The sequence below is a fragment of the Eretmochelys imbricata genome, chromosome 11, assembly GCF_965152235.1.
Source record: "Eretmochelys imbricata isolate rEreImb1 chromosome 11, rEreImb1.hap1, whole genome shotgun sequence".
Taxonomy (NCBI): domain Eukaryota; kingdom Metazoa; phylum Chordata; order Testudines; family Cheloniidae; genus Eretmochelys; species Eretmochelys imbricata.
This window is the reverse complement of record NC_135582.1, coordinates 76,685,579-76,756,470: the sequence shown is the minus strand read 5'-3', so window position 1 is coordinate 76,756,470 and position 70,892 is coordinate 76,685,579. Positions and strand designations below refer to the sequence as shown.

At 53.4% G+C, this 70,892-nt stretch overlaps 1 non-coding gene across 1 annotated transcript; it reads right to left on the bottom strand.

The window, feature by feature from the left end:
• Nucleotides 1-36,146: 36,146 nt before the first annotated feature.
• Nucleotides 36,147-36,228, bottom strand: TRNAS-CGA (transfer RNA serine (anticodon CGA)). Its single transcript has one exon. It is a non-coding gene; the product is annotated as a tRNA-Ser (tRNA).
• Nucleotides 36,229-70,892: the final 34,664 nt, after the last annotated feature.

The window sequence follows — 70,892 nt, the reverse complement described above, 5'->3', positions numbered from 1 at the left end:
AGAGCAGCTATGTGTCCCTGGCTGTAAGTGAGTTTTGAGATGTCACTTTGCGAACGCACCACCGCAGGGAGGATGGTGCATCTTTGTGTGTGTGTGTGTGTGTGTGTGTGAGCTTCGCCCCTTCTGAGCTTCAGGCCACAGCTCCACTACACAGCTCAGCTGACCTAACCTCCCTCGGCTCACAGCCGCCACAGCAAGCCCATCCCTTGGGTGGGGCTGCACTTTGCTGCTTGTGTCATCCAGGGCCGGCTCCGGGTGCCAGCAAAGAAAGCAGGGACCTGGGGCAGCCAATAGAAAGTTGGGGCGGCACATCCGGGTCTTTGGCGGTAATTCGGCAGTGGGTCCTTCATTCCCTCTCTTCCTCTTCAGCGCCACTTCGGGGGCAGCTGAATCGGGTTTTTCTTTTCTTTCTCTTCTCCGCTTGGGGCCGCCAAAAAGCTGGAGCCAGCCCTGGTGCCAGCAGCGCACGTCCTCACCAGAAGCGCTTGTCGCGATTCCTCGGTCAGGGTGGGGCATTGCGGGAAGGCTCCTGAGGGTCAGTTGACGTAAACGACGCGGTGTCCACGCCGACACTGCATCGACTGAACTGCATTGACTTGGACTCTCTGCCCCTTGGGGACGTGGAGTTATGAACTTGGCCCCCAGGGGCAGTTCTGCCAATGGGAAGGAAATTCCATAGTTAGGGTGATGCTGGGTAAGTGGCCTTGTGTTGACCTAACTCTGTCGTGTAGATCAGACCTTCGTGTGTCCTGGCCACCTCCAATCAAACCAAAGAGGTGTAAATAAAGTTTCCCCCAGGTAAAAGTTACAGATCTTAAGTGGTTTCTCTGCTGGTACCCTGGCTCCGTCGTCTTCTGCTTTAGATGGCCCTTTAGTGAGCAGGTGCAGTTCGGGCGTCTCTTGGAAGTATCCAGGTTTCTGGCTTTGTAAACTGTGGCTAGAAACCTTCCCAGCATGGGATCTTGAGATGTCCAGTACGTTGGACTGGGCCAGAAACACTGGGCCTATGAGAACGCATCTCCTCAGGATGATTTCAGCCCGTCCAGTCACGGCTGGAAAGCCAAAGCGCAGGGTCTGCACCATTAAGAGAAATAACGGGGAATAACGTCACCCAGACTCTTCTGATCTTTCCATAGGGTTCCATCCTGCTTCCGTTCCAGCAATGGGGGAAGGTTTAGGAGCTTCCAAATGTCTCCTCCCCTCTCAGGAGCCAATCCTCTTTTGTAACACGCTGGAGAGGAAATGAGACATGACAAAAGGACAGTCGCAAATGGCAATGGGGGCAGGGGGCAGATTGGGATAGTTGAGTGAAATTCTTTCCCCCCTCCAGGCCATGAAGACCATTTACGAGGTCCTTTTCCTATGGGGATACCGAGAAGCCATCCTGGAAATGTATCCCCAGCTGCTCATCCTCTGCGTCAGGCAAGTGCAGTATGCGATGGATCTGCGCTTGCCAGGGACCTACATGGCCAGCGAGACATCCAGCCCCGAGGAGGGATCCAGCTGCCTCAGTCTCCTAAGGTAATGACTGAAAGGAAAAGGAAGAACAGATTTGTTCTGCTAAACACCTGGGGTCCGTTCATGGCCATCGGTGGTTCGGGTGCTGTCGTTGGCCCAGGCTCAGTTGGGTGCAGGTCTCTCTTGAGGGAAAAGGGTTGAGAGCCGTGTGTTCTTGTGAGTCACACTCGCTCATCTGACGCCGTCCACAGGCCAGCTGCTTTCCCCACACACTCAGGCAGCAGCCATGTTTGTGCATCCATCCACCTGTGCCACCCGCCAAAGGGTCAGTGCTTTCATCACTGTCTGCTGAGCAAATCTGGGGGCCTCCGTCCCCGAACGCAGACAGAGCCACACCAGGAGCACATGGGGCCAGGCCCTGCAGGATCTCAGCCTCACAGGCAGGCAGGAGGAAGAGGGACCAGTTCATCTGGTTCTGTGGGCACAGTGAGGGGCTTCCATCTACACGGGAAAACCAGAGCGCCGGAAGACACCTCAGGTGGTGTAAACTGACATCACTTTGCTCGCTTACACCAACTAAGGACCCGACCCCACATGCCAGCTTGAGTCCTGTTACCTGTCACAGTAAAGAGTCAAGTATTCAGCCATAGGGAGTGATGACACCAATCATCTTAAGAAGCTACATTGTCACTAATTGGTTAGAAACTCAATGAAACTGCAGTGTAGACAGGGCCCATTGGGCAGGGAAGCACCATGATATCACTCTGGATCTATCCTCGGGGAGGCTAGCTACTGCTGACCACGCTGTGTTTCCCAGGGCTCGTGCAGATTTTCCATGCCTGGGGCTGATCTCGTTGCCTGAGACTGGTATTTTCTCCTCTTTAGCACATCAGTGGAGGCTGTGAAGACTCTTTTCTCCATGCCCGGCTACTGGAAGGAATTTGCCATCATCCAGTTTCAGCAGGGTTGGGACACGATAGCCTCCCGATATTACTACTCACAGGGTGTTGGCCTGATTGCAAGGTAGGAGCCCAAAGTTTCCTCCTCACTGGGTCTCTCTTGGGAATGGGATTTCCGTGTGAAATATTCCTCTGTTCCAGGCTGCCAGCTCAGCCCAGCAACTGGAGAGGAACTCTCTCTCCCCCTTGAAAATCACAAGGGACTTTCTGTTCCATGTTCCAGAGCCATGATCGAGTGTGAGAACCCTCAGCTCCCTGCAGTTTTCAGAGAGGCAATCACCATGATCCAGAGTGAGAGGGAGGAGGAGCAGAGAACAATTGCCATGGCTTTCTGTATTGAGGTGAGATACATTAGTTGATAGGCACAAGGGCGCTTTCAGGAGAGCAGCTCAGGCCAGTAAGCTCTGGGGCACATTGTCAGCAGCTCAGCAGCCTTAGCGCCAGCTAGCTCCTCTCTGCACAAGGATGGTTGTGGGGCATGGCAAAGAGAGGGAGGGAGAGACAGGGTGAGATTGCTCCTGGCTGGATGTGCCTCGATGGGATTATGGGACAAGAGGAGAGGTTTCTCCAGTGCCCCAAGACCATGCTTCTCTCCTCACCTTTTCCTGAGGTTGTGCTTTTCTTCTGTCCCAGGGGTCTCTGCATGGCGCTCAATGAGGCCTGGAGATGCCCCTTTCCCTGGGGGTTGATTTGTGAGCTGTGCATGAGTCCAACTTTTGGGAATGAACCAACTGAAACAGCAGCAACTGGCTCCCTACGCACCAGAGACTTTGGGTGGGAGTAAGTGGCCCTTTGGTAAAGACGACTGTCCAGGGAAGAGACCCCACAGGAAGACCTCTGTTCCTCAACCTGATGTTGATTTGCCTCTTTGCAGTTTCTCCAGAGTCCTTCCATTGACACAGTGCTGACAAAATCAGAGCTCCGGGCGCAGCTCATGGAATGGACCAAGGACACAAATCCCGTCATATGTAAGCTCAGTCTACGAGGCCTTGGCAGTATTGTGTTCCAGCCAGAAAAGGTAAGAGGCGTGGATTGCCCAGGGGACCAAGGAAGCCGATGTCTCTCAAATAGCTCAGAAACGAGAGCCAGATCCCCACATAAACCTTGTTGTTTAACACACAGCCCTCAAATGGTGGAGGTGCTTTCCTGAGCAAATCAAGGCATGACGTGCTCCCTGCTCCCATGAGCGGAGCCCTGATTGCACATGGGATGCAATGGGGGAGGTGGGGTGAGCAACGACAAAGGTTACAGTGAGCAGCTGGCACAGAGTGACAGGAGAACGACTTTCTGCCCCGTTGGGGGGCTCTGCCATCCGTGGTTTCTCCTAGGCGGGAGTGGTGCAGCACGTGCTCCAGGCTGTCACCCCGGAAAGTAATGAGTTGCCTTCTTCATTCCTGCAGGTGAGATGGTTACAGGCCCAGCTGCCAGGAACCGTTGCCAGGTTTTGTGACCGGGATGGAGGGTGTGTCAAGGAGGCCATGCACAAAGCTCAAGACATCATCTACCTCCTCAAGAGGGAGGGGCTTGGCTCCATCTCCCAGGACATTGCAGTCAGCCTTCGCCCCTTCATTGATGACGTAAGACTTGGAACCCCAGGAGAAGCGCGTTCCCCCCCCTCCACCTGTCTCTGATGCCCTTGTCTCTCTCTCCCCATCTCCTTGGCTCCCGCCCCTCAGGGCTGCCATGGAGCCTCCAAGGAGCGCCCCCGCCATGGGTGGGGAATGTCCTGCTTAGCCACCTCCCTGTCAGAGCTCTTCTCGCCAAAGCTCAGTCTCAGCGCCATGCTCCCAGCCCCTGCTGCAGCCTGGCCTGGGGGAGAGGGGCCTGGCCCTGGGCAGATGCCCAGCTGTCTGGAGAACACAGGCCCCCAAAGAGGTGGAGATTCTCAGCAGGAAAGAGGTGGGTCGGGAATGGCCCGGCTCTCGGGGGCACCGAAGAGCAAAAGAAATGCTGTGTTTTGTAGCAGCGAATCCCTGCAAGGCTCCAGCAGCGGCTTCTCCCCTTCCCCAGACCAGTCTCCAGCAGACTTCCCTCCCTCTCCCCAAATCTTCTCGGGTTCTGGGATTCTGGGCTCTCCAGACAGAAACTGCCTCTGGGACACCCTGGGGCTGCGCTGTCCTGCCCAGGGTCTCAGGCCTGCACAAGATGTCTATGGCGCTGGCCTGGTGTCCGCCCTGCTCCCCCCACCCAAGTCAGTTCACACGGGGGAACCGGAGCAGCGGGCGGATTATGACTCTGTCGCGTTCTGCTCTGATACTGCCTGGCTTTAACCGGGCGTCCCCACCCCCTGTGTGTCATTGCCAGGAGAGGGGCAGTGTGCGCTCAGCTGCCATTTCACTGCTTGGCAACGTGGTGAGCAGGGTGCAGGACCCGGACAAAGCCCTCGTGCAGCAGGAAATCATCCACTGCTTGCTCCCGCTGCTGCTGCATCTTGCAGACCAGGAGGAGAGTGTGACACTGGTAAGTGCCACGGACATTATTTCCTTAGAGCAAAGAGCCAGAATCCCCTGGGGCCCCCACTCCAGTCATCGCCAGAGCCCCTTGCCCAAGCAGAGTCTTCTCCCGGCTTCACTCCCTGCTGGAGCCTCGTGCCTCATCCATCCTCACAGCACACAGCACAAGGGGTGGAGAAGGTCCAGTGTCCCTGTCAAGGTTCCTCCCCCACTCTGAACTCTAGGGTACAGATGTGGGGACCTGCATGAAAAACCTCCTAAGCTTATCTTTACCAGCTTAGGTCAAAACTTCCCCAAGGTACAAAATATTCCACCCGTTGTCCTTGGACTGGCCGCTACCACCACCAAACTAATACTGGTTACTGGGGAAGAGCTGTTTGGACGCGTCTTTCCCCCCAAAATACTTCCCAAAACCCTGCACCCCACTTCCTGGACAAGGTTTGGTAAAAAGCCTCACCAATTTGCCTAGGTGACTACAGATCCAGACCCTTGGATCTTAAGAACAATGCACAATCCTCCCAACACTTGCACCCCCCCTTTCCTGGGAAATGTTGGATAAAAAGCCTCACCAATTTGCATAGGTGACCACAGACCCAAACCCTTGGATCTGAGAACAATGAGAAAGCATTCAGTTTTTTACAAGAAGACTTTTAATAAAAAATAGAAGTAAATAGAAATAAAGAAATCCCCCTGTAAAATCAGGATGGTAGATATCTTACAGGGTAATTAGATTCAAAAACATAGAGAACCCCTCTAGGCAAAACCTTAAGTTACAAAAAAGATACACAGACAGAAATAGTTATTCTATTCAGCACAATTCTTTTCTCAGCCATTTAAAGAAATCATAATTAACACATACCTAGCTAGATTACTTACTAAAAGTTCTAAGACTCCATTCCTGGTCTATCCCTGGCCAAGACGACTACAGACAGACACAGACCCTTTGTTTCTCTCCCTCCTCCCAGCTTTTGAAAGTATCTTGTCTCCTCATTGGTCATTTTGGTCAGGTGCCAGCGAGGTTACCTTTAGCTTCTTAACCCTTTACAGGTGAGAGGAGCTTTCCCCTGGCCAGGAGGGATTTCAAAGGGGTTTACCCTTCCCTTTATATTTATGACACGCCCCCCAAATCTCAGCTAGGGTGAAACACTGGCTGGGATTTCTTCCTGGAGCTCTAGGAAAAACAGAGTTAATAAGACACATGCATCTCTAAATATACTACCAAGTACATAAAGACTAACAATATTTTCCACATCTCAAGGACGATTTTAACCAGTTGATTCTGGGAAACTTTCACGGGAGAGTGCATCAGCCACTTTGTTAGAAGCTCCTGAGATGTGTTGGATGTCGAAATCAAAATCTTGGAGAGCTAAACTCCACCGAAGAAGTTTTTTGTTAGTTTCCTTGACGGTGTGAAGCCACTTTAGTGCAGCATGGTCGGTTTGCAGGTGGAAACGCCGTCCCCAAACATATGGGCGTAGCTTTTCCAGAGCGTAGACAATGGCGTAACATTCTTTTTCAGTGACTGACCAGTTGCTTTCCCTCTCAGACAGTTTTTTGCTGAGAAACACTACAGGGTGGAATTCTTGATCAGATCCTTTCTGCATTAAAACTGCTCCCACACCACGCTCGGATGCATCTGTGGTTACTAGGAACGGTTTGTCAAAGTCTGGGGCCCTTAGTACAGGGTCAGACATGAGTGTCGCTTTAAGCTTGTTAAAGGCCTTCTGACACTTTCCGGTCCACTGAACAGCATTTGGCTGTTTCTTTTTGGTTAGGTCTGTCAGTGGGGCAGCGATTTGGCTGTAGTGCGGTACAAATCGTCTGTAATAACCGGCCAAGCCTAAGAAGGATTGAACCTGTTTCTTTGACTTTGGGACAGGCCACTTTTGGATAGCATCCACTTTGGCCTGTAGGGGGCTGATAGTTCCTTGACCCACCTGGTGTCCAAGGTAAGTCACTCTGTTTAGGCCTATTTGACACTTCTTAGCCTTAACAGTTAGTCCTGCCTCCCTTATGCGCTCAAGGACTTTTTGTAGATATTCCAGGTGGTCTGCCCAGGAATCCGAAAATATGGCCACATCGTCAAGGTAGGCGACTGCATATTCTCCTAATCCCGCTAGGAGACCATCTACAAGTCTTTGGAAAGTGGCGGGTGCATTTCGCAGCCCGAAAGGGAGTACATTAAATTCATACAGCCCGAGATGTGTGATGAAGGCTGACCTTTCCTTGGCAGATTCATCTAGCGGTACCTGCCAGTACCCCTTTGTTAAGTCCAAGGTAGAGATGAACTGGGCCCGTCCCAGTTTCTCTAACAGTTCATCTGTGCGTGGCATTGGATAGTTGTCTGGGCGAGTTACAGCATTTAGCTTACGGTAGTCCACGCAAAAACGTATTTCCCCATCTGGTTTGGGAACTAGAACCACTGGAGATGCCCATGCACTTTCAGAGGGGCGGATTACACCCATCTGTAACATATCCTGGATCTCCCGTTCTATAGCAGTTTTAGCTTGAGGAGACACCCGGTAAGGTTGGACCCTAATTGGGTGAGCATTACCTGTGTCAATGGAGTGGTATGCCCGTTCAGTCAGTCCTGGGGTGGCTGAGAACGTTGGCGCGTAGCTAGTGCACAGCTCCTGGATCTGCTGTCGCTGCATACGCCCAAGGGTCAGGGAGAGGTTCACCTCTTCCACACCACCAGCACATTTCCCTTCGTAGTAGACACCTTCAGGCCACTCAGCATCATCTTCTCCCTGGGCTGTAAACTGACAAACCTTTAATTCTCTGGAATAAAAGGGCTTTAGAGAATTAATATGGTACACCTTAGGCTTTCGGTTGGAGGTGGGGAATGCTATGAGATAATTAACAGCTCCCAGGCGCTCCTGGAGCATGAATGGCCCTTCCCACGATTCTTCCATTTTATGGGCCTAGAGCGCCCTTAAGACCATGACCTGGTCTCCTACTTTGAAGGAACGCTCTCTGGCATGTTTATCATACCAGGCTTTTTGCTCTTTTTGAGCATCCTCTAAGTTTTCTCTAGCAAGGGCTAAAGAGGTTCGGAGGGTGTTTTGTAGGTTGGTTACAAAGTCCAGAATGTTAGTTCCTGGAGAAGGTGTAAATCCCTCCCATTGCTGCTTCACCAACTGCAATGGCCCCTTAACCTCACGGCCATATACAAGTTCAAATGGGGAAAACCCTAAACTGGGGTGTGGTACAGCTCTGTAGGCAAAGAACAACTGCTGCAACACTAGGTCCCAATCATTGGAGTGCTCATTTACGAATTTACGTATCATGGCCCCCAAAGTTCCATTAAACTTCTCCACCATGCCATTTGTTTGATGGTGGTAAGGAGTGGCAACCAAGTGATTTACCCCATGAGCTTCCCAAAGGTTTTTCATAGTTCCTGCCAGGAAATTAGTCCCTGCATCTGTGAGGATGTCGGAGGGCCAACCTACCCTGGCAAAAATGTCTGCTAGTGCCTGGCACACACTTTTAGCCCTGGTGTTGCTTAGAGCTACTGCTTCCGGCCATCGGGTGGCAAAATCCATGAAAGTCAGTATGTACTGCTTTCCTCTGGGTGTCTTTTTCGGAAAAGGACCCAGAATATCCACAGCTACTCGTTGAAATGGAACTTCAATGATGGGGAGTGGCTGGAGAGGGGCTTTGACCTGGTCTTGGGGTTTTCCCACTCTTTGGCACACCTCACAAGACTGGACATAGGTAGAAACATCCTTGCCCATTCCCTCCCAGTGGAATGACCCCCCCAAACGGTCTTTGGTCCTGTTCACCCCAGCATGGCCACTAGGGTGATCGTGGGCTAAGCTCAAGAGCTTGGCCCGGTATTTAGTTGGAACTACCAACTGTCTCTGAGGATGCCAGTCTTCCTGGTGTCCACCAGAAAGAGTTTCCTTGTATAAAAGTCCTCTTTCTACAACAAACCTGGATCGATTAGAAGAGCTGAGAGGCGGTGGGTTGCTCCGTGCCGCCGTCCAAGCTCTCTGGAGGCTTTCATCTGCTTCCTGTTCGGTCTGGAACTGTTCCCTTGATGCTGGGGACATCAGTTCCTCATTGGATTGTGGACCTAGGCTTGGTCCCTCTGGAAGCGATATAGGGGATGGAGCTGTTTCTGTTGACTGTGAACCGCTCTCCGCTGGTGCACTAGGTTGGGATTCAGGCTCCGGCTGAGCCTCTTGTGTAGGGTTATCGGCTGCTGCCAGTTCAGGTTCGGTGGGGCCCTCTGGTGTTGAGGTTGCAAGTACTGGATTCAGTGCTGGCACGGGGTCTGGTGTTGGTTGTTCGGCTGGTTCCGGTTCTGGGACTGGTTCCGTCTGGGTCTCTGGGACTGGATCCACTACTGCTGTTGCAGACATTGGCCTGGGGTCCGGGTCCATCACCTCTGACTGGGTCCTGATAGAAGTTTCCGGAACAGAGCTAGGCCTCACGGCTTGTTTAGCCTGGCTGCGGGTGACCATTCCCACCCTCTTGGCCTGCTTCACATGATTGGCCAAGTCTTCCCCCAACAGCATGGGGATGGGATAATCATCATAGACTGCAAAAGTCCACATTCCTGACCAGCCCTTGTACTGGACAGGCAACTTGGCTGTAGGCAAATTGAAAGAGTTGGACTTGAAGGGTTGAATCGTCACTTGGATTTCTGGGTTGATTAAATTGGGGTCCACTAAGGAAGCATGGATAGCTGACACTTGTGCTCCGGTGTCCCTCCACGCGGTGACCTTCTTCCCGCCCACACTCACAGTTTCCCTCCGCTCCAAGGGTATCTGGGAGGTATCTGGGCCTGTGGACCTCTGGTGTGATTCCGGTGCAATGAACTGTAATCTGTTGGGGTTCTTGGGGCAGTTGGCCTTTACATGCCCCAGCTCGTTACATTTAAAACATCGTCCAGCTGACGGGTCACTGGGGCGAGGAGGGTTGCTGGAGAACGGGGTGGCAGGACGATAAGGGGTCTGGAGGGTTCTTTGGGAGGTAGGTGGGGCCTTGGGCGGCCCCCGGTAATAGGGTGTGGTCTGGGGTGGTCCCTTCTGGTCTCCGCTCCAACTGCGACCAGTTTTCTTCTTCTCTGCCACCTCCACCCATCTGGCTCCAATCTCTCCTGCCTCGATTACAGTTTTGGGTTTCCCATCTAGGATGTATCTTTCTATTTCCTCAGGAACACCCTCTAAGAATTGTTCCATTTGCATTAGGAAGGGCAAATTTACTGGAGATTCAACACTTGCTCCTGATATCCAGGCATCCCAATGTTTCACAATGTGGTAGGCATGTCGGGTAAATGACATGTCTGGTTTCCACCTTAGGGCTCTGAACCTCCGACGAGACTGCTCGGGTGTTATCCCCATTCTGACTCTCGCCTTGGATTTAAACAGTTCATACTTGTTCATGTGTTCTTTAGGCATTTCAGCTGCCACCTCAGCTAAGGGTCCACTGAGCTGCGGCCTCAGCTCTACCATGTATTGGTCAGTAGAGATGTTGTACCCAAGGCAGGCCCTTTCGAAGTTTTCTAGGAAGGCCTCAGTATCATCGCCTGCCTTGTAGGTGGGGAACTTTCTGGGATGGGAAGTGGTACTTGGAGAAGGATTACTAGGGTTTGTTGGGATATTCTGCTGAGCCTTTATCTTCTCCATCTCCTCCACATACTTCCTCTCTTTTTCCTTCTCCTCCAGTTCTTTGTCCCTCGCTTCCATAGCTCTCCTGTGAGCAGCCGCTTGGTGTTGTTCTGCTTCTCTCGCTGCCTCCCTTTCTTGTTCCTTCTTCAGCTGCATGAGTTCTATCTGTCTTTCATGTTCCCTTTGTCTTTCCTCAGCCTGAAATTTGGCTAATTCCAGCTGTAGTCGAGCTGAGGATTTGGTCATTCTAACCTCTCTGTTTTTAACTAACTTTACACCCGAGGTTTAGAAATAAACAAACAAAACTTGGCTGTAAAATTTTGCTGTGCTGGAATAGAATACCTATTCTCTGATAGTGATTGTCAGCCTACAGAAAAAGACAATTCCCTTGTCTCTGCTCTGGGCCCAACTTAAAGCAAAAAACCTCCAGCTACTTGGAAACCTGCTTACCCAGCCCAAAGAAAAAAAAAATTCCCTTTCAAACCTGTGCTCCTTGTAAAACAAAAAAATCAAAATCCAAAAAAAAAACCCCTGCCACTTTTGTCTCCAGGCAAATGGGTAGAGCACACACCCCCTATTTACTTTTAGGAAGGAAAAAAAAAAAAAACCTCTGGGTTGGAAGACTGTGAATTTCCCTGCAGGAGTTAAGTACCCTGCCTCCAGGCAAAGAAAACCTGCAATTCACAAGATAATCCCCTTTTGTCTCTGCTTGGCCACAAAGCAGAGAAAAACAATCTGCTTTCAGTTTCAACTGCTTTCCAAAGGAAAAAAAAAATTCCTTTTTAAAATCTGTATTTCTAGTTCAAAAAATCTCAACTGGATCTCAAAATGATTTCAGGTTAATCCCACCACTATGCCACCATGTCAAGGTTCCTCCCCCACTCTGAACTCTAGGGTACAGATGTAGGGACCTGCATGAAAAACCTCCTAAGCTTATCTTTACCAGCTTAGGTCAAAACTTCCCCAAGGTACAAAATATTCCACCCGTTGTCCTTGGACTGGCCGCTACCACCACCAAACTAATACTGGTTACTGGGGAAGAGCTGTTTGGACGCGTCTTTCCCCCCAAAATACTTCCCAAAACCCTGCACCCCACTTCCTGGACAAGGTTTGGTAAAAAGCCTCACCAATTTGCCTAGGTGACTACAGATCCAGACCCTTGGATCTTAAGAACAATGCACAATCCTCCCAACACTTGCACCCCCCCTTTCCTGGGAAATGTTGGATAAAAAGCCTCACCAATTTGCATAGGTGACCACAGACCCAAACCCTTGGATCTGAGAACAATGAGAAAGCATTCAGTTTTTTACAAGAAGACTTTTAATAAAAAATAGAAGTAAATAGAAATAAAGAAATCCCCCTGTAAAATCAGGATGGTAGATATCTTACAGGGTAATTAGATTCAAAAACATAGAGAACCCCTCTAGGCAAAACCTTAAGTTACAAAAAAGATACACAGACAGAAATAGTTATTCTATTCAGCACAATTCTTTTCTCAGCCATTTAAAGAAATCATAATTAACACATACCTAGCTAGATTACTTACTAAAAGTTCTAAGACTCCATTCCTGGTCTATCCCTGGCCAAGACGACTACAGACAGACACAGACCCTTTGTTTCTCTCCCTCCTCCCAGCTTTTGAAAGTATCTTGTCTCCTCATTGGTCATTTTGGTCAGGTGCCAGCGAGGTTACCTTTAGCTTCTTAACCCTTTACAGGTGAGAGGAGCTTTCCCCTGGCCAGGAGGGATTTCAAAGGGGTTTACCCTTCCCTTTATATTTATGACAGTCCCCCACACTATCCCTCTCTCAGTGAGAACCCTCTTGGTCTCCCTTCTCTTGCAGCGATGTAAACTGACGCTCTTCCGCTGCGCAGTGTTTCTCGGCTGGGCTCATTTGAAGAGGCTGTTCCGCAGCATGGCCTGGGATGGCTCCTCACAGCTCTTGAAGAGTGTCGGGAAGTGCCTGGTAGGTGAATTCCTTGTGCCTTGAGAGGGGTGAATGGGGACTTGAGAGAGACCTTTCTAACCCCACAGCCTGAGGACCCATCCGCTTCGGTCGGGTTGCAAGACGCTATTCCAGGCTCTCTGCTGGTTCATTTCTGCAGGAGTTACAATCCGTTCACATTGTTGACAGTTTCCTCCACAACTGTCAGACCTCCAAACTTTTGTCTTTTCAAATGAAAGCGGAGGTTCTGGAGAACACAACAGTGACTTCAGAGAGGTGCTGCTCTGGTGTATGGGTTCGTATTGGCGGTTGCCATGGCCTGGCTATATGCTTTGGCTTTCCTGGACTATTCGCTGTGGGGAGAATATGCCATTTGTATATTGTGCATTTCTTCCTTCTTTCTTTCCAGATGCAGAACAACAAGAGCCACATCCCCAAATTCCTGTTCCAGGCCCTAGACTACCTGGAAAGCTCACAGACAACAATACGACACTCTGCAGCCTTGTTCATTGGTAAGCAGAGCAAATTCACTTCAGCTTACTTAAATGTTTCCTTCAAAGCCCTTTTCTAGACAGCTGCTCTGTTCCCTCCAACAGCACCAGAATCCTAAAACGGGGTGTGTGTGTGTGTGAGAGAGAGAATTAACATGTATTCCAAGATGAAGGGAGCAACTTAGCTGTATCGACTGCACCAACTTCCCCTGCCCACAGCAGCTCTTTGGCTGCACCTAGGGGAGATTGAATTCACATCATGCTGGTTTGATGTGAATTCAGTCTCCTTTAGAAATCAGCTTCTCAGTAACTGCTGGGCATCTGATGCTTTATCTAATGTGCTTTGTGAACAGATGTAAGAAATGTATTTAATTTTCCAAAGGGCTGTCTTGGGGAAATGGCTGCATCTTCAGCAGTTTTCAGCGAAGGATTTGAAAAGTAATGAGATCCATTGTATTCATTGTATGTCTAGGAAATACTATCCACCATTACTGTGATTTGTTGTCTGAAACAGTGAATGAAGATGGCATCATCCGCCTGTATGAAGGTAAGGAAATATCTCTGTGTGTTTGTGCCTCTGTGGGAAGTACAGGGGTGCAGCACAGGGCCCGAACACAGGTTTGAATGTGGACACAGGTCCCTCTCTGTCTAAGGACAGCGTTTAAGGAAGAAGGATGGTCATGCGAGCGTCATCGAGCTACCACAATATGTGTATGGGAGCAGGGGAATTCCATCTCTAGCTCCTAGTATAGACGTTGCCTTAAAGCTGTGTGGGAAAAGTGTCTTCATAAAGGTCTGAAAGTCTGTAATGGAAGGCTTGACAGAACTGAAAAGAGCCGTTGTTATTAAGGATGATGATGATGAGAATTATCCTCATCACCTGCCCTCCCTGTACTGGAGTGATTGCAGGCCAGGGAGATTCCCTCCGAGATTGGTTATCAGCTCATAGGAAATCCCATGAGGGCACATGGGAAACACTTCTCCCTGTGACCTCTTGAGGAATGAAGGCACAGGGCCACAAAAGATTGCAGTAGACATTAGGAGCCTAAATCCCTTTGTGGATCTCGGCCTAAATGTTGGATGGTTTAATGTCGCTGCGGCTGTCACTTTCCTGTTCCATCGAAAGAACAAGTGCCCAACCATCTGTGTGTAGGGGTGTGTGTACGGGTGTAGGCCGGCGGAGGGGGAAGTGACAAGAATGGGGTCTCCTCTCTGTGCAGGGCTATTTTGGGAGGAGCAGAGTTGTTGTTCTTGTGCCCTTAGACTCTTGGGGAGCTAACAGCAGGGGGCGATGGCCATCGGGAGTGGAGATTTCCTAGGCACCAGGCACATCAGCACCAGAGGCTTTTCAACCCGTTTCCTCTTGGTTTCAGCTTTTCAGGAAGTGCCTTTGAAATCTGACAGGACCACGTGGTACATCCTCAACAGACATTATAAATGGTTGCAGAAGCTTGTAAATCTCGTGTCGGGTTCTGCATTTGACTAGGGAACCGGGACCGACACAGAAGAGCTCTTTGTCCTGCTATGGTATGTACAGCAGACGCTTATCAACTTTTTGGTGTCGCTAGCCTCTGTTTGCTAGCAGCTAGGAATGGGTGACAGGGCATAGAGCACTGGATGATTCCTGTCTGTTCACTCCCTCTGGGGCACTTGGCAGTGGCCACTGTCGGAAGACAGGATACTGGGCTAGATGGACCTTTGCTCTGACCCAGTCTGGCCTTTCTCATGTTCTTATGTTTGGAACCGGGGCTGAACAACGAGGTGGATATTGGCAGATGACACAAGATTATGCAGATTAATCAGCCTAGAGGAGACTTTGAAGAAGTTCAAAGGGATGTAATCAAGCCATGTGACTGGGCAGCACAATGGCAGATGAAAATCAGCGCTGACCAGGGCAGGGCCATACACATGGAAAGCAGTGCGGTGAACGACTCCTCCATATTGCTGGGGTCAGAAGCCAAAGCACGGCTGGTTGGGCCCAGTGGTTGGAGCAAGGGCGCTGGGGCCGCGTGCTCAGAGTGGTGGAGGTAGAGCCGAGGGGAGCCAAGGGTTGGAGCCGGAGTCAGGAGTCAAGAGCAGGATTGGAACAGGCTGGGGAGTAGGGCCAGGGCCGGATTAACAATTCCCGGCCCATGGGAGCTGCGGGGGGATGTGCGGGGAGAGGGCAGAGCTGACAGACAAGAGCAGCCCCCGGGACAGAGGTTCCCGGTGCGGTGCTCGTCGCAGCGACGTGGCTGCCGGGGGACAGGAAGAGCAGAGCGCGGAGCCGCCTCGCCCCCACCCCAGCCAGGCAGAGCCGGCCCGGCTGGAACGCAGCACACAGGGGCTTTAGAGGCTGCAGCTCGGGCCCCCCTTAGCCCTGCTCCTTTCCTGAGTGCACCATTGCCCCACTTCTGCCCCATTCCCACACACTGTTACAGGGCAGAACCCTGGAGCTGATCTCTGACATCTCTCTCCCTGGAATGAAGTCACTGCAGAGTCAGGACAACCCCACCTTTGGGCACCATGTAGGACATCTCACCCCACCGCACAGAGCCCGACATTCACACAGCCTCTCGCATGTGGTTCCCTCACTCATCAGTGCCAGGCGGAGAGAGGAGAAATTCTCCCAGACTCCCTTTAACCATTGCCAGCCCCCAGGGTCCCGGAGGTTGCGGGGGGTTGGGTGCTCTCTTTAAGAAATGCCAGCTCTCCGGGAAGTTGCAAATGAACATTAGCAAAGTGGGGTGGTTTTGTGCAGTGGAAAACCACCCTGCTTGAAGGTTTTGTTTTTCTCATTTGTGCTCTTGCCCTTTCTCCCTCTTCCAGACATCTAGAGGCCAACAGGAGCCAACTGAGCCCACCACTGATCCCATCTCTTGTGAGATGGCAAAGCAGCTGTTGCACGGGAAGGAGGAGACAGAAGAGGCCGAGCAGCGTGTGCCGGGGTGTACCAGCCCCATGTAACCCCACAGTCTAGGCGGAGGAAACCATGCCCCTCCCCAGCCCTGCCGGACACACTACAACTGGAGCACCAGTGTGAAAGGGAGCAGCTCAGCTCACGCTAGGCAGAGCGCCGAAAATGGAGGATGCACATTGTAGGCTCCAGTCCAGAAGCAGCTGAAGCCCCTGACTGCAGAGCCCCGAGGCGCCGAGACCCAGCCGCACCCCCGGGTGCCTGCAGACGTCCAAGGGAGATCGGAGTGTCTGGGAGTTTCCCACACCGGGAGCCCAGAGACCCCCAGTCCGCGGCCTAGAGACTTCTCCTCTGAAGAAACCTGGGTGAACGAGCCATTGTCATGCTGAGTGACGTCAGCATGTTCTGGTTGGATCCCCACTGACTCAATGGCAAACACATTGGCCACGGACAAGGCCCTGGGCTAGGGCAAGGGGGAGTAAGGAGAGTCTGGGTCCCCCTGCCCTGGCTGCCATCCATCCTCGGGTGGCTGCCCACGTCCCCATTGCGCCACTGGACTGCACGGCCCCAAGAGGAGGGGCAACCATCTTGTCTCTGTACTCTCAGCCAAACAGCCCTGCACTGAAGGGCAGCTGCACGGACTCTGGCCGTTGGGCCACACAGCCCCGGTCGGAGAGGGCGGCCGCACGGACTCTGGTCGTTGGGCCACACAGCCCCGACGGAGAGGGCGGCCGCACGGACTCTGGTCGTTGGGCCACACAGCCCCGACGGAGAGGGCGGCCGCACGGACTCTGGCCGTTGGGCCACACAGCCCCGACGGAGCGGGCGGCCGCACGGACTCTGGTCGTTGGGCCACACAGCCCCGACGGAGAGGGCGGCCGCACGGACTCTGGTCGCTGGGCCACACAGCCCCGACGGAGCGGGCGGCCGCACGGACTCTGGTCGTTGGGCCACACAGCCCCGACGGAGAGGGCGGCCGCTCGGACTCTGGTCATTGGGCCACACAGCCCTGGATGGAGAGGGCGGCCACACGGACTCTGGTCGTTGGGCCACACAGCCCCGACGGAGAGCGCGGCCGCACGGACTCTGGTCGTTGGGCCACACAGCCCCGGATGGAGAGGACGGCCACACGGACTCTGGTCGCTGGGCCACACAGCCCTGGATGGAGAGGGCGGCCGCACGGACTCTGGTCGTTGGGCCACACAGCCCTGAGTGGGAGGGCAGCCATTTTGGCTCTGGCCATAAGGCCAAACCACCCTGAGGCTAAGGACAGTTATTTAGTTTCACCCATGGGACCTCGCCCCTTCACCCCTAAGGCATCGCCCGTCTGTCACCATAAGACCCACACCATGATATAAGACTTTCGGGATCAGGATGCAAATATGAGTAGAAGCAAGGAGTAGCATGTGACCCCTCTAAGAGCTCCTGCCACTCCTCTACCAATCTGGGGGTGTTTTATCTCCATCCATCTGCCTCAGGAATGGATTTGACCAATGGGGGAAAGTTCTGGGGCAGAGTGACCCATCCGGAAGTGGGTCACATGACCCCCCGAGAACTCCTCCCAGTTCGGGTGAGCCTCCGCCCCTTAGGACCAGCCAGAGAGGGGATTTCACCAAACAGGGTAAGTGCCGTGGTGTGGTGACCTGCCCGTTAGAGGGGCCCATCACCGCTCCATGAAATCCCCCCACCGTCCTCTACTAATCGGTCAGGGTTTCACACACCCCATAGGCCATCCCAGAAGGGAAACGTACCGATCAGAATAGGCAGTGCCCGAAGGTCTAGGCCAGAAGCCGCCGATCTCTGGAGCTCCATGTTTGCGTGGCTGGCAGCATCCTCCTGGAAGTCGCAACACAACACTGCGTGGAAGAGCCCGTCTCGTTCCAAGGATGTCTTTTGCAGAAATCGTGGCCTAGGCCTTCGGGCTATACCTGTTCTGGATTGGTACATGTTTCCCTTCTGAGATGGCCTAAGGTGGGAGAGAAACCCTCGCCAATTGGTAGAGGGCGGTGTGGGGACTTTTTAGGGACCACGGGATCCTGTTGCGGGCAGCTCATTCCACTATGGCACTTCCCGTATTTGGTCAAATCCCCTCTCGGGGTGGCCCTATAGGGCAGACGCCCACTTCAATTGGTAGAGGACAGAGGGAGGAGTTCTCAGAGGGGAGATACAACCCCCTTCTGGATGGATCACCCTGCCCCGCAACGTCCCCTGATTGGTCAAATGCAGTCTCTGGGTGTGTAAAATGGTGTTTGCCCCTGCCAAATTTTCGTAAAAGAAGGGAAGAAAGGCATGTACGTTTTGTGTTATCTATAAGGTGGCCATCTTGGACTTGGCAAAAGAATTTGGTGACCTTTTGCCATTGGCTATATTATTTTGGGTTGGGAAGCACACTGCCACGCACGGATTGAATCCGCGTAGATAGGGTCTAACATCCAGACAGAGACGACGCAAAGAGGGATAGGGAGGGTTTTTAGTTAGGTCTACTCACCCGGTCCTGTGTCCATCATCGAAGTCTGTCCCTGACGTCCAATGTCAAGAGAGCAGAAGCTGTTCATTGCTCTCCCTGCAAGAGAAGGTAGAAAGCACATCAACATTTCCTCGTGGGTGTAATTGTTTGTGAGAGTGGAGCATTTCCAGAGTTAAAGTTTTGTTACTCCACCCCTTCTCTAGCCTATCCTAGTCCTTTCCCCCATCGTAAATAAAGTCTTGTTTGTGTGGTTACCACTTTGTGGCCTTATTTTCGTGTGCTAAGGCAAGCTCTGACAGACGCGATTACAGAGGGGACTATGTGGGAAGAATTTACTGTAAGATTCCCCACATCTTCTGAATGGGGTTTGGGTTCTGCCCTCTTTAAAGGAAGGAAAAATCCTGACAGGTGATCCTAGGGGGCTGAAACCCTCTGTGATTAGTTAGTAATCTGTCCTGTTCACCACTCTAGGATGGAGTCTGGGATGCAGGCTCTGGGATGGAGTTTGGGTGCTGGGTGCAGGCTCCGGGCTGGGGCACAGGGTGGGGGTGCAGGATGGGTGGAGGGGTGCAGGCTCTGGGAGGGAGTTTGGGGATGGGAGGGGCTGTGGAGGGAGGGGCTGCAGGCTCTGGAACGGAGTTTGGTTGTAGGCTCTGGGCTGGGGGAAGGGGTGGGGGTGTAGGAGGGAGTTTGGGTGCAGGAGGGGGGTGTGGGAAGGGGATGGGGGTGCAGGCTGTGGGATGGAGTTTGGGTGCTGGGTGCAGGCTCTGGACTGGGGCAGGGCCTGGGGGTGCAGAAGGGGTGAGGGATGCAGGCTCTGGGTCAGAGTTGGGGTGCAGGCTGTAGGCTGTGGGTGCAGGCTTTGGGAAGGAGTTTGGGGGCCAGAGAGGGGTGTGGGCTCTGGGAGGGGGGGTGGGGGCTGTGGGGAGGGGACTGCCATCACATGTGGCTTCCTTCCTCCCCTGCTCCCCCTCCTCATAGCGTCACTGGGGCTGGGGACAGGGCTGCCCCTTGCCCAGTGTTTGCAGGAGGGGTGGGTGGGTGGATCAGAGGGTCAAACACTCACCGAAGCCCCAGCGGCTGCTCAGATGAGTCAAGCAGGTCTACTCCAGATGTCTCCCACCAGAAGGCCCCTCGGCGTCTGGTGCCGGGAGGGGGGGGGGGCTGCCAAGCATGTGTGTGCCCCCTCCCGCTCCCCCTTCCCAGGTGCTCTTGTGCGCGGCTGGAGCTGCCGGCCGCGGAGGCCAGGGCGACCCGCGCCGCTTTCACTCAGGCAGGGGGCTCGGGGGGCCGGGGGGGGGCAGACGCGATAAATCGATCCCCGAACACTCTCCCGTCGACTCCTGTTCTCCACCGCCGCGAGAGGGGCAAGCGGAGTCGACGGGGGAGCGGCAGGAGTCGACTCACCACCATGAAGATGCCACGGTAAGTCCCTCCCCCAGCGTAGACCCGGGCTAAACAATTCCCTTTCCCTCAGCCTCTCCTCGTCAGTCACGTGCGCCAGCCCCTTAATCATGTTTGTTGCCCTCCACTGGACTCTCTCCAATTTTTCTACATCCTTCTTGTAGTGTGTGGCCCAAAACTGGACACAGTACTCCAGATGAGGCCTCACCAATGTCGAATAGAGGGGAACTATCGCGTCCCTTGATCTGCTGGCAATGCCCCTACGTATACAGCCCAAAATGCCATTGGCCTTCTTGGCAACAAGGGCACACTGTTGACTCCTATCCAGCTTCTTGTCCACTGTCAACCCTAGGTCCTTTTCTGCAGAACTGCTGCTGAGCCATTCGGTCCCTAGGCTGCAGCGGTGCATGGGATTCTTCTGTCCTAAGTGCAGGACCCTGCACTTGTCCTTATTGAACCTCATCAGATTTCTTTTGGCCCAATCCTCTCATTTGTCTAGGTCCCTCTGTATCCTATCCCTACCCTCCAGCATATCTACCACTCCTCCCAGTTTAGTGTCATCTGCAAACTTGCTGAGGGTGCAATTAATCCCATCCTCCAGATCATTAATGAAGATATTGAACAAAACCGGCCCGAGGACCGACCCCTGGGGCACTCTGCTAGATACCGGCTGCCAACTAGACATCGAGCCATTGATCACCACCCGTTGAGCCCGATGATCTAGCCAACTTTTTATCCACCTTGTAATCCATTCATCCAGCCCATACTTCTTTAACTTGCTGGCAAGAATACTGTGGGAGACCGGATCAAAAGCGTTGCTAAAGTCAAGGAATAACATGTCCACTGCTTTCCCCTTACCCACAGAGCCACTTATCTCATCATAGAAGGCATTTAGGTAAGTCAGGCATGACTTGCCCTTGGTGAATCCATGTTGACTGTTCCTGATTACCTTCCTCTTCTCCAAGGGCTTCAAAATGGATTCCTTGAGGGCCTGCTCCATGATTTTGCTGGGGACCAAAGTGAGGCTGACCGGTCTGTAGTTCCCTAAGTTCTCTTTCTTCCCTTTTTCAAAGATGGGTGCTATATTTCCCTTTTTCCAGTCATCCGGGACCTCCTGCAACTGCCATGAGTTTTCAAAGATAATGGCCAATGGCTCTGCAATCACAGCCGCCAACTCCTTTAGCACTCTCGGATGCAGCGCATCCGGCCCCATGGACTTGTGCTCCTCCAGCTTTTCTAAATAGTCCCGAACCACTTCTTTCTCCACAGAGGGCTGGCCACCTCCTCCCCATGCTGTGCTGCCCAGTGCAGTAGTCTGGGAGCTGACCTTGTTCGTGAAGACAGAGGCAAAAAAGCATTGAGTACATTAGCTTTTTCCACATCCTCTGTCACTCGGTTGCCTCCCCCATTCAGCAAGGGCTCCACACTTTCCCTGACTTTCTTCTTGTTGCGAACATACCTGCAGAAACCCTTCTGGTTACTCTTAACATCCCTTTGCTCGCTGCAACTGCAAGTGTGATTTGGCCTTCCTGATTTCACACCTGCATCCCCAAGCAATAGTTTCATATTCCTCCCTGGTCATTTGTCCAATCTTCCACTTCTTGTAAGCTTCTTTTTCGGGTTTAAAATCAGCAAGGATTTCACTGTTAAGCCAAGCTGGTTGCCTGCCATATTTACTATTCTTTCTACACATCGGAATGGTTTGTTCCAGCAACCTCAAAAAGGATTCTTGAAAATACAGCCAGCTCTTCTGGACTCCTTTCCCCCTTCTGTTATTCTCCCAGGGGATCCTGCCCATCAGTTCCCTGCGGGAGTCAAAGTCTGCTTTTCTAAAGTCCAGGGTCTGTATTCTACTGCTCTCCTTTCTTCCTTGTGTCCGGATCCTAAACTCGACCATCTCATGGTCACTGCCTCCCAGGTTCCCACCCACTTTTCCTTCCCCTACTAATTCTTCCTGGTTTGTGAGCAGTAGGTTGGTTCCTCCAGCACTTGCACCAGGAAATTGTCCCCTACATTTTACAAAAACTTCCTGGATTCTCTGTGCACCGCTGTATTGCTCTCCCAGCAGATACTGGGGTGATCACCCTTGTTGCTCACACTTCTCAACTTAATCCAGAGATTGTCAGATTTTTCTGAACTTTCATATCGCAGCTCTGAGCAGTCATACTGCTCCCTTACATACAGTGCAAGTCCCCCACCTCTTCTGCCCTGCCTGTCCTTCCTGAACAGTTTACATCCATCCATGACAGTGCTCCAGTCATGTGAGTTATCCCACCAAGTCTCTGTTATTCCGATCACGTCCTAATTCCTTGACTGTGCCAGGACTTCCACTTCTCCCTGCTTGTTTCCCAGGCTTCTTGCATTTGTGTATAGGCACTGAAGGTAACTCGCTGATCGTCCTGCTTTCTCAGTATGAGGCAGGAGCCCTCCCCTCTTGCGCTCTCCTGCTCTTGCTTCTTTCTGGTATCCCACTTCCCCACTTACCTCAGGGCTTTGGTCTCCTTTCCCCGGTGAACCTAGTTTAAAGCCCTCCTCACTAGGTGAGCCAGCCTGCTTGCATAGATGCTCTTCCCTCTCTTCGTTAGGTGGAGCCTGTCTCTGCCTAGCACTCCTCCTTCTTGGACACCATCCCATGGTCAAAGAATCCAAAGCCTTCTCTCCGACACCACCTGCGTAGCCATTCGTTGACTTCCACGGTTCAATGGTCTCTACCCGGGTCTTTTCCTTCCACGGGGAGGATGGACGAGAAGACCACTTGCACCTCAAACTCCTGTATCCTTCCTCCCAGAGCCACGTAGTCTGCAGTGATCCGCTCAAGGTCATTCTTGGCAGTATCATTGGTGCCCACACGGAGAAGCAGGAAGGGGCAGCGATCCGAGGGCTTGATGAGTCTCGGCAGTCTCTCCCTCACATCGTGAATCCTAGCTCCTGGCAAGCAGCAGACTTCTCGGTTTTCCCGGTTGGGAGGACAGATAGATGACTCAGTCCCCCTGAGGAGAGAGTCCCTGACCACCACCATCCGCCTCCTTCTCTTGGGAGCGGTGGTCGTGGAAGCCCCATCCCTAGGACAGTGCATCTCATGCCTTCCAATTGGCGGAGTCTCCTTCTGTTCCCTTCCCTCAGATGTATCATCTGGTCCACTCTCCGCATTAGTACCTCTGGAGAGAACATGAAAACGGTAACTTACTTGTATCTGCATTGCTGGTACATGGACGCTCCCCTTTCTTCTTCTGCAGGTAACGTGCTGCCAACTTTCTTCACCGTCCTCCTGTCCCCGCAGTGCAGCCTGCTCTGAATCTTCAGAACGTTGTGTCCGTAGAAGCATATCCTGACGTCCGTCCAGGAAATCTTCCCTTTCTCTTATGCAACGTGGGGTCGATACTTGTTGCTCCAGACCTTGAACTTTCTCTTCCAATATGGAGACCAGCTTGCACTTTGTACAGACAAAGTCGCTTCTGTCCTGTGGAAGAAAGACAAACATGGCACAACCTGTGCAGGTCACAACAGCTGATTGCTCACCACCCATATTAGCTTCCTTCTAAGAGCTTCCCCAGCTGTTGCAGTAACTACTCAGAGAAGCCTCAAGATGAACATCGAAGTGGGCTCTCTTCCTATATCTCTTCCTGCACCTGACGGTTAGTGCTTAGCTTCTGCCCTGAAGCATGAGGGTTTGGAGCCCTTACCCCCAGGTTATTTATCCTGGCTCTGGGAGAAGAGTGGGGGTTGTTACCTGCTCCTGCAAACCCGGCAGTTTTTCACTTTGAAACTTTTCTTTCTCCACTCCCCTAGGACCAAGTGCCAGCACCTGTCTCTTAAGATGGTCTGTTAACTCTGCTTCTGACTCCAAACCCTGTTGTACCCAATTCTCTTTAACTGCCCCCAAATCCAAGCCACAATCCTTCACCAGCCCTCAAGCTGCTGAAGCAGCACCAAACCCAAAAGACCACTGACACTCTCCCACAATGCTCAGTTTACGTTAAACTCCTTACAAGTGGACTGAAATGCCTCCTTTCCCTGGAAGCCATCCTGCCCCCTTAGGCATCTTCTTCCGCTCCCCATGTACCAAGGAGGGTGGGCTCCTCAGCCACCTCCATCCCTCCGGGTCCCCACCTGCTGCCCCCATTTCCTTCTTAATCTCGTCTCAGGTTGACCCCCGTAACTGGAATGGGCCCTGATTCTTCCGTAATCCTTTATCCAAACAATTCACTACCCCGGCTTGCCAGAACCCACAACTACCATCACCACAGTCCGCCATAATAACCCCCTCCAAGCAGCTGCCTGGGCTGTTGCGGAGGGGGACTTACAGGCTGCCACTCAATGTATGCGAGTCATGGCACCAAGATGTTAGAGGGCTTCTCCCTTCAGCCTCTCACGCCCTGGATCTTCTCGCTGAAACAGAGAGCTGCAAAACTAGCGAAGGTGCAGACAATCAGATGTTTGTGGGGGTTAGATTCCAGCAAGCAATGACTCCAGTTTCCTTTTGCCTTTTCCCCTCAACCTACTTCCTGTTTGCTCCCAATTTATACAGTAATATTCTCTGCTATACCTTAACCTATCATTTGACTGAAATTTAACTAACTAATCCTAACATACTGTAAGATGATTATCCAACCAATTATATCCCACCACCTTAAGTGGTTTATACCCAGTAAAATCAATGACACAGCAGACAGAAACAATCCAAGAACCAGACTGAGACCATACAGATTAACACTAGAGAAGTGGAGACCATAAAGACAAAAGAACAAGAAGTGAGGGTTTCACAATCACAACTATTGATAGGTGAGTTCATGCCAGACACGATGCTATCAAACTAAGTTTTCTTTAACCGTCGTAAGATTTGTTTCTTTATCTGGGGGTGACGGGCACTATCAGGAGAGAATCGTCTTTCCAGCAGCCCAATATCTCCTGATTTCAAGGTGAGCGGCTGCGAGGCGCTAACAGGAGGTGGCCGCGCTGTTTACGGGGACCTGGGGCGTGCTGCAACTGCAGCAGTTCTTGGCCAGAATGTATTTTCTGTGGGGAAATAATTGGGTGCCAGACATGAACTCTGCTTGTGCGCAGTGGGGCAGAATCCCCCAGGAGCAGATGGGGGGGTCCGGGGGTCACGACTCACAGGATGGGCCGTGCTCGAGGCTCTGCGTGAGCCACGGTGACACAGAGGGTTGGTGGACAGCAGAGTATCACAGAGCTGTAGATTCTGCCCGGCACTCTGTGGTTCTCAACCTGGGGCCCACGGGCCCCTTGCGGCCCGATCAGCACAGGTGCGGCCCACGTGGCTTCCTCAGAGACACACAAATAGTATATACATTGTGTGGCTGCGGCCCGCGGAGCACACAGAGAGCTGCATAGGCAGCCACCATGGCAAATAGGTTGAGGACCACTGCTGTAGACAAGGTACCACGTGAAGGGGCCTGATCTTGATGGCTCCCTTTCTCAGTGTCTTCTGAGCGGGAATTGGATTTTCCACGGGGCAAGATGAAGGGCTGAAGCCATTTGCTTAAAGAAAACAGACAGTGCTCCAGGTAACGCTTCAACTCACAGCCTCAGCCTCCCTCCCCTCAGCCCTGCCCATCAGTGCCATGCGCTAACGCCTTGCCCCCCTGGAGCACGCCTGGGAGAGCTGCCTCCTTGTCTCAAGGATGGATTTGTGGGGAGGGAGGTTTGAGTGAACCACATAAAATCCATGTCGCAGTCCCCAGGAAGGCAGGAGTGGGTGGCCTTCCTTCAGCGATAAAGCTGGTTCCGGCCACCGCCTGTTCACGGGAAGGTGGGTGGTTTAAGCCCACCAGGGCTGGAACTTCTCAAGGGGGAGCTTAAGGTGTCTTTTAAGAGGAGGAGGAAGTGTCTGTCCCAGTCCTGTCGAGCCCCACCTGTCTCTTGTCCTCCTTCAGCCTCTCTCCTTCCCGGCTGGGGAGATCGAGAGGCAAGCAGGGCCAAAGCACAATCTTTTCGGGCCCAGTGCAAACACTCTGAGCAGGGTGGGGCGGGATTCTGCTCCTCTGGCCTCCCCCAGTTGTCTAGTGTTGTGATTCTTCCCCCAGGACCCGCGGGATGGTGAGTGGGGCAGCAGGCACTGTGGGGTGGGCACCTGTTGTTGCAGATGCAGGTGACCCTCGAGGGGGCGGCTGTGTATTCCCCGCGGGGCCGGGGGCTCTGCTGGACCCCGCTCAAAGGACCCTCTACAGCAGGGGTCTCAACGTCCTGGCCCACAGGCCATCTGCGGCCTAAGGACCTCCCCAATGTGGGCCGTGGGGCTCCAGCAATTTTGGGGCCAGGTCTTTCCCTTGGCCCCACCTGCCACCCCCATGTGCTCCCCTGCCGTGCGTCCCCCGGGTGATTTAAAATGGCCTGGGGCCCTGCCCCCCACCGGCAGCAATGCGGAGCTGAGCGGCTTCCTGCGTGCTCGCCCCACGTGGCTGCCGGCCCCTCCCTGCGCCCCAGGGCGGGGCTGTGACTCCCCCTGCTGCCCCTGCCCCGAACGCCCCTGCGGCCAATGGGAAGCTGTGGGGGCAGTGCCTGGGGGCAACAGCACACAGAGGCCCCCAGGACCACCCCACCTTGGACCCCTGGTAAGCCCCGTACCCCTCACCCCCTCCCAGAGCCTGTACCCCCATCCCCTCCCCACCTACCCCCTGCTGCCCCCAAACTCCTTCCCAGAGCCTGCAACCCCACCCCCACCCCATGTATCCCCTCCCACCCCCAAACTCCCTCCCTGAGCCTGCAACCCCACCCCCTCCTCCTGCACCCCCACACCCGCTGCCCCAGACCAGAGCCTGGACCCAGCACCTAAACTCCATCCCAGAGCCCAACCTCTCACCCCTCCTGCCCCCAAACTCCCTCCCAGAACCTGCACCCCAATCCCCTACCCCAGACCTCCTCCCCCACCCAAACTCCCTCCCAGAGCCTTAGGCAGGTGGGGGGCGGAGTTCAGGGGGGCGGGTTCTGGGCCGCATGATTGGCCCCCTGGGAGGATTTGAAGACTGACACTGGCCCTGAGGTAAATTGAGTTTGAGGTCCCTGCTGTACAGGGACGTCATGCGAGAGAATTAGCAGACTGTGACCCCGCTGGGTAAGGGATCCTGTCCCCTCAGCTATGTGAAGCCGTGGGGCCTGCATTTCTGCCTCTGGTCAGGTTCTTCCCTGGTCAGTTAGATTACAAGGGAGTGGGTCGCACAGTCCACAGCCCCAGTGTTCACCTTCATGCCTCCTCCAGCAGGACAGAGGAGTCAGGAAAAAATGGACATGCTCATTCATCTCCATCCCTCCAGCTTTCATGGGAGCAGGAGCAGTGTCCTGTCCTATCTGCATTACTCTCACTCACATCCAGGATCTCTGGGGAACTCCCTTCCTGGAACTGGCTCCATGTGTGGGGAGGGCTCTGGGCTCTCCAGGTTCAGACAAAGGCAGGTGTTTAACACCAGAGCTCTCTGGTGCCTCAGCAAGCCCCCCAGAGCCCACAGATCCTGAAAACGGCTAGTGAGGCTGTGACAGCTCCCCCTCCCCCAGACATCGGCCTCTCCCCTGAGGGGCGGGGGCGGCTGGGTGACCATGTGCCCATCATTCACATCCAAAAAGAGAGAGAAAACCTTTTGCAGTGAGCTAGCCACGCCCAGTCCCTATTCAGGCCGAGTCTGATGGGATCAAGTTTGCAAATGTATTCTCTCTCGTTTGTTATTCACAGCTTCTCCTCCACTGTTCCGAATGGGCCACATCCCCCTCGGATTGAATTTAGTTGGGGATTGGTCCTGCTTTGAGCAGGGGGTTGGACTAGATGACCCCCTGAGGTCCCTTCCAGCCCTGATATTCTGGGATTCTATGGCCTTGTTAGCCCTGGTCCTCCACACAGTGATGCTTCATCCCCGTCTCGGCAGGTTTCTTCACCTGCAAACTGCAGCTTGCGCTCCCGCAGCCGAAGAAGTGGGCTGAAGCCCGAATCCAAGCGTTCATCTTCAAGGTGCCACAAGACTCCTCACTGTTTTTTCTGAAACAGACTAACAGGGCTCCCCCCTGAAATGGGTTACAATGGTTGGGTGTGACCCAACCACATAACAAAGAAGTGCTGTTCAGAAGCAAATGGAGACATTTGGTTTCCTTCTTTCTGAAGTTAAGTTTCTGCGGGCTTTGACGGTATGAACCTGGAAGTGTTTTGTAGCTCACGGATGAAGTGTTAGTTAGCCAGCCAGCCCATCCTCTTGTGTTCGTTTTTCTCTCTTCCTCAGGGCCCTTTGGTCACATATTTGGATATTACTTTACTTTGACAGGATGGAGCACAACTTTATTGAGGATTTTATGAGACAAACGATCATTTGCCAGAAGAGTCCTTTTTCATTTTATTTTAATTAGGGCTTTCGATGAACCGCAATGAGCTCACGCAATTAACTCAAAAAAATTAATTGCAATTAAAAAAATTAAAACTGCAATTAATCATGATTAATTTTTTAATTGTGATTTTTTTTAGGTATGATTGATCACCCTGTTAAACATTGAATACCAACTGAAATGTATTAAAGATTTTGGTTGTTTTTCTCCTTTTTTCAAATATACTGATGTCCATGACAACACAGAATACAGGGCTCACTTTCTAGGATGATGGTTTACAAATATTTACACTGTCCAAGTAATAAAAGAAAGAGCATTTTTCAGTTCCCATCATAAAAGTGCAGCAGTGCAAGCTCTTGGCCGTGAAAGTGCAACTTACAAATTTAGATTTTTTGTTTTGTTCCAGAACTGCACCCAAAAGGAAAACAGTGTCAACGTTTCGCGCCTACAAGGCCACGGGACGTTGAGAAGAGGCGTTCGCATGGCACTTTTGTAGCCAGCATTGCATGGTAGTTATGTGCCAGGCATGCTAAACATTCGTATGCCCCTGCATGCTTTTGCCACCAGTCCAGAGGACATGCTTCCATGCTGATGATACTCGTTAAAAAAAAGTAATGTGTGAATTAAATCGGTGACTCAGCTCCTTGGGGGAGAATTGTCTTCTCCTGCTCTCTTTTACCTGCACTCTGCCACAGATTTCATCTCCTAGCCATCTCGGATGATGACCCAACACGTGGTGTTCGTTTTAAGAACACTTTCACTGCAGATCTGACAAAAGGCGAAGAAGGACCAATGTGAGATTTCTAAAGATAGCCACAGGACTTGACCCAAGAGTTAAGAGTCTGAAATTGGACTCCAAAATTTGAGCGGGATGAGGTGTGGCGCATGCTTTCAGAAGTCTGAAAAGAGCAACACGCCAATGTGGAAACGACAAGATCCAAACCATCGAACAAGAAAATGAACCTTCCGCTGGTGACATCTCAATCTGTCCTCAACATGGACGCATGACCTCTGGAACGGTGGTTGAAACGCGAAGGGACGTATGATTCTTCAGCACATCTGGCCTGTCAATATCCTGCGATGCCAGCTACAACAGTGCCCTGTGAATGCCTGGTCTCCCTTTTAGGTGACACTGTCAACGAGAAGTGGGCAACATTAGCTCCTGCAAATGTCAACAAACCCCTGTTTGTCTGAGCGATTGGCTGAACAAGTAGCAGGACTGAGAGGGCTTGTGGCCTTTCAAGTTTTTCATTGTTTTATTTTTGAATGCAGTTATTCCACTTCTGTTACGTGTGAAAAATGTAGATTTTTCTTCCCCATAATTACAGCACTTACTCCTAGACGACATTTGCTGACTGGCTTTAGCAAAAATCATTAAAAATGGGTCTTCACACATTTAGCACTAACTGTCAGCCCCTGCCATGTTGTGATACCAATCAAAGCACAATACACTGTTTTGATGAAAGTATTTTAGCGCTTGTAGGCCCGGAATGTATTCAGCTGATTTTTAGAGCCCGTTAGACTTTTGGTATGTTTTTCAAAAGCATCTGTTTAAAATAATGTAGGTCTGGGATCGGGCACCTGACAACACAGATGGGGGCCTAGTGGGCTGTTCAAAACAGGTTGTCACCAGGGGCTAGCTCCACAAAAATACTGAGCTGGGCTTGGCTGCTACTTTCACTTTAGCTCCCTAAATCTGACACTGAGATGCCGCCAATCCTCAACCCCCCGCCCAGCTACAGCCTAAATGTAAGGGGACTGTTGCCCCCTTACTAACAGTCAGTGGGGGTGTTTTGGTTGGCTCGCTCCCAGTGCTAAAAGGGGAAGGGTCGATGGGAAACCAGGACCCTGAGACTGATAGTCCCCAGGAACAATGGGGAGAGGCCAACGCTCCAGGTCAGCCTGAATGACAGGGCGAGAAGGCTAATGAGGGAGTCAGGAGGCCAGGGGGGTCCCGTCCTCTGTCCTCCGTGTGAGCTGGATTTGCCTGGGTCAGACAGACAGAATGGGGCCGAGCTAAGGAGAAAGCAGGGGCCCGAGCTGAGCTGGGGAGCGGAGCTGTGCCGATCCAGAGGGACCAGTAAAGCAGCCCAGAGAGAGCAGACCTGTCGTGGGAGCAACCAGAGCCAGAGGGGCCAGAGAAGCAGCCCAGGGAGCTGGGGGCAGAGCAGCAGCCGTGCAGAGACCGAGTGGTGGGGCTGGGGCTGGAGCAGTCCGGAGCTGGGTGCGGTGAGCAGCTGGGGAGAGCGAGGGGGACCCTGGGCAGCGGGCCCCGCACAGGGAGACGCCTCAGCCAAGGGGCTCTGCAGGCCAGGCTTGGATCGTAACCCCGACAGGGCGGGGGCCACACTGGGAAGAAGGGTCCTGCCACTTCGAGCCTGAGAGCGTGTGGCCACCACCAGAGCGAGTGTCCGACCCGCAGCATCCCCGCAGCACGGCCAGGGCCGGAGAAGGGGCCTGGGACTCACAAGGAGCAGACTGTGAACTGCCCTGACATTCCAGAGACGCTGTGTGTGATGTTCCCTGCCACAGAGCGGGGTGATGTGTTTCCTTTCACCTTTCCCATTTTCCCTTATTCTTTTTAAAATTAATTGCTGATTAAATAAACTGTATTTGCTTTAAATCGTATGTAATGATCAGTGGGTCAGGGAAGCGCCCAGTGCAGAGAGTACCCTGGAGTGGGGACACCCGAGCCCCTGTCCTAGCTGACCACCGCAGGGTTGGGGGTCGAGCCCCCCAGGAATCCTGGGCCCAGCCTTGTTGGGGTTACGAGGACTCTGCCAGACAGGAGAGTGGAAGGGGAGTCCTCGAGGGCAGGGAGGCCACTGGGGAAAGGGAGTGGGAGCGAGGACTCAGATCCTTTCGCTAGCCCACTTCACCGGGGTCGTGCAGAAGCCGGGAAAGTTCCCCACAAGAGCGGGACTATTCCCCCGCTTACAGGAAGAAGGAGGTGCCTGAAAGTAGGACCCACAAAACCCAGTGTGCGAGGCATCTCCACACCGACGCTAACCAACGGGAAAAGCCGATGGGAGGGGCGTGTCCTGAGCCCCCTCCGCCTCTCTGGATCTCAGGTTACGAGGTCTGGCTTGGAGAGAGGTACCTCAACTGGCTCCCGCCCGCCCAGCTTTCCCCCACCCCCTGCCCTGCCCTGCCCTGCCCCGGCCGTACCTGGTTCCAGCCCGGCCCTGCCGTGGGGTGGGACCAATACTGCTGCCAAGGCCGTCCCGAGGGGGGTGCGGGCCCGGGGCAACCCCCACTCCTCCCCAGACCCCGCCCCGCTCCACCCCTTCCCCCAAGACCCTGCCTCCTTCCGCCCCTGAAGCAGCAAGATTAATCCCATACCTTGCATTGATTGTGACTTATTTGCCTGATTTGAAACGAGACCAAAAGGACCTGAGTCTCCTCGCTGTCGATAGCCCCCCGCTCGGCCAACCAGCCCTGAGACTCTGAGGGGCGGGCGGCTGAGAGCTCTCACCAGAGGTCCCACAGGACGGCCAGGTCACCATCAGAGCGGATCGCTCTCATATCCAGACCCACCTCTTTGTGAGGACTTCCCGCGATGAGAGCAACCCCCCCTTGCCCACCCTCCACACACACCCCTCCTTGGGAGAGAGAGGGAAACAGGGGGAAAAGAAGCAAGAGAAGAGGAGAAAGGAGGGAGGAAAGAGGAAAAGGGAAACCAAAAAGGATAAACCCCAAGGTCCCCAGTGATTCCAAGCGTCAAAGCGCTCGGTAGGAAATCACATTCTGCCCCCTTAAGCCAGTGTTTTCTGTGCCGAGAATTCTGCCTGCAGCAGGTGCATCAGACCCAACAGGTTCCAAACCTCTCGCAGCCTCCGACCTTGTCCAAGGGAAGTTCGTTTTCTGGCACAATCAGTGGTCGGAAAGGAGAAAACTCCACGGAGGCTCCTCCTCATGCTACGACGTGAATCCTCATTCTCTCCCCGTCCTCGAGGGGAGACCGGGAGAAGGAGACGTGCGGCAGCAAAGCCGGGGAGGTCTCAGCGACTGCCCTGGCCCTGCACCTCGGCCCTGCCCCGCTGATGTCGGGGTCTCTCTGTGAGGTCACCCGCTCCCCACCACCTTTGCCCAATGGGCTGAGGTCCTGCAAAAGGCATTTGTGATGTCACTGCTCCCCCACCCCTCCCCTCCCAGCTGATGTCCTGCCCCTGCCCAGCCCCTTGGAGCTTGGAGTTGTTGCCCCCGGATCTTCGCACTCAATGACTGGTGAGTCTGGGGATGGAGCCGGCTATACAATAAACCACCAGTTTTTCATAAATTAGTCGACTTAAGGCCAGAAGGGACCATTGGAGCATCTAATATGACGCCCTGCATCTCCCAGCCCTCCTGTGTATCATAAGAGCTGCTTTTTGATGAAAGCACTTTCCCGAAAGGCATCTAGTCTTCACTGGAAAACATCAAGAGATGGAGAATCCATCACTTCTCTTGCCAGTTTGTTCCAGTGATGAGTCGCCCTCCCTCTTACAAATCTCTGCCTTGTTCTAAGGAGAATTTTTCTGATTTCTGCTTCCAGCCATTGGTTCTTGTTCTGCCTTTCTTTGCAAGACTAAAGAGCCTTTTAAATACTTGGTGTTTTCTCTCAGCGAAGGCACTTGCAGGCTGCCATCAGCTCACCTCTCCATCTTTTTAAAAACTAAACAGACTGAGTTTTTCAATCCCTCCTTATAAGTCTTCTCCAGCCCTCAAATATGGCTCTTTTCTGCACCCTCTCCAGTTTTTTTTAACGTTATTTTTGAAATGTGGACACCAGAACGGGATGCAGTATTCCAGTGTCAGTCTCCCCGCTGCTGAATCACATCCCTTTCCATCCTCTCTTTATCTATCCATGGATGGCGTCACGGACTCACAGGACTTGTGCTCTCTCTCAGCCTCGTACAATCCTTGGGAGGAACCCCCTTCAGTGTGACAGCCCTTCTCGGAGATCCACTCTCTCGAGGGTTAAGCCATAGGCCCTTCCGCCTCCTGCAACCCCTCTTCTCTGAGCCTTGAGAATGCCTGTCTGCCGTGGGTCCCCTCAGGGAGTCCCCTTACTCTGGACCCCTGGGGCCTCTACTCCCAGAGGGAAGAAAGCAACCCCGATCTCGAGAGTGCCGTGACTCTCAGACAGCGTAAAAGAGAGGGGTTTATTGAGCATCTGAACACAGCACAGGAAACTCTCAGGGCCTCAGGCCTAACCTCCCTCTGCACAGTCCATCTAGGTCTCTCCTGCACCCGTGTGGGCTCTGGCTGTTTTCTCTCCCCAGTCCAGAAGCCCTCTCCTTCCAGCTAAGCGTCCGATATCACCTTCCCACAAGCCTGTGTCCTTTCTCTTCTGTCCCAGGTGAACAGGCTGCCTGGGTCTCCTCTATCTCAGCCTCTCCTCTCCTCCCTCTTTTCTTTCCCCCTGGCTGAAAGCAGTCACCGGGTCTTCTCTCCTCAGCCCATTGTCCTACTACTGGCCCGACCTGGCTGTGACTTCCAAGCTGGGCCTCCCGCTCACCAGTCGCTGGGGTATCCATTCTCCAGGCCTTTGCCTGAGGGCCCAACTGACAGGAGAGATCACCGCTGGTCCTCTGTAACAACAAACTACCTCTCCCACCTCGTTAAACAAACAGCACCCAGGGAAACTGAGGCATGCAAACCATTGAAAAACCAAGAAAATCCCCCCGTCATCACCGATGGCTTTGGCCCTGTTCCCCACAGCATCGCAACGGGAGCGGATGTTGAGCGGCTTGCCCGGTATGACACCTAAATCCTTGACAGAGTCACGGCTTCCCGGAGTACAGTTCCCCCTCGGTGGCCTGCCTGCTCTGTCCTGCTGCCCCCTCCCAGTGCGCCAAGAGGGGACCTGGTGACTGGAGCTGCTGTGGTTGTGTGAGAGCGCCGGGCTGAGAGACCAAAGGGCACCTCCATTCTGGAACAGAGGGGTCTGGCCGGTAGGCGCAGTCGCCCCCGGTTTGGGGCACAGAAGGGGCTGTGGCTGGCAGCAGCTTGAAGCCCGTCCCCCAGCTGCGCTAGGCACTGTTTGAATGAGTGCAACGTCCGTGATACATACGGGTTCCTGGGGCTCGGTCGGAAGCACTGAACTGCCTCAGAGTTCTCTGTTTGCAAGGTCGGTGCCAGGAGATTAGAGAGACAAGGCGGGGAGGGGATCTCTTTCATTCTCCAACTTCTGCTGGGAGGAGACCAGCCTTCGAGCTCCACAGAGCTCGTCCTCAGGCTCTGGTCTCTCTCCCCAACAGAAGCAGGTCCAATAAACCATATGACCTCCCCAGCCTGGTCTCTCGGTGTTTTCTGCTCCCACGGGCGTGGCTGGGGAGGGCCACAGGGCTCAGCAGGCTCAGGGAGAAACCTCAGCCCCACTGGAGACAGGAGGGGAGCAAACCTCACACTCTGCGTGGTCACTGCAGGTCTGTGCAACTGCCCCCCACTCACTCAGTGGCAGTCTGTGGGGGAGGTCTAGGGTGGCCAGGTGTCCCGATTTTAGAGAGACAGTCCCGATTTTTGGGTCTTTTTCTTATATAGGCTCCGATTACCTCCCACCCCCGTCCCGATTTTTCACACTTGCTGTCTGGTCACCCGAGGGAGGTCTGGCAGCCCCCTCCTTAGCCACAGTTTGTGCGTGCCCAGCAGTCTGTGTGTGTCACAGCAGCCCCCTGCTCACTCCCACGTGGAGCCCAGATCGGGCTGAGCTGGGCCTCTGGTTTGTTTGATCCCTGAAGGGTTTTCTGGGCACTAACTGGGACCCCCGGTTTCTCCTACTTTGAGGAAATCCCTGTGAAAACTCACCTTTTCCGGGTGTCTCTTTCACACCCTCTGCCAGAGACGTTCCCCATTCTTTCTCCAGTTCAGCTGGCAGCAGGTCTCGTGCGAGGGGCGGGGGAGAGCTGAGATTTCAGGCTGCCATCTTATGGCGGGATTGCTGCGATTAACTGGCTGAAAGTGCTAATTCTGAGGACGAAACGGGGAAAGGGGCAGAGACCGAGAGTCAGGGAGTGAAATGGAGAAAATACAGGAAGCATTTCGATCAAGGGCGAAGTGCAATGACCTGAATCCAGAATATTCTCTGCACCCCTTGTCTAACTCTGGGCCTGATTCTCTTCCGCATTGACGGCCCTTTCCCTGTCTCCGGCCGTGTCTGGAGGGCTTTATGCCCCTGTCCAGCCCCTTCACACTGCCAGGAAGGGAGAGCTGTTATGGAATCTTAGCCCAAAGAGGAACCAGGCCCTGTGTCACCTTCATCCTGGGTTTCAGATGACCCCGAGAAGTTGGGGGGCCACCGGGGCCTAGAGCATGGCCCTGCCACAGAGGCCCCGCCCCCGGTCATCCTCTTCCCCCGAGGCCCCACCCACCCACTGTTCACTCCTCTGGCCCCCGAGGTCCCCCTACCTGCCCCTCGCTCCTCTCCGCCTCTTCCCCCAGGACTCCACTCACCCCCTGCTTGCTCCTCTCTGCCCCTTTCCCCGAAGGGGGGCTACCGGGGGGCCATGGGGCCAGGCACCCGTCCCTTTTCTCTGTCTTCAGTGAGCGGGGGGCAGAGGGGTCCTTGGGGAAGGAGGTGGAGCAGGACAGGAAGAGGCACGAGAAGACGGGGCCGTGGGGGAAAAGGCCGAGGGGGGGTGGGGAGCAGGTTTTGGGGGAAGAGGCGGAGTGGGGATGGGAGGAGGCAGAGCAAGAGCAGGGCATCGGGCTAAGAGGCAGAGGGGAGCGGGGTGCAGGCGGGGCCCCCACTTCTCTGGAGCTTTGCTTCCAGCGCTCGAAAGATGACCACGGGCCCACGGGCCTCCGGATGGGAGACCCGCCCCACATCCCCAGCGTTTCCACCCCACATGGACGGCCTTTTGGGGGAGGCTCAGTCTCCCGTGGCCTCTTGTACGGGCTGCCCGTGCTCAGCTCCTTCCACGCTCTGGAGAGGAGCAGCACCCAGGGGTGGGGCTGAGCCGGGGGGTGCTGGGTGAGGGGCAGAGGCCTCGGGAGCTGAGACCGCAGGGACACAGCATGAGGCACCATCCCAGGCATCCCCATGAAAGGAGCAGAACAGGGTTTACCTGGGGTGGGGAGTGTATGGAGAGCGTCTCAGGGCCGGTGGAGATGTATTGCCCTGGTGAGCAAGTGTGTGTAAAACACAGGCCTCGCTGTGAGCAGGATTTGAACCTGCGCAGGGAAACCCGAATGGATTTCGAGTCCAACGCCTTAACCACTCGGCCCTCACAGCTGTGAGTGACGTGGCCTCCAGTGGCAGTCTCTACTGGAGCGGCTGGAAGCCGACGGGAGGGAGCTCTCCACCCTCAACGAGCAGCCGTAGCCATGTTGGCAGGAGAAGCTCTCCCAGCACCATAGCACTGTCCACATCGGCGCTTAGGTCCGTGTAACTTGTGTAAGCAGTGTCAGGATGAGCTCCACCCTGACATCTGGTGGTGAGGTGTGGCAAGTTGTGGAAAAGAACTTCAGGGGCCGATGTCATTTGCATAGGCACACCCACCACGCCTAGAATGAGACCATAGCTGCTCAAATGGTCACTTTGGCTGCTGTGGGATCCCCAGCGTCTCTGTTATTGGGGCAGGAAGAATAAATTGTTATTACCCTGATTATGGGAACTGTGCTTGGAACTGTACGTGGCCTTTTGTTATGATGGAGGGATTCACCATCAACTAAGTAGCACTCGCTAGGCAAGGGTCATGGGTTCCAAAACTGTGTGAATAGAGAGAGGCTGGGGACAAGTATTAATACTTGGTGGTATGGGCCCCTTGGTGAGGGCCTTATATGCTAATTGCACTTTCTTCTCTCTCCACTGTGGAATATCAGAGCTCATTTTGATTTCATTAGAAGTCTAGTTATAGGCTGCTGAGCTCACTTTGGGCTGACAGCGCACCAGCACTGGGGCTCCCCTACTACAAGCTGAATTCACCTAAGAGCTGAAATCACTGAGTGTTGTGTTAAGTAGTGGGAGAGCCTGAAGATATATTGTGGAGCAGTTTGCGGCACGGCTGGTGAAGCAGTTCAACGCGGAGCAGTGTGTGGATGGCAGGAGCTGCTTGTGGGTCGTGGAGCTGAGCGAAGGAGTGCGTGGGGCAGCTGGTGGAGCGGAGCGCAGCGGAGCGAAGGAGTTTGTGGGGCGGCTGGCGGAGCGGAGCGCAGCGGAGCGAAGGAGTTTGTGGGGCGGCTGGCGGAGCGGAGCGCCGCTATGGAGCTATGGGGCGGTCAGCTTCAGATCATGTAAGGTGCCTCTTATCCCCGTCCCATTTCCACCCAGGTTGGGAGGTAAAGCTCCGCAGATAAACTTTCGAACTCTGGGGCTGCCCTGACCAGGGACAGAGACTTTTGGGGCATTGGACTTTTGGGACTTTGGGTGATTTGGGGTTGCTGGACTCAAGAACCAAAGGGAAAAGAGCATGCCCCAATTTGCCTGGGGTGGGTTTTTTTTTGCTCATGGGTTGTGTTATGAATCCTGTTGGTGGTGTTTCCCCAACATAATGCCACATTGTTTCTCTCTGTTATTAAAAGGCTTTTGCTACACTCAGGCTATGTGCTTGCGAGAGGGGAAGTATTGCCTCTTGGAGGCGCCCAGCGGGGGTGGTATATATTTGTCCCAGGTCACTGGGTGGGGGCTCGAGCCGGTTTGCATTGTGTTATTGGAATGGATCCCCTAGATATTGAACCCTGCCCTTGTTGCTGCCAACTCTGACGGGCAGAAGGGTTACACTTGTGTCACTCAGGGGGTGGCTTATTCACTCCCCGAGCCACATACGTTCTACCGACACAAGGGGGAGTGTAGACGCAGCCTTAGCAGAGACGCGATTAAGATCCACTTCCTGGAAACTACAGTGCTAATAAGCGATGGTCACATAAACACCACCCTATACCGGAAACCTACTGACCGCTATTCCGACCTACATGCCTCCAGCTTTCACCCTGACCACACCACACGATCCATCGTCTACAGCCAGGCTCTGCGATACAACCGCATTTGCTCCAACCCCTCAGACAGAGACAAACACCTACAAGATCTCTATCAAGCCTTCTTACAACTACAATACCCACCTGCGGAAGTGAAGAAACAGATTGACAGAGCCAGAAGAGTACCCAAAAGTCACCTACTACAGGACAGGCCCAACAAAGAAAATAACAGAACGCCACTAGCCGTCACCTTCAGCCCCCAACTAAAACCCCTCCAACGCATTATTAAGGATCTACAACCTATCCTGAAGGATGACCCAACACTCTCATAAATCTTGGGAGACAGGCCAGTCCTTGCCTACAGACAGCCCCCCAACCTGAAGCAAATACTCACCAACAACCACACACCACACAACAGAACCACTAACCCAGGAACCTATCCTTGCAACAAAGCCCGTTGCCAACTGTGCCCACATATCTATTCAGGGGACACCATCACAATGCCTAATCACATCAGCCACACTATCAGAGGCTCGTTCACCTGCACATCTACCAATGTGATATATGCCATCATGTGCGAGCAATGCCCCTCTGCCATGTACATTGGCCAAACTGGACAGTCTCTACGGAAAAGAATATATGGACACAAATCAGATGTCAAGAATTATAACATTCATAAACCAGTTGGAGAATACTTCAGTCTCTCTGGTCACGCGATTACAGACATGAAAGTTGCGATATTTCAACAAAAAAACTTCAAAACGAGACTCCAGCGAGAGACTGTTGAACTGGAATTCATTTGCAAATTGGATACAATTAACTTAGGCTTGAATAGAGACTGGGAGTGGCTAAGTCATTCTGCAAGGTAACCTATTTCCCCTTCTTTTTTCCTACAGCTCCTCCCCTTCCTCAGACTTTCTTGTTAAACCCTGGATTTGTGCTGGAAATGGCCCACCTTGATTATCATACACATTGTAAGGAGAGTGATCACCTTAGATAAGCTATTACCAGCAGGAGAGTGGGGTGGGGGGAGAGAAAACCTTTTGTAATGGTAAACACCCATTTTTTCATGCTTTGTGTGTATAAAAAGATCTTGTGTACTTTCCACAGTATGCATCCGATGAAGTGAGCTGTAGCTCACGAAAGCTTATGCTCAAATAAATTGGTTAGTCTCTAAGGTGCCACGAGTACTCCTTTTCTTTTTACTGATAAAGTTTGTGGATGATAGCACGATGGAAGTTGTTGCAAGTGCTCTGGAGGATAGGATTAAAATTCAAAATGATCTGGACAAACTGGAGAAATGGTCTGAAGTTCACAGGCTGAAATTCAATAAGGACAAATGCAAAGTACTCCCCTTACGACAAAACAATCAGCTGCACACATACAGAGCAGGACGTGACAGCCTAGGAAGGAGTACTGCGGAAGGGGATCTGGGGGTCATAGTGGACCACAAGCTAAATATGAGTCAACAGTGTAACACTTGCAAAAAAAGCAAACCTGATCCTGGGCAGGATTAGCAGGAGTGTTGTAAGCAAGAAACAAGACGTAATTCTTCTGCTCCACTCCATGCTGATGTGGCCTCAGCTAAAGTATTGTGTCTAAGTCGGGGCGCCACATTTCGGGAAGGATGTGGACAAATTGGAGAAGGTCCAGAGGAGAGTAACAAAAATGGTTAAAGGTCTAGAACAGGGGTTCCCAACCTTTTTCTTTCTGAGGCCACCCACAACATGCCATTAAAATCTCCAGGGCCCAGTGTGGGAGGGGGAGGCTCTGGGCTGGGGAAAGGGGGGAAAACAAGGGCATAGGTATAGTTTGACTTCTGTTTTGGGTGGGCAGGGGCCAGTGAGGCTCAAGCCAGCTCCGACGTCGGGGTCTGGGGGGGGGTATGCTACATCCACCCCCTGACTCACCTCAGCAGGCCACCCGCCTGTCTGGACTTGGGGGGCCTACAACCAAAAATTATAACTCAAAGGTGGGGGGGCTCAGCTCAAAAAGTTTGAGGTGCAGGGAAAGGGATAGCTAGGGGCTGTGTGCAGGGGGGTAGTTCAGGGTGCAGTGAGGGGGGTAGCTAGGGCTGTGTGTGGGCAGAGGGTAGCTCAGGGTGCAGGGAGGAGGTAGCTAGGGGCTGTGTGTGGGCAGAGGGTAGCTCAGGGAGCAGGGAGGGAGGTAGCTAGGGCTGTGTGTGGGCAGAGGGTAGCTCAGGGTGCAGGGAGGAGGTAGCTAGGGGCTGTGTGTGGGCAGAGGGTAGCTCAGGGTGCAGGGAGGAGGTAGCTAGGGGCTGTGTGTGGGCAGAGGGTAGCTCAGGGTGCAGGGAGGGGGGTAGCTAGGGGCTGTGTGTGGGCAGAGGGTAGCTCAGGGAGCAGGGAGGGAGGTAGCTAGGGCTGTGTGTGGGCAGAGGGTAGCTCAGGGTGCAGGGAGGAGGTAGCTAGGGGCTGTGTGTGGGCAGAGGGTAGCTCAGGGTGCAGGGAGGAGGTAGCTAGGGGCTGTGTGTGGGCAGAGGGTAGCTCAGGGTGCAGGGAGGAGGTAGCTAGGGGCTGTGTGCTCTCAGGGCTCCCCTGCGCTCCCTGTACCCTGAGGGCTCTGCCAGCCACAAAGCAGCCAGGTCCCCCCGCCCAGGCAGCTCTTACCAGCTGCATGAGCAAAGGGGAGCAGCTTCAACCCCCTGCAGCAGCAGGAGACGAGGCAACGCTGCGCCCACCTGCTCCATGGCACCAGTCAGAGCAGCAGCTGTCCCACGCTGCCGGACTCTGGCTTCCCACCTCCGACCTAGCCAGGGGGTGGAGAGAGGAGGTGGTGGAGGGGGGGTGTGGAGCTACCCCAGGACTGCCCTGCTCTTGCACTGTAGTTTGGGGGGGGGTGTAACACCCCTGTGTTCCCCCAACTCTGCCCATGGGCTCAGGGCTTCTGTCCCTTGGGGAGCACCGGGGCTCGGGGCTCCAGAATTCAGCCCTGCTGCTCCCAGCTTCAGCCCTGCGGGAGGTGCTGGGGTTTGGGCTTTGGATTTTAGCCACAGGGCCCTGCGGCCCCCCTGAAAGGGTTCATGGACCCCCAGTGGGCCACGAACCCCCTGTTGAGAACCGCTGGTCTAGAAAACATGATCTACGAGAAAAGGTTGAAAGAACTGGGTTTGTTTAGTCTGGAGAAGAGAAGACTGAGAGGGGACATGAGAACAGTTTTCAAGTACATAAAAGGTTGTTAGAAGGAGGAGGGAGAAAAATTGTTCTTGTGAATCTCTGAGGACAGGACAAGAAGCAATGGGCTGAAATTGCAGCGAGGGAGGTTTAGGTTGGACGTTAGGAAAAACTTCCTGCCAGCATAGTTAAGCACTGGAACAAATTACCTAGGGAGGTTGTGGAATCTCTGTCATTGTAGGTTCTTAGCAGGATCGACAGTCACCGCTCAGGGATGGTCTAGATGAGGGGTAGTCAATTATTTTTTGTCAAGGTCCAAATTCTTCATCAATGTACAGTCGGGGCCAGACTGCAGAGAAAATCATTAAAAAAAATAATAATAACGATAATATGTAAATAAAAAGTTTGTGGGGTCCGTTCAAAAGCGTCTGGCAACCCGGATTTGGCCCGTGGTTCGCCTGTTGACAGCCCCTGGTCTAGATAATACAGGAGAATTACGGAGACCTCGGGAATGGAGGTTGTTGGTAACTTTGCCCAAGCCGTTATGGGCTGCTCCTCAGGGCGGAGTGCTGGGAACGGGGGCTCACACTCTGCAGCGGCTGCCCGGCAAGTTTCTGATTCTCGCCCCCTGACTGCAAGGGTGATGCGTGAGGCACCCGGGGGCGCTTTGGCACCAGTGGGTGCGCAGTGCAGGCCGGGGCCCTTTCAAACGCAGCCGCTCCTCCAGAGCGCGGCAGGCGGGCAGGAGTTCGGGCTCCAGCAGCTGACGCTCTCGGCCAGGTTCCAGCAGCAGCTCAGGGAGCTTCTTTCCTGGACTGAGACTAAGGTTGCAGGCTTGTCCCCCTCCCAGCCAGAGGCGGGAAACAGCCCCTGTGGCTAGTGCAGACCCCAGCACTCCTTCTCGGGAGCTCACAGCTGTGCCTGTGAACCTCAGCGTCTTCACCTGTACGTGGCTGGCCTTCCGCGTGGCAAGTAGTGGGTGGGGGTGGGGACAGGCAGCCCCGATGTGCCTAACTGGACGATGCCATGCCGGCACAGCACAGTATTTGCTGGGTTTTTTTGTTTTTCGTCTCCGCTGCTGCCTGACTGCGTACTTCTGGGGCCACGTGGTGTCTGGCTGACGGGTCCGTCTGTAACTCTGGTGTTCGTATTTTTGAGGTTCTATTGTACTTAGTCCTGCCTTGAGTGCAGGGGACGGGACTAGGACGGTCCTTCCAGTTCTGTGATTCCATGGACAGGACTAATGTGAGTTTTTTAATCTGACTTCCTGCATTACACCAACAATATGATTTTACCCAGTAATTCCCGCAGTGGAGGGAATATTCATCCCTACTATTTAAGAGAACACAAAGGATCCACTGATCAAGTTCCAGATCTCCGCTGTATAGTGGTGTGCAGTGAGCCCCGTGCAGCTGAGCTCCTTGGCCGTAGGAAGTATGCATCCCCTGTCAGTGCTCCTGAAATGCTACCCCACACCTTTGCAGTGCAAGACTAGGTCTTTTGAGAAAGAATGCTCTACAGCCACCAAGAAGGGGCCAGGCTTCACCTGAGAGCTAGGTTCATACCGAACCCTGCCTCTGTCAGACATCTTTTACTTCCAAAATCTCCTACTGGACGATTTAGGCATATAAGCATCACTCCTGATCCCTTCCCAGAACCCCACCCCTGAATGCTACATGCACGTAAAGCAAATGTTGACAGATTATCTGTTTTGGTCATGAGCCAGAAACATAGCTAATACTCTGACTCTGCAGCTCTCGCCAGAAAACCATGGCAAGAGAGTTTATTTGTAAATGGGAAGAAATAATCTGCATTTTTAAAGGTCTTTGGGACAGTGATAAAAGTCATTTTAGACATGCAAAGTACTATGAACTTGGCCCTCTCACACTTCGATGCTTCTGTAGGCTGTACTCATTGCACACACTGAGGGCTCCTGGCTGCCCTCCATTCCCCTCCGCCCCATGTGCCACCCTCCCATCCTCTCTGTTTCACAGATTCCCTGCATCTGCTCACCCCTCTTTCATGTCACAGGCTCTGTCCCATGTTTCTTCATCTCCCCCAGGCTGGGGCTCTGTGTGGCCTCCGACCTTCCCCTACCACACAGAACTTCTGTATGCCTCCTCTCCCCAGACCAGGGTCCCCTTTTCTCCCCACCATTCTTTCTTTTCTTTCTGTCTGACAGATAAGTCATTGGGGGTGTCACCATTTTAAAATTATTTTGGGAAGATGATTGTTCAGCTTTGTAGTTGAGATTCCTCCAACATGGGAGTGACTGTTGAGTGTAGGACCTCTCTTCGTTCAGCCAGTTATTACTAGACAATGTTGCCTCCCCTAATTATCAAAGCTTTACTACTGAGTCACCTGTCTTTATTGGCAGTAACATTCTAATTAATATTTACTCCATTTAACTGAATGGTGATTGCCCAACCACTGTCTAACTCTTGCTTTGGTATAACTCGATTAAAGGGATGATAAACAATTTATTTCTGAATACTCCCTTGAGCCTGATCATGCAGTCCTTTTGGGAGAGGGATGCAGAGATCCAGCTTTATAAACCAGACTTCTCTGTCTTTTATTCCTGTAACACTAGAAATAATTTTGTTTTTTTAAACAGGAGAATAAACCATCCCTCATTCAGACTGGTCCAGAAGCAACCCTGCAGACCCACCTCCTTGTATTTGAGGCCGAGAAATCCAGAAAAGAAAACCGTGTTGTGTTTAGAAATGAGAAAGGAACTCTTTCCGAAGCTACATACAAATGAACTTTTAAATTTGAGGAGACAGAATAAAAACTGGTCCCAGTTACCAGGGAAATCATGTCTTGTTTATACTAATCTGGAATATATATGGGGATGGGCATTACATAAAATCAAATTTTGCATACTACAAATCTGTAAAATGCAAAAGGTGTGTTTAATAGAATTTTCTATATCGTTTCATTAATTTTTTTAGATAAAGAAAAAATATTAAAAATCATCAGTATTGTTTTCTGTCTTGGTTTCCTTTAAAGGACACGAAGCTTATTCTTACAGCAGCGCTTCACTTAACCCTTAAGTACACTCTGATCTGAGAAACCAGCAGTTAGCAGGTACAATGGCAAAGGTTTTGACAGCATGGAAGTGAGTTTAACTCAGCATTTCTCGCATGCGGCCACCAGGGGCTTTTTGTGCAGGCCTAACAGCCTCCTGGGCAGTGGTGGAGAGGCCAAAGCATCAGCCTCTCCCCTTCCCTCCCTGGTGCTCCTGCATGAGCCACCATGCACCGCCTCTGGAGACAGGTGGGGCACAATGCTGCAGGATCCAGGTGAGTTCTTGACTCACCTGTGGGGTGGGCAGGGAACGTTGGGGCTTGGGCTTCAGCCCTGGGTGAGAACCTGGCCGCAGGGCTTCAGCTGCACGGCTCGAGCCCCGGGCTCTGACCCAGGCTCCGGCCACGTGACCTTGGCCCTGGGCGCTAACCCCGGCTGTGCAGCAGCAAGTGCTGGCTCGGGCTCTGGCACCAACCCCCAGCCCTCACCCCGCTCCCTAACCCCAGCCCCAGCCCCAGGGTGGTGGGTGTTGATCCACACCTCCAGCTGCTCAGCAGCAGCCGCCACCAACCCTGGGCTCCAGCCGCTCGCTCTGGACCCTGGGGGTGCTGCCTCCCAGCTCCAGCCATATGGCAGCAGGGCTCACCATTCTCCCCGACGCCTCCCCGAACCCCCATTTATCGCCCCCAGTCCCCACTGCCTTCCCTGGTTCCACCTCTATCCCCCCCATTGCCCCAGACCCCTGCTGCCTCCCTCTCCAAACCCGGGGCTTGCTGAGAAAAGCGAAACGAAGAAACATGCAAGTATCACTTTTCACAGCACACTGACTAGCTACCTGGGAGGCTGTGAAAAGTGATACTTGTACGTTTGTTAATATCACTTTTCACAAATTCCCAGCTAGCTACTGAGTGTGCTGCGAAAAGCAATATTCAACATACAAATATAATTTTTCATATTATTTATGAGTCTGAAAAAACCCTACATAAATAAATTACAAGGATTTGGACACGCGTATGTGCATATTTATTTGTTTTTCCTACAGTTACGTATTTTAGGGAAAAGTGTCAGTGCAGCCACAAGCAAGAATTGGTGGGTCACAGTCCAAGGCCACCAAAAAATGTGTTCGGAGAACCCCTGGTTTAAATGTACTAATAGGCAAAACCCCACCAGCCATGTCTGCCTGAACCTTTTCAGGCAGGACTTCAGGTATCACCCAAAAGATCTTATTTTTCTTTGGTTCCATGTATACATTTGCTCAGATTTTACTTCTCCATTAAAAATGTAACCAATTCCCAACTGCCTGGCAAGTGAGAGCTGGCTGAGTTTCCATGCTTCTCCCCGCACCCTTATGGGTGTGCTGCCAAGGGAGCAACACACAGGCCTGCAATGAATCTCAAGTGCCTCTGACTTGCCTAGCTCTTCTCAGCCATTTCTCTTGCTGTGAGCTGCCCTCCTTTTGAGCCCCACCAACTTCCTCACATGTAGGAACAGCAGCAGATTGCCATCTTGGAGCAACAGCTGAGGAAGGCGACTTTTCTGTCAGCACTAGAGTGGTCTATTGTATTGTGCTCTTCTTAAATAAGCAGGATACTGTGATCGTCCAGTGAGCGTGTCTCAGCTTTGTTACGTCGAGTGCTTTAAAAGGGGTGATGCGCTGCACTGTGTGGGCTGAGAAAGATCTCATGTGCTCCCCATCATCAATTCTGAGATTTGCACTGATTGGCATTAAGGCTTTTGGGGTGATGGTTCTATGACTCAAACTCAGTGGCTTTGTTTGGTCTACCAGAGTCTGAGGTTGGTGATCTTCGGGGATGGTACAAGCCTTACCTAAGACATTTAAGCCAGTTAGAATGTGGATGGAAGACGATAGAATGAATGATGTGCGAGTTCCTCCAAGTAACAGGGATAGCCGTCTGCCTCTGAACATAGCTCAATTTTTATTGTGCTTAACACGCTGGAATATGAATGGCTGCTATGGGTGGCTGATAATCTATGAACATCATGTAGTAATTCCTGGATTTTTAAATTATTGTTTTAGCTGGACGCATGTATAATGTTTGATCAAATACTGTTCAGGGAGAAAGGTATAAAACCATCCAAGTATTTGCTATGTGTAGAGTGGTCATGTTTTGTGGGATACCTTCTGGAAGAACAGTAGTGTGGTTAAGTAATTCGTGTCACATTCTGTGCTGCACCCCTGCACCGAAAAAAGGATTTTGTGCCGCCTCCACTATTTGCGGCTTCATTGCGTGAAAATAAAGAAGCAACAGTGGCCAGGTCTGAGTGTCCCTCCTCTAACAAAAATCTTGAAATAGTTCACTGTAAAATTAAAAACCAACTGTGGCTTGTCTTAAGTAATGATAAGGTGACGTTTAGAAGGAAGCCTCCAGGTGCATCCTCACCTGTTCCTTGATCCAGCACAACTTCCTATACATTAGACTCTTACGACAGTCAGTAACGCTCTCTCTACCTCCACAATAGAGATATTTAGAAAACGGGAGTTTGTATTCAGTTTGTATGAATGCTGTAATCTGGAAGGCCCAGATCCACAAAGGTATTTTCGTTCTTGACTTCCATTGGATTTCAGTGGAATTTAGGAGCCTAAATTTTACCTTGGTGGATCTGGGCCTAAGTAATTGCAGTTTGACAAACATGAAAGATTAATAATTTGTGCAAAATTAGAAGTAATTAACAAATGAGGACAATGAGAATCCTTGTCTGAGGACTCCTAAAGCTTCAAAATACTTTAATGTTCTTATGAAATAATTCACATCCACTATCATTTCTTTGCCTGTAGTAAATATATTGTCCTTTTTAGTTGGCACACTGTTCTGATCATTGTCTGTACAGTAAACTTTTGAGTAATTCAGTTCAGTTAGATGTTATCAGTCACCTGGAGTTTCTTCCTCAGAAGCTGTTATGGCTTTCAAGGCTCTTCTCTTCCTTAATCTTTCTGCATTTGTGATTGTCATAGGATGCAATGGGAAAAATCCAGAAAGACCTGAAAGAAAGATGATTTATGTTTATAGCTGGAGTTGCAATATGACTGTTCTAGACGCACAGATTCAAAGGCTAAAAGGGAGCGCTGTGATTATCTCGTCTGACATCCTATATAACACATGTTATAGAACTTCCCCAAAATAATTCTTAGCATATATATTTCAGAAAAACATCCAATCTCAAGTTAAATTCTCAGTGATGGAGAATTCACGACAACCCTGGGTCAACTGTTCCAATAGTTAATGAGACTTTTAAGAAGTGAGAGTAATTGTCTGTCTCACTAACCCTCTAGTGGCTTGAAGTGCCTTTTACTGCTGTCTCGGCCAGCTCAGCGTCTCCATAAATGAGACCCGTTCCCATTTCCTCAAAAAGAACAGGAGTACTTGTGACACCTTAGAGACTAACAAATTATAGCTCATCTTAATTAGCCTCTTCCAGTTTGTATGGCAACTCCCACCTTTTCATGATTCTCTCTATGTGTATATATCTTCTTACTATATGTTCCATTCTATTCATCTGATGAAGTGAGCTGTAGCCCATGAAAGCTTATGCTTAATTGAATTTGTTAGTCTCTAAGGTGCCGCAAGTCCTCCCGTTCTTTTTCCGGATACAGACTAACAAGGCTGCTACTCTGAAACATCCCATTTCCTGTGGCCAAAAGAAGGGGGATTGCATATATACATATTCTCAAGGATTCATGCAAAGAAATGAAGGAAGAGTCTTTGGTACTCCAAGTATGCAGAGGATCACCAAGGAAAACCTATTGTCTTTTAAGAGAAATAAGCAAATAGCTGAGATTGGAAAACACACTGAGTTACCTAGAAGTTTTTCAACCGGTTTTGTGACATGTGCTCAAGAAAACTGCTGTAACCTTCCCTTACGCAGCAACAATAGATTATTCTTCATGATGGAATCGAAGTCTGTACCTTGCCAGGAGATTGAGGTCTTAAAGCAATTTATTTACAATAAAGATGACAGATTTGCTCTACCAACCCTTAAGAGAGTTCAGCGGTGAAGGCTGCACATTCTCCACTAACTGTGATTGATTTAGAGGGATGCAGAAACTGGGGTCTGTCAGTACAACATGGTGTGCACGCAACCCTTAACAAGCCCTGTCTGCACCATGATGACCCTTGAAAGCACCTGAAAGAGGAAAAAGACCATGAAGGAATCCCCTGCCACTCCCAAACACAGAACAAGGGCTAGCCCACTGCAGCTGTGCCGCTGTAAATGCTATAGGGTAGACATAGCCTGAGTTGACAGAGACGAGAACCTGAAAGTTATACACCGGACCCTCGCTAGAACACGCGTCTATATAACACAAATTCTGATAGAACGTGGTTGCGGATCCCAAATTTAGTAACCGTCATTAACTTTCATTGTAACGTGGTCCCCACTGTAAGGCAGTACCCGCTAGAATGCGGGATTTGGCATGGATCCCAAATCCCACATTCTAGTGAGGGTCCAGTGTAGTTTGAAAATCCTGAGGGAAACATGGGAGTTTAGTTGCAAGCCCTGCCCTGGCCCCTGTAGATTCTGTCTCTCATGACCCATGTGCCATGGCGATCCTGGGAATGGAAGTTTCAAAGCACCTGCCCCCACTCCCACTTTTATGCTTTGGGGTTTAGGTAACTTTCAACCGCTTAGGAGCACAGGCAAAATGAAAAGATTTTTTTCCCCCCTGGTAGCCCTGCGAGGCATCAGCCTCACTGCCGCACCCTGCCTGCTTTTCTGTTTCAATAGCTTTGTTGCTAGGGCAATGCCAACAAGTGCCACATGAGTACATAAAATCACTTGTCATTTTAAGGTAAGAATTAGTTTCCCCATTATATTGGTGTTCTGAGGATTTGGTATTATTTTATATATGTACGTTAAGGCTGTCAATCAGTTATCTCACACGATTAACTCAAAAAAATCAATCGCGATTAATCACACTTATAACAATAGAATACCATTTGCAATTTATTATATATTTTTGATACATTTTCAATACTGATTTCAATTACAACACAGAACACAAAGTGCAGAGTGCTCACTTTATATTATTATTTTTTTATTACAAATATATGCTCTGTAAAAATGATAAAACAAAAAAAATAGTATTTTTCAATTCACCTCATACAAGTACTGAAGTGCAAACTCTTTATTGTGAAAGTGTAACAAATGCACTCAAAAACAAAACAGTTTAAAACTTTAGCGCCTACAAGTCCACTCAGTCCTACTTCTTATTCTGCCAATCGCTAAGACAAAAGTTTGTTTACAACTGACAGGAGATACTGTTGCCTGCTTCTTATTTACGTCACCTGAAAGTGAGAACAGGTGTTCCCATGGCACTTTTGTAGACGGCGATGCAAGATATGCCAGATATGCTAAACATTCGTATGCCCCTTCATGCTTCGGCCACCATTCCAGAGGACATATTTCCATGCTGATGATGCTCGTTAAAAAAATAATACATCAATTAAATTTGTGACTGTACTCCTTGGGGGGAGAATTGTAGGTCTCCTGCTCTATTTTACCTGCATTCTGCATATGTTTCATGTTACTGCAGTCTTGGAAGATGACCCAGCACATATTCGTTTTAAGAACACTTTCACAGCAGATTTGACAAAACGCAAAGAAGGTACCAATGTGAGATTTCTAAAAACAGCAACAGCGCTCTCCCAAGGTTTAAGAATCTTTACAATTTTTTTGTTTTTTACAGAGCAAATATTTGTAATCAAAAATAAATATAAATTGAGGACTGTACACTTCGTATTGTGTTGTAATTAAAATTAATATATTTGAAAATGTAAGCATGCCAAATATTTAAAGTAAATGGTATTCTATTGTTGTACAACCGCACAGTTAATCGTGATTTTTTTTAATCGCTTGACAGCCCCAATATATATGTGTGTGTGTGTGTCTATATGTACACACACTATGAAAATTACTTGATTGGGTTGCAGTAATTGTTATTCTTGGATATTAACTAGTTCAGGGACTCCTCAAATCTTGCTGCTAATTGCCGGCGGTTTAAGAAATAGCGGAGAACTCCCGGTTCACAGAACGTGTGTGAGGGTCTCTGTGTGTGGGGGGGGTCTCTGTCTCTGGGTCTCTGTGTGTGTGGGGGTCTCTGGGTCTGTGTGGGGGGTGTGGGGGGGTCTCTGTCTCTGGGTCTCTGTGTGTGTGGGGGGGTGTCTCTGTCTCAGGGTCTCTGTGTGTGGGGGGGTCTCGGTCTCTGGGTCTGTGTGTCGGGGGTGTGGGGGGGTCTCTGGGTCTGTGTGGGGTGTGTGTGTGTGGGGGGTCTCTGTCTCAGGGTCTCTGTGTATGGGGGGGTGTCTCTGTCTCAGGGTCTCTGTGTGGGGGGGGTCTCTGGGTCTGTGTGTGGGGGTCTCTGTCTCAGGGTCTCTGTGTGGGGGGGGTCTCTGGGTCTGTGTGGGGGGTGTGTGGGGGGGTCTCTGTGTGTGTGTGGGGGGGTCTCTGTCTCAGGGTCTCTGTGTGTGGGGGTGTCTCTGGGTCTGTGTGGGGGGTCTCTGTCTCTGTCTCTCTGTGTGTGGGGGGGTCTCGGTCTCTGTGTGTCGGGGGTGTGGGGGGGTCTCTCTGTGGGTCTCTGTGTGTGGGGGGGGTCTCTGGGTCTGTGTGGGGGGTGTGTGGGGGGTGCGTGGGGGGGTCTCTGTCTCTGGGTCTCTGTGTGTGGGGGGGTCTCGGTCTCTGGGTCTGTGTGTCGGGGGGTGTGGGGGGGTCTCTGTCTCAGGGTCTCTGTGTGGGGGGGTCTCTCTGTGGGTCTCTGGGTGTGGGGTGGGGTCGGGAATTCAAAGCCGCTGGTTTTAGGCTGCGGCCCCCCCCGTGGCTGGCCCCGCTCCCGCCGGCGGCTCAGGGCGGCCTAGACCCCGGCCCCCTCTCGCGGCCGGCGCGCGGCTACCTGGCGGAGGGGCGGTGCTGCCAGGCCCGGCCGGGCTCCTCCCCCCGCTCCCGCGCACGCCGGCTGAACCCCCCGGATCCGGGCCTCACGGGCCGCCGTAGCGCGGCAGCGGGTCGCGTCCCGCCGTCGCTGTCGGGACCGAGCCGTAGCGCGCCTGCGCCGTGCGCGCCCGTCTCTCGCGGCCGCTTTTCCCATCGGCCCCCGCGGGAAGTCGCTGCGTGAGGTCTACTCCCGTCAGCCACCGCGCGGCCCCGGGCACGCTGGGAGACGCAGCGTGCACACGAACGTCACCTCGCAGGCTCCGCTCCCGCCCCGTCGCTGTCGCGCCGAGATGATGTCACAGCGCGCGACGCTCCCCCCACCTTCGGAACGGGCCGCGCGGCCGGGGCGGGGGGCGAAGCCGGGCCCCGCGGGTGACCCTCCATTTCCCATCAGGCATCGCGGTGCACACGCCGTGGCCGCGGCCCGACCCGGCCGTCCCGCTCTCCGGGCGAGGCCCGCTCGGTGCTGGGCTCCCGGGGCTCCGCGCCCCCAGCAGCGCTCCCCGCCGAGCGCCCCGGGGCCCAGCTGCCGGCCGCGGAACGGACTCGTCCGGCTGGCCGCAGCGCCACGGGGCGCCGGGGGGACAGCTCCCGTCCCGGTGCCGGGGCCCCTTCGAGCGCCCGGGGGCTGAGTTCCCCCCCTGCGCCCGGGGGCGCTGCGCACGCTCCCCGCCTGGCCCCCGGACCCGGGGCGGCCGCTGGGGGGCGGGGAGCCCGTTACTTCTTAGTCAGGTCCAGATGCCTTGGTCGAGGCATCGTCAAGGTCCAGACTTCAGAGAAAACAATAAAAACTAGTAACAATCCTGATCTAATAAAACAATCAAAAGATTTCAGGATCTGCTGGAAAGCAGCGGGTGGCCCAGCTTTGGCCCGCGGTCTGCCTGTTGGCTGCCCCTGTGATAACCCCCCTGCTTTTACAATGCTGGTTGAGTCACTCCAGGGGAAGGAAGTGGGGTACATGGCTCCCTGGGGGCCTACAAGTCGCCCTTGGGTGTCCAACTCAGGTGGACTTGCTGACGTGAAGCAGGGGTGCTGAGGGCTCTGAGACTCAGAGTCAGGAGGCGGTGAAGCCAGGTGACTTTCCTCATTGGAAAAAGTGTGACCTTAAGGGGTTGCCACACTAAAGAGCTCCTCCCAGGGACTGTTCAAGAGCACCAGACCTATGGCAGGGAAACAGCGTGGAGAATGGGATTTTCAAAAGGGCTGAAGCAGGTTAGGCAAGTCCATAGGAGTTTGGTGCTTTGGAGGTTCCCACCAGACACCTAAATACCATTGAAAGTGTGGCCCAAGGTGCTTAAACACTAGGGCCCTGAGGCTCAGCTGGTGTCAGTCAGGGAGGCTGAGAATCCGTGATAACATCTCCTGTTAACCAAGAGCACCCGCCCCTGCGCTCAGCCAGGGAGAGAGCAGGAGACAGCACTGGGCGCACAGATTCATGATTATGAATTATCTGCTCTCCTGAAATCTTCCCCTTTGGGCTCTGCTCTGAGCAGCCAGGGAAGCTGGGACCCCAAGGGCTCTCCCAGGATCTGGGCCCCTCTGGGCTGGGCAGTCACAGTGCTCTGAATGAAGCTCTGATCCACGAGTAATAGGGGCACACAGGAACTGATAATAACCCAACCTGCTGGGCCAAATCCCTCCCCCTGCCCTGCTCAAATACAATGAGAGAAACCCCCAACAGCGCCCCTTACCCAGGAATCCCATCACAGCCTCCTGGAGATTGTTCTCTCGAGGGAAATCCCGGATTCTCTTTTCCAGCTCAGGGGACTTGGGCACCGGATGCGGAGACATGGCCTTCTCATCCCTGCAGAGACATGAGCGTGTTTATTCCTCCCATTCCTTTGCTCTAAGTTCCTGCCCCTCAGAGCCAGATGGGGAGTGGGTGGGAGCTGGGCCACAGGCAGGGCTAACAGGGCCGTGACCTCTGCTGCCCAGGGAATTTACTGCCTGCACGCTCTGCCGGGGGGCTGGCCTGGAGACTGGAGGCCTCTCTCCATCCAGAGAGAAAACCCAGCCCAGGCAGGGCCAGCTCCCCTCACACCTGGCCCAGCCCCACGTTCCCCACAAGGGCCTGGAGGGGCTTCTCCCAGGGATGAGAGAGGGGCTCATTCTCCAGGCCCAGCTTCTCCTCAGCTTCTGGAGGGGCTTCTCCCAGGGATGAGAGAGGGGCTCATTCTCCAGGCCCAGCTTCTTCTCAGCTTCTCCTCTCAGCCTCCAAGGGGCCTGGTCACTCCCCGTGGGGTGGGGGTACTGGGACCGAGACACTGCCCCACGAGGGCCTGGGCTGGGACACTCAGCTCTTTCCCCACAGGCCCTTGGGCCCCCCTCACACGGGACAGGCTTTGGGCCATGACAGAGCTGGGGCCAGGTCCCAGCTGGGCCCTCGGGGTGACAGGCCCCCAGCCCCATTAATGATCCCCGTAGCCAGCCTGGTCCCAGGGAGGGTTCTCCAGCCCAGAGCTGTGGGGCACTCCCCTTCCCAGGGTGGGTCACACAGACACAGTGGCAGCAGCCCCAGGGCTATAGGGATGGAGGGGGGCTGGATCCAGAGGGTGAGACCGTCCCACGCTCGGGATGCTGGGTCTGCTGCCTGGGCTCTGAGCCCTGGTCTACACTAGGACTTTAGGTCGAATTTAGCAGCTTTAAATCGATGTAAACCTGCACCTGTCCACACGATGAAGCCCTTTATTTCGACTTAAAGGGCTCTTATAATCGATTTCCTTACTCACCCCTGACAAGTGGATTAGTGCTTAAATCGGCCTTGCCGGGTTGAATTTGGGGTACTGTGGACACAATTCGAGGGTATTGGCCTCCGGGAGCTATCCCAGAGTGCTCCATTGTGACTGCTCTGGACAGCACTCTCAACTCAGATGCACGATTGCCGTTGCTCTGAGGACGACTGAGGGCACGGCTTACAGGGTTGGCTTACAGGGAGCTAAAATCAACAAAGGGGGTGGTTTTACATGAAGGAGTATTTCAGGCAGGACTTCACGGAGGGTTCCAATAAGAAATGGTGCACCTAAGTTATTGTTCTTATTGGAACAAGGAGGTTAGTCTGGCCTCTGATTGATACATGGCTAGATTTACCTCGCTGCACCTTCTCTGTGAGTGACTGCAGTGTGACCTAGAGGAATGTGTTCCCTAGACAGGGGGGGAAGCAAATGAGTACAAAACAAATCTGGTCTATTTCTTATTTTGATCCACTCCGTCTATCTTTTACATCTTTGGCTGGCAGCAGATGGTGCAGAAGGACTGCATGCCATCCACTTCTCATGGCTGCTCGGCAGAAGATGGTACAATAGGACTGCTAGCCATCCTCATCGCTTGCCTGCCCGGCAGAAGATGGTGCAATAGGACTGCTAGCAATCCGTATCGCCTGCCTGCTCACCATAAGATGGTTCAATAGGACTGACTGCAGGACTAAAGAGAATGACCGGATCAAATCACTCCAAATTTAGTCCCTGCGCCCATGTCTGCCCAGGCGCTCCTGATCGACCTCACACAGGCGACCAGGAGCACCTCGGACATGACGAGGACGGCTACCAGTCCTATTGCACCGTCTGCTGCCACAAGGCAATGGGTTGCTGCTGCTGTGTAGCAATGCCGTACCGCGTCTGCCAGCACCCAGGAGACATACGGTGACGGTGAGCTGAGCGGCTCCAGGCTTGCCGTGGTATGGCGTCTGCACAGGTAACTCAGGAAAAAAGGCGTGAAACCATTGTCCGCCCTTGCTTTCACGGAGGGAGGGAGGGAGGGAACGGAGGCCTGTCGATATGTGCCCAGAACCACCCGCGACAATGTTTTAGCCCCATCAGGCATTGGGATCTCAACCCAGAATTCCAGTGGGCAGCGGAGGCTGCGGGAACTGGGGGGTAGCGACCCCCAGTGCAACGCTCCGGAAGTCGACGCTGGCCTTGGCCCTGTGGAAGCGCTCCGCCGAGTGAATGCCCTTAATGCACTTAGAGCATTTTCTGTGGGGACGCACACACTCGACTATATAAAACCGATTTCCAAAACACCGACTGCTATAAATTCGACCTAATTCCGTAGTGTAGACATACCCTGAGTCTTTTCCTAGCACAACGAGGCGTGGGGGCAGACGGAGCCCGGGTGTATCTGCTCACAGCACTTCTGACACCCCAGAGGGGAAGGAGAGACAGAGCAGAGAGTCAGTGCCCATGGCCCAGCCGGCCCCCTGCCCCAGACGGGTCACTCTGCTCCCCCAGCCCGGCCCCACAGGCTGCTCCCCCAGTGGGGTGGAGACTCTGAAGGGCTGTGCTAGAGGGAGCAGAGCTCCGTTCACACCAGATGTTCCGCAGGGACGGGACGGCCGGGTCCTCTGTGCTGAGCCCAGGGCTGGAACAGCCTTTCACCAGCCTCCCCCCACCTCCCCGACAGCCCAAACTCCTGTCTCTCTGCAGCCCTGGGCCCCTGGCCCTGCAGACGCCCCGGGCCGTGCTCCCTGCACTGAGTTACCCTGTCAGCCCGAGTGACTCAGGGGCCGTCCCCTCCCTGCACTGGGCTCTGGGTGCATCCGACACTGTCTCACCTGCAGCAATTCCAGCACCGGCTGCTGACGCTTCCCCTCCAGCTCCGTGATCAGGGCGCTGAGCCGGGAAATCTCCTCACCCAGGTGGGTGGCATTGTCCTCCCTCCTCCTCCCAATCTCCTCGCCCAGCTCTCCCAGCCGGGCCAGGAGGAGGCGCTCCTGTTCGGCCAGAAACTGGTGCAGCCTCTCGCACTTGGACACCACCAGCGGCCGCTCCACTTCTGTCTGCCTCTGGGGTGCACAGAGAGACGCAGGGGCAGGGCAGGGACACGGGGAGAGCGGGTGTCTTGGGAAATGGTACAAAGCCTTGTCCGGGCTCCCCAGAGCGTTTCATTCAATCTCTTTGCCAGAGTAACTGTGGCTACACTAGAGCTTTTGCTAGTATAAAAATGTGACCCAAAATCACCAGCCCCCAGCCCGTCCCCACCACTGTCCCAGCACCAGAGTGAAGTGCAGACCAGGCCGTGGCAAATGGTGCTTCCCAAACTGCCCAATGGCATCACTGGGACGTCTGACACTCGAACCCTGGGATCAGCAAAAGTCTCCCCCTGCTCCGCCCCGACCCCTGCCACATCTGCGCCTGTTCAGTGTTTTACTGGCCTCTCCCTCCGCCCCCCTCCCAGCGCTAGAGAGCCAGAGCCAGAGGCTGCTCCCAGCTACCCTGGTGTAAACCCATTGACCCCAGTGGGAACTAACACCAGGGTCCCAGAGGAGTCTGACCTGACCCCACTGACTTCGGTGGGCTCACTCCTGATGTACACCAGGTACCTGAGAGCAGAGTCTGCCCTGCACTGGTTAAAATGGCCCTGACCTGTCTCCCTGTAGCGACCCTGGAAACCCTTTAACCTTCTGAATGACCCAGACCCCAAGCAGCGCAGAGACCCCCTGCTGCTGTTGCTGACACCCCTGTGCAAAGCGGCCGGGCAGGGCAGGGCACCTACCAGGAGCCTCTCCCTCTCCTTGTCCCAGTCGGATTTCAGGCCCAGGAGCTCTTCTGTCTCCTCCCACAGATGCTGCAGGCGGGTCGGGATTTGCTCCTGCAAACAGACAATGGCTCTGGGGGCTGGTTTGGGGTCACTGGTTTGGGCCCAGCGATAACATCGTCACTGAGCAGAGTGAGGCTGTGGGAGCAGGTCCCCCTTCTCCAACCCTCTGAAAAAGTGACCTCAGCTCCAAGGTAGCTCCCCGGCAGAGCTGCTGGGCCTGGCCCGCTCCAGCCCAGCACCATCATCTCCAGGCTGTTTCCCTGCCATAGGTCTGGTGCTCTTGAACAGTGTCTGGGAGGAGCTCTTTAGTGTGGCAACCCCCTTAAGGTCACACTTTTTCCAATGAGGAAAGTCACTTGGCTTCACCGCCTCCTGACTCTGAATCTCAGAGCCTTCAACACCCCTGCTTCACATCAGCAAGTCCACCTGAGTTGGACACCCAAGGGCAACTTGCAGGCTCCCAGGGAGCCATGTACCCCCACTTCCTTACCCTGGAGTGACTCTCAACCTGCACTGTAAAAGCAGGGGGGGTATTACAGGGGCAGTCAACAGGCAGACCGCGGGGCAAAGCTGGACCACCAGCTGCTTTCCAGCAGATCCTGAAATTTTTGATTGTTTTATTATGATCATGATTGTTATTATTTTTTATTATTTTCTCTGAAGTCTGGACCTTGACTATGCCTTGACCAAGAAATTTGGACCTTTATAAAAAATAATTGACTCTCCCTGTTTTTTGACATGTCTGGAACACAACGCAGACAGTGCTTAGTGAAGACAGAGAACGGAAAGGTCCATCTGGGTCAGTCCCAGAGCCCTCTGTCCCCTCTGTCGTCCGAGCCCACAAGCTCCTCTCCTGCCTCCAGCTGCCCACACTTAGAACCCCAGCCTAGTCCTTTGTCCTCCAGCTGGGCACACTTGGCTGGCTTCCCATGGAGGGTGGGCCGTCCATGGTCATTTATTGTTTGGTGCCAAATGTCCAGGCAATTGGAATGGCCATTGTCTTCTGGGACACTCCATGGGCATGGGGCCCCAGGCAGCCAGCTGTCCCTCATGCCTGTATCTCTGGGTCTCTACAAGTAACACCTTTCCCCCCTCCCCTCACCTACTTAACCATGGGTAAGGCTAAGATTTTGTCAGGGATATTTTTAGTAAAAGTCAGGGCAGGTCACGGGCAACAAAGAAAAATTCACAGAAGCCCGTGACCTGTCCACGGGGAGTTCAGCTGCGGGGTCCCCACACCGCTCACAGTGGCTGGGCAGCTGTGGGGGCTCGCTTGGAGCTACGAGCTGAAGTCACAGAGGTCTCTGGAAGTCACGGATTCCGTGACTTCTGCAACCTCTGTGAAAAACTCATAGCCTTAGCCATGTGTAACCCATGCCTGCTTGGTGTGACGCTCTGTCCCCCTTCAGCAGCACCTAGACCAACTAAAGATGTGTGAACCTCCTACAGTCTTGGAGAGGAGAACAGGTCTTTTAGCTCACGCAGTAGAGGCTCGTCCATTAAGCTCCACAGGTCCCCCTCTTTGATCCCAGCTGATGACAACGGGGGTCTGTGGGTGTTAAACATGCACCACATAGGGGACACTGAGGCACACACAATATTCATCCAAACTATTATGAAAAATTCCCACTGCACAACAATCCCGTTATTAGGCAGCTCCCTGGCTCTAACCCAGGGCTGGTCAGACACACGGGGGGGCTCTGTAGCTGCAGAGAAGCTGCCCCTGTAACTCCAACCATGCAGATAACTGTTCCCTACCCTGTGCTCCTGGGCAGCCTCCTCCATGGGAACCACCGTGCGAGTGCGGTGCGCCCAGGATTGGTCACACACCAAGCAAAGGGGGGGCTGATCCTCCTCGCAGGAGAGTTTCAGAGCCTCCTGGTGCCTGTCACCCACTCTCTGCCCCTCGGGCTCTGGCCCCGCCTGCAGCCTCAGGCGTTTCACTAGCTCCGCCAGGTTCCCCAGCTGCCCATGGGGATGCAGGTCTCTCTGCAGGGCGGTTTCTCTGCACTGGAAGCAGGAGAAGTTTGGCTCTGGCTCCCCCCAGCACTGGCTGAGGCAGGCCCGGCAGAAGTTCTGCCCACACTCAATGGTCACCGGGTCTGTGAAATACTCCAGGCAGATGGAGCAAGTCACTTCGTCCTGAAAGCTCCCAGCTAGGTCCCCGGCAGCCATGGTCCAGCCGCACTTTCCTGAGCAGAGGAAGTAGCCAGCAGCCCTTGAAATCTTTTTTTTGAGTCGATTGCACAACCAGGAGCCAATCACCCTCACCGGCGGGAAATTTAAACAAAACCAAAACCAAAGCAGAAGCCGAGCCCCCAGAAAAGCCCCCAAACAAGCAACGAGCTACTTAAAGAAATGAAGAGGTGATTTAATTACATACACAAAGAAGCCAAGGCTGCTCCCCTGTTTCTACGTCCGAGGATCACATTAGCAATGGGAGTCGGTGTTCAGCTCTTTGTCCTCTGTGACACGTAAATCCTTCTCCTAGTCACTGCTTTCCAGGCGACCGTTCCCGAGGCTCTAGGTGCGGCCACCCGTCTCCATTCCCAGCTCTAGGGCCTTGCTTTTGGCTGCATTTGTTTTACTAATCCCAGTTTACCAAACTATCCAGGCTGCTCCATACAACGGCCCCATCATTAGCATTATTTACCACTCCTCCAAGCTGTGTTAGCCAAAGTGATTTTATACTTACTTCCAGATCGTTAATGAAAAAGTTGAGACGTGAGGGGGCTACAGCCAATCCCTGTGGGGCCTCATTAACAGCTCCCCCATTCAGTGATGATGCCCCATTGACAGGTACAAGGTCAGACTTGGGGTCACAGAGCAGGGGGATTATTTTACGACTGTTTTATAATGCACCTCATTTATTTATTCACAGGCTCCACCTACAGTGTCTGTCACTGTTGTATCTGGGCCCTTCTGGGACAAGTCTAGTCTCATTTACACTGGATCCACTCCAAAGTGAATCCAGGCCATCCCTCCCAGCCTGCCCACGAATGCTGTCTGTGGAGATCTATCCCAGGAAACAGCCTCACTCAGCCATGCTAGGGCTGGTGCCCTGATTTCTTGGCTTCTGTGGAAACACTCCCAATGGCCTTTCCCCTCCCCCTTCCCGCACATGCTGCCCCAGGCGGGGCAGATCCCATCTGTCTAGGGTTTTCCCCTGCTTCACCTGTCACCTTTCCACTCAGGGGACTCAGGGCACTTCAGTAATTCAACAAATGCCCTTGCTTTATTAGCACTGTGTCCAGGCCCTACTCAGGTATCAGGCCCCATTGTGCCAGGTGCTGCATACATACAGAACAAACAGACAGTCTCTGTCCCAAAGAGCTGCAATCTCCCTGCTTCCCTTCTCCCTGCAGGAAACCCTCTTTGCTACATCTTGGACCTGCTCCCACTGCTCTCTGGGTGATTGGCACTTTCACTAGCTCAGGGCCTTAGAACATTTTCTATGTGTTTCTGAGCCTCCGAACCATTTAATAAAATCACATCTCTGGGTGAGTTATGGTTTTGCTCCTCCCCCACCAAATGAGAGCGTCCTGAATGCAGCCAAACAGCTGTTTTGTGGTGGGCAGAAGGCCCTGGAAGGGTGGGGGAGGAGTTGGTCAGCGGGAGATGCTCTGGGGAACGGCAGAGCTTGGCTGCCAGTGGGTGCTAAGCACCCACTAATTTTTCCCCATGGCTGCTCCAGCCCCGGGGCACCCATGCAGTCAGCGCCGATGATGCCCTCCCCCAAATCAAAAGTCCTCGAGATTTTGGGTGCATCTTTCCATGTTGTAAATGTTACCAGCTTCTGTGTGTGCGTGTCTCTCTGGGTGGGGGGGTCTGTGTGTGTTGATGCTTAAGTTGATTGTGAGGTCACGGATGCCAACAGCAAAGACTGTTCGGCCTCAGCATTCTTGCCCTGCCTTCAGTCTGCCAACTGCCTTGGTTGACAACGGTTGGTGACCCAAGGAGCTGCTGAGAGACGCGGACTATCCCTCTGTCAACAACTTCTTGCATCAGCTTTTTCCACAGGTTTTCGACAAAAGATGAGTTTTTACAGAAGGTAATTCCCAGATTCTTTTCCTGCTCCTTCGATCGCACATGACAGGTTGGTGCCTCCTTCCCCACGGAAAGGGGTGGCCGACCTGGGGCTCCGGGGCCGCATGCGGCTCGTCAGAGGTTAATACGCGGCTCCTTGCACAGGCCCGGACTCCGAGGCTGGAGCTACAGATGCCAACTTTCCAATTTGCTGTGGGGTGCTCACTGCTCAACCCCCTGCTCTGCCCCAGGTCCTGCCACCACTCCACCCCTTCCCCCAAGGCCCCTGCCCCTTCCCCCGAGCCTGCCATGCCCTCGCTCCTGCCCCTTCCCCACCAGAGCCTCCTGCGCACTGCAGAACAGCTGATTGCGGCGGGCAGGAGGAGTGGGGAGGGAGGGGGAGGCGCTGACGGGCGGGGCTGCCGCTGGGCGGGAGGTGCTGGGGGCTGGAGGGGGTGGTGGATGGGGGCTGCAGGTGTGTTACTGAGGCTCTTTGGCAATATTCATCGGTCAATTCTGGCTCTTCTCAGGCTCAGCTTGGCCCCCCCGGGGCAGGGACGGGTGGGGGCCAGCGTTGCAACAGTCAGGTCTCAGCGTTCCGTTTTGATTTGAATGTGGGCATCTCTCCCTTCTCCGTCTGCTTCAGCCTGTCACGGTCTTTGGAGGCAGATTTCGATGCTTTTATTTTTCAGCAGACTAGTATGGGTGAATTTCCATGGCTATAACCTAAAGGGAAGATAAAAAACTGGTGTAGAATTTGGACTGATAGCTCCATCAATAGTATTTCCCTCGGAGTTGCCCCTAATGCACTCCTTGCCTTCAAGTAGTGAATAGAAACCGTTTGTCTCATGTCATGATTGTCTAATGTATGTGTATTGAGACAAGATCGGTCTCAGAATTTACATGATTGAAAGACACAGAAATGAGCTCAGATATGCAGAAGAAAGAAATCTGAAGCTATTGAAAGTGACCCAGCTCCACTCCCATCCCCTGGCTGCCATCTTGGTAGTTCTCTCAGAAATAATCTCATGGAGAGAGACTTCAAAACTCTCTACAAATTCTACTATACCCCCATTGGGCTACATAAAATAGATGTGTCAAATCCCCCCTGCAATTCCTTTCCAGGAAAGGGGTTTAAATAAACTGCAGCCTAAATTTGTCATGGGTCTCGCTGTGATTTCTTTGTCATTGTTTGGGTGGCCTATTGTTTTGATTGGACGTTATAAATCGTATGGGAAATTCTTCAATTAAAGTTTACTGGTTATTTTCCCCATGCGACTACAGTCCAGATTTTGAAATAGTTGAGAATAAGTCAACATATTTTCAACTGCTAATCCATCCTTCCAGACCCTCAAGCCTTCTAGATGACAATCCTTTGTTCCTTTTCCTGGCTTCTCTGGGAACAGAGGTGTCTTGGTTTTTGGCTTGGCCCTGTCTGTTCCCAGAGTCCCAACATTCTGTGCACAAAGGAGTGGGGTTAATAATGAAGCATTTTTGCAACTAGGCCCCGGCAATGAGCAAAGAAAACAGAAATTGACCTTGGCTGTTTCCATGTCTGTCCATTGGCAGAGGAGGCGTGAGCTCCATGGGGTGAGAGTCAGGCTAGGAACTGGAGCCAGTGACTGGGCTAGGACGGGATTACGGATCTGGTGCGTGGAGGTTTCTTGTTATAGAGCAAAAGGGGAGAAGCTGTGATGTGCTGTGTCCAAGAAAGACTGTGACAAAGGTGGAACGGGGATCCTGGTGCCTCTCCCCAAGGAAACCTCAAAGCATCTCCTCTTGGACAGGAGCAGCAATTTTCATCCTAGCCGTTAAAGGCAACTTGAGGTTCATAAATTCACAGTTTCAAAGGCTCTAAGGCCAGCCCTGATCATCTAGTCTGACCTCCTGCATAACACGGGCCCTGGAACTTCCCCAGAAGAATTCCTCTTTCACCATGGTCCCAAGTGTCTTCACCTGGGGCTGAGTCTAGTCATGGGGGTAGAGCTCAGTGATAGAGTGTTTGACTGCACATTAAGTGGTCCTTGGTTCAAATCGAAGTGCCCCCATTGAAGCCTTTGTTAATAAGCAGCAAATTTCAAAGAAACAAAGGATTCAAAAATGAACTAGATAAATTCATGGAGGATAGGTCCATTAATCACTGTTAGCCAAGATGGGAAGGGATGGTGTCCCTAGCCTCTGTTTGCCAGAAGCCAGGAGTGAGCAACAGGAATGGATCACTTGATGATTCTCTGTTCATTCCCTCTGGGGCACCTGGCACTGGCCACTATCGGAAGACAGGATACAGAGCTAGATGAACCTTTCGTTTGAGCCAGTGTGGCCAGTCTTTTGTTGCTTATATTCTTTTGTTGTATGAACCAGTCCTGACTATTAGAGGAGCAGATGGCTTCAAAAGACCACTCTCTTGGATCTGGGAATCCTGGGCAGACTAATTCCCTTCCTTTAGAGTAGGACAGAAAAACCCATTTCCTCCGTCTTTCTATTCCAGGCTTCGTTCCTTTTTTCAAAGACTCACCTCTCGGGAGCACAGAGAGAGCCATGTGCACACAGTGTTCGTCCAACCGGCAGCCATGGAGGCATGCTCTGCCATCAGCCAGCAAGAACAGGCCTTGCCAGAGAAGCCCACGAGAAGCAAATGCTCGTGGAAGATCCTATCAGGCATGAAAAGACTCTGTGTCTGTAGCCAGTCTGACAACTCGATGGCAGATAGTGATGAGGAGAGAACAGTTTCCTCTCCAAGAAGGTGGACGTGCTTTTCCCTGAAGAAGGAGAAGAAGAAGAAGAAGAAGAAGAAGAAAGCAGCCAAGAACCAGGTGGCGTCAGAGGAGGAGAAGCTGCAGGAGAAGCAAGACCAAGTTGAACTGGATCTTACAGGTGAGGATACAAACCACATGGTTAGCAAGGAGCATGTGAGGAATCCTCACACCAGTCACTCTACAAGCCTTATGGAAGTGGGGGAACGGTCCCGCTATTGTGGGGAACTTTCCTGGCTTCTGCACTACTCCGGTGAAATGGGCTAGAGGAAGGATCTGAGTCCTCGCTCCCACTTCCTTTCCCCAGAGGCCTCCCTGCCCTGGACTTTAATCAGCAATTAATGTAAAAAAGAATAAGGAAAAATGGGAAAGATGAAAGGAAAACACATCACCCCGCTCTGTGGCAGGGAACATCACAAACCAGGTCTCTGGAACGTCAGGGCCGTTCACAGTTGGTTCCTTGTAGGTCCCAGGCCCCTTCTCCGGCCCTGGCTGTGCTGCAGGGATGCTGCGGGTCGGACACTTGCTCTGGTGGTGACCACACCCCTCTGGGCTTTGGGGGATGGGACCCTCCTTCCCGCCGGGTTCAGATCCCCCTCCCAGTCTGGCCTGCAAGGACCCTCGGCTGGGGGTGTCTCTCTGCGCTGGGCCCTTTGCCAGGGTCCCCCCTTGGCTGGCCCCAGTTGCTCTCCGCACCCAGCTCCAGACTGCTCCAGCTCCAGCCCCAGCCCCACTGTTCGAGCTCCGGCTCCACCCTGCCTCAGCACGGATGCTGCTGCTCTGCCTCCAGCCCCCGGGGCTGCTTCTCCGGCCCCGCTGGCTTTGTGGCTGCAGCCCTGCTCCCAGCCCAGGGTCTGCTCTCCCTGGGCTGTCTCTCTGCCCCGCTGGCTGGCCTGCCTCTGCTCCCCAGCTCAGCTCGGGCCCCTGCTCTCTCCTTAGCTCGGCCCCACGCTGCTGAGCCAGGCAATTCCAGCTCACGTGGAGACAGGGACCTTTCTGACCCCCTGACTCCGTCATTAGCCTGCCTGCCCTGTCCATCAGGCTGACCTGGAGCGTTGGCCTCTCCCCATGGCCCCTGAGGCCTGTCAGTATCAGAGTCCTGGTTTCCCATCCACCCTTCCCCTTCCTTTTGGGACTGGGACCTAGCCAACCCAAAACCCCACTGAGTTTGCGAAAGGGGCCAACAGCCCCCTTACACTTCCACATCAGGGCCGTCTCATGGGACAATGATGGGTACCTCAGACTCTGGAATCCATTCAGTGCCGGATCCTCTTGGAGAGGGTGGCAGAGGTCCATCGCTGAGGTGGGGAGAGCTGACAATGTCAGGTCACCCCCTCTTGGGTTCTGGCACTGTGGGGTGGGGAGTACTAACATTACTCCAGGCTGTAAGGGGAACAGAGAGGCTGGACGTTGGAGGAAATAATTTCTTTTCTCCTGGATCAGATCCCTTTCATCAGGAAAATACTCCCGAGGTCTCAGCAGGTCACAGCTGGGAACCGTACCAAAGCTGAGTCATTGCTTCTTGGGGGGTTAAATGCAAAATGAGGCCTGTTGCCCGTCACTGACGGGAAAGGTGGGCAAGGGGAGAGGAAGAGTAGAAAAGAAACGAAACCGGCCCTGAGGTAAGAAGAAGTCTTGTTTGGTTAAAGCCCCCGGCTAAGAGGCATGAGATCGGAGTTCTCTGCTCAGCTCTGCCAACAACCTTCAGTCTGAGCCGGGGCAATTCACTTCAGGGCTCTGTGCCCAGCTTCCACCCTCTGGAAACCAGGGAGAAGACATGGAAAAGCAAAATGTTAAGAATGTTTCTTTCTGCTGCAGGGACGAAGAAGGAGCCGCCGGAGACGAAGGAGAAGTGGGAAAAAGGGAGCCCAGAAGAGCAGGAAGAAGAGCGCGCTCCCGTCTCCTCATTAACGAGCATCTCCCCTAGGACGATGGTAATGACGCTGTGTGGCTGTGCTCATGGAAAGCACCCCTTGCTGTGTGTGTTCATATCTCCCGGAGCTGGGATCTCTGACAGGAGAACGACCTGCCCCTTGCTCAGGGGGCTGAAAAGGAACACTCTTGAAGTGTGATCAACTCCAGCCAGTCTTTACGAGTTTCTCTGGGTTGTTGAAGGAGGCCCAGTTTGACAAGGGGGTTTAGGCACCTCAAGAAGTCTAGGGGTGCTTCATGGGATTGGCAGACGTGTCTGGCTCAGGTGCCTGATTCTGAGGCACTTCCCATGGCCCACAGGCACGGCTGAAAGTCAGACCAGGCCCATCCCTGCCCTTGTCGGGGTGACCCTCATATCTCCTGGCTGTGGGGTTCTGGACCATCTCGTGGCACCAGGACCACTTCGAGACAGAACTGATGAGTCTGCTCTCCAGCCTGAGCTAACAGCCGCATGGGTTTTAGCTCATGTGGTAGGGGCTCCTGCATTGAGATCCCAGGTTCGATCCCGCCTGCCAACATCTGGCTCCGTCCGAGTCACAAAGGCACCTCGACGCCCTTGTGACTCTTGCTGTCAGTGACAGAGCACCCCGCAGCGCATACAAAAGTCTGCAATTCTGGGAGCTTCTGAGGTGCTGGGGGGCTGGAGTGTGGAGGCGAGTCGGCCACTCCGGTGTGCTGTGCTGCGTCCTCAGCTGCGGGCATCCAGGACAGACGGTGCTAATCCAGCGCCACGCAGGCCAGCCGCAGCAATCCCCAGGGGCTGCCCTGAGACACCAGGGCAAAGCCTCCAGCACCCCAGGCCCTGGGTTGAGGTGACCCTGGAACCGGGCCCCCAGGAGTAACATTGTGCCCAGTGAGTTCTGACCCACAGGAGCCTGGCCCCGGAGGCCCACGGTTTGGGGTTCTCCTCAGCCAGGCAGACTCACTCCTTCAGTCTCAGCTACTTTCTCTCCTGCCGGCGATTCCTGCCTGTTTTCTGGCAGCGCCTCACGCTGCGGGGTGGGGAAGGAAGAGGGTGTTTCCCTTTGGGCCCTATTCTCACTCCTTTCCTCGCAAACACTGTGGGCTGCCAGAGTTGCTGAGCCAATCTCCTCAGGCGCTCGGGGTGGGATGGGACATGGGGCAGGTTCTCCAGTGACCCCTCGGCGACACTCAAGGAGCAACTCGAATGGGCTTTGCAGGACACTGAGGCTTTCTCAGCAACAGCTGGGCGTCCTGGGAGGAGGGGCTAGAGAGGGAGGAAATGGGGTGGCCCTTGGGGTCCCCGCACTGCCCGAGAACCTCCCGTCTCTTCTCAGGAGAGGGGGACAGAGCGTGGACGAAAGGCTGAGGAAACCTTGGCACCTGGGGAGGCTTTTTAAGAAACGGGCTCAGCCGGAGTCTCCAGGCTCCCTCGGCGCTGGCAGCCTCCCCCGGGGACAGACTGTTCCAGGGCAGCTGCCCGAGGGAAAAACTCAGTCCCCACAGGCTTTGTCCCTGTTCATTGCAGACCCTCGGGGAGCACCCTTCCTCAGACCCGCTCCACGCCCTGCTGATGACAGCCGTGCAGGGTCTGACAACACCCACCCTGCAGACATTTAGAGCCGCAGAGGAAGAGCTGAGGGCCATCGTATCTCTCCACGGAGACAAGATGGAGAGAGTAAGAGACGCCCGCAGTGGGGCAGGGGGATGCTGGGCAGAGTGGGGGACGGGAGAATCGCCTCTCCTAGGAAACCGTTCCTGGGACACACTGGCATGGTGCTTTGAAGGTTGGCTCAGCCCCTTGCCATTCAGCGCTTGGCCGCGGGGATCCGCGGCGTCAGGTTTTGAAGTGTTCTCTGCCCGAAGGAGCTCTGACACTTCCCTGAGGACGCCCAGCCACACTGAAGGTGTGTGACAGCCCCAGCCCTGGCAAGGCAGCACTCACCTAGTCTGCTGACGAGCTTCCACATTAGGCTCCAGGAGCAGACATGGTTTCCTCAGACATGCTGCAGGGCCTTGTTTTCCAGCTGAAGTATCAGGAAGAATTTGGCTTTGCACGTCTCTCTCTGTCTCTCCCAAGCTCTGATCCCGTTTCCCACCCCGCTAGCAGAACAGGTCAACCGAATCCTCCACCCAGGGCTGTAGCTCCTGGTCCTTGTTCTAGAGAGGCAAGAGCCATGACCAATTCCTCATGGAAGAGACCTCGGGGGTGGCTTGTCCCTTTCGGGTCTGTCTACCCTGTGCTGCAAACTCTGCAGCAGGAGCCTGAAAGCCTCCTGGCCCTATGGACTTGGGCTCCCAGGGCTGGCACTGTGGGGCCAAAAGAGGAATGCAGACTCTTCTGGGCTTGGGCTGGACTTTGATCTCTGAAGCCCAGGGAGGAGGGGAGCTTCAGAGCCTGGGCTCCAGCCCAAGTCACCACGTCTACACTGCTGTTCTTGGTGCCAGAGCCTGAGCCCGAGGGTAGAGAGCCGGCTTTAAGATTTGTTACGGCAGGTTTTACAATCCCGCAGCACAGAGGTTCTCCTTAGGGCTGGGGCCTGGAGCTGGCTCGCCCCATCCAACCAGCCCGGCCTGCCATCTCTAGGATGGGCTCTGGGGTCTGGAGCAGTGGTTCTCAGCCTGCGGCCCAATCAGCACAGAGCTGCGCCCCATGGGACATCCTCAGGGCCAAACAGGTAGGATTGGATGTGGCCCACAATGGAAACTAGGTTGAGACCCCTGGTCTGGAGGAACTGATTGTGCTAGAAAGAGCAACAGGAAGCTGCAGAGACTGAGGAACGGATCCTGCAGGGAAGCCTTTGAGAGCAGGGCTGAGAGCAGTTTGCCATGGCAGGGAAGGCCCTGGGACATCAGGGGAGTTTGGGCTGTGCCCCCTGTTAGGTTTTGGGGAAGGCTTTTGTGTGTGTTTCTGAGCTTTAAGGTGCTAAACCAGACCTCAGGAAGACTGGGGTTCCTGGACTTGTCAAAGCCTCTTTCTTCAGATTAGGGAGGAGCCAAGATGGGAAACTGAGGTCAGAGGCGGCTTGCAGGGCTGCCAGGAGGGGTTCTCTGGGAGGAGGCCACTCTTTGATTAATCCATCCCTCAACTTCCTGGCATTCTTTCAGGTTGGAGACGTCGTGGGAGGGATCTTAATCTGGCTCGACAACGTCTGTGATCCCAGAGCCAGAAAAGCAGCGCTGAGGGCCACGGCCTTGCTGGCTCGCTCCCACCCCCAGGACGTGGTTCTGACCTGTGTGGCTCACACGCTGTCATCGCACAGGTAGGAAGCTGCTCTGTTATCACCTCAGTCTGTTATTTCTCTTCCTGCTCCCACTGACAGGCCACAGGCCGGGAAGGGTCCGTGGGGCTCACACAGTTGGAGGGAGTTTCCTGCTGTGCAGAGAGCTGTCCATGCTTACTAAGAGGAGATGGCCAGGCCCAGCCGCTGAGGAGCCAACCCCTCCTCCTGCACTCCCTGGGATGGAGACGTGCCAGTTTTCTGGAGAATTCCAGCATTGTCCTGATTTCTATGGGTCACCCACATCCTCTCAGATCCAGTACAGGGCCAATAAATGACTTTGGGGCTTACTCAACATCCCTGGCTCATGAGGTCTGGCTGCTCCTTAGTGCATGAGAGAAGGCAGAGACGGAAATGGCCCATGAGCCCCATCTGTCTATCCTCTGCAGACCAGGGCAGGATTGTTACCTGTCGTCAGATCCCTAGTTATTCCATGGCTGAGGAATAGGTCAAAAAATACACTCATTCTTCTGGAGCTGTGCAGCAGAGGTAAATCTCTGAAGACAGAAATTTCCAGGGCTTATTGTTGCAAAAAAGACAAAAAATCATCCACACATGACCAGAGCGTAAATGCAGTGCAGCCTGCCTGAGTCTGCAGACAGCCGGCAATAATAGCTCTGAGAGGGGTGAGTGCCTCTTTTCATCTCAATATGTTGGAAACTCTGAGTCCTGCTGGTTATTGCTGGTCACTTTGCAGAGTCATCCATCTGATGTGTTTAGAACACAATCCCCATGTCCCTAGGGGCCGTGAAACCCAACTTGGACCCTAGCCAGAGGTCACAACTCCGGCTTTCCTCGGCATCTTCTGCAATGCTGTTCTGCACTGCCCAGAGACAAATCTGTGTCACATGGGAGAGCAAATTGAAGAGCAGCATGAAAGAAATTGAATTTCTTGCCGAGCCTCAGCCTCAGCGTTGAATAAATACAACATTCTCTGAAGGGACTTGCCCAGCCTCAGCCTCCCCACACCAATCGGTGTTTCCACTGAGAGACGCCTTTCCTGCCTACATTGCAAGCCTCTCCCTGGGGAGGGTGAGAGGTGGCCAGGCAGGGAAGGTCTGACTTCTGTTTCGGACTCTGCAGATGTGCCCTTGAGCTGTGGAAGGCCTTGGGTGAAGAACCCCAGCTCACCAGGGAGGTGCTGCGGCAGCTGCTGGACAAGCTCCAGCAGAGACGCCGGGAGGAGAAGAGCGGCTATGTGTCCCTGGCTGTAAGTGAGATTTGAGATGTCACTTTGCGAACGCACCACCGCAGGGAGGATGGTGCATCTTTGTGTGTGTGTGTGTATCTGTGTGTGAGCTTCGCCCCTTCTGAGCTTCAGGCCACAGCTCCACTACACAGCTCAGCTGACCTAACCTCCCTCGGCTCACAGCCGCCACAGCAAGCCCATCCCTTGGGTGGGGCTGCACTTTGCTGCTTGTGTCAGCCAGGGCCGGCTCCGGGTGCCAGCAAAGGAAGCAGGGACCTGGGGCAGCCAATAGAAAGTTGGGGCGGCACGTCCGGGTCTTTGGCGGTAATTCGGCAGCGGGTCCTTCATTCCCTCTCTTCCTCTTCAGCGCCACTTCGGGGGCAGCTCAATCGGGTTTTTCTTTTCTTTCTCTTCTCCGCTTGGGGCCACCAAAAAGCTGGAGCCAGCCCTGGTGCCAGCAGCCACGTCCTCACCAGAAGCGCTTGTCGCGATTCCTCGGTCAGGGTGTGGCATTGCTGGGAGGCTCCTGAGGGTCAGTTGACGTAAATGACGCGGTGTCCACGCTGACACTGCATCGACCGAACTCCACTGACTTGGACTCTCTGCCCCTTGGGGACGTGGAGTTATGAACTTGGCCCCCAGGGGCAGTTCTGTCAATGGGAAGGAAATTCCATAGTTAGGGTGATGCTGGGTAAGTGGCCTTGTGTTGACCTAACTCTGTCGTGTAGATCAGACCTTCGTGTGTCCTGGCCACCTCCAATCAAACCAAAGAGGTGTAAATAAAGTTTCCCCCAGGTAAAAGTTACAGATCTTAAGTGGTTTCTCTGCTGATACCCTGGCTCCGTCGTCTTCTGCTTTAGATGGCCCTTTAGTGAGCAGGTGCAGTTCGGGCGTCTCTTGGAAGTATCCAGGTTTCTGGCTTTGTAAACTGTGGCTAGAAACCTTCCCAGCATGGGATCTTGAGATGTCCAGTACGTTGGACTGGGCCAGAAACACTGGGCCTATGGGAACGCATCTCCTCAGGATGATTTCAGCCCGTCCAGTCACGGCTGGAAAGCCAAAGCGCAGGGTCTGCACCATTAAGAGAAATAACGGGGAATAACGTCACCCAGACTCTTCTGATCTTTCCATAGGGTTCCATCCTGCTTCCGTTCCAGCAATGGGGGAAGGTTTAGGAGCTTCCAAATGTCTCCTCCCCTCTC